Raw genomic sequence first — 72,089 nt, forward strand, 5'->3', positions numbered from 1 at the left:
ATATCTATGAATCTTAATTTATTTTCATTTTACTTGCAATTCAGTCCCTCTCGTTATGATTTGTATTTCTACTCCTTGTTCCTGAGTTGAGGTTTATCCCATCTCTATGCATTTTGTTTCCTAAGACAAGAGTTCTAGTTTTAGACCTGCTACCCTGTTTTTCTCTAGCCACAACCCAGATGATGGGTGTGGATACATCTCCCTGATGATATCCATCTGGTGCCTCAACTCCTGATTTTGTCTATCCCTGGATGCCATGTCTGCGTGCTACAACCACCTGCTGGACCCTGCCTTTTCCTTTGAAACACTGCAGGCTCTATGATATCTTGAAAACGAGTGAGCTTTCTATGCCCTTTGACCATTTGCTAACTCTTACTTCCGGGCACATTTTACTCTCACAGCTGAGTTTCATCCAACATTGAATTTTAAATTTCAGGAAGGTGGAGAAAACTTTGCAAAGAAACCTAACCTAAGGATAGCCAAATCAACTCTATTGATTTTCTATATACCAAGCTCTCTTTTTAAAAACTTTTAGTGGCCTAACTATAACACATTCTTATGGTACAGAAGCTCTGATGTCCTGTGTGGTCCTATACCAATGCTCATCTCATAAATTGTTTATCCACATTTTGGATCTGGAGTTTGAGATTGTAATTTTCATTTCTGACAGTCACAGTGTTTTTTACTCAGGAGGTCATAGAGTATAAATCAATACAACTCCAGTTCTGGAGTCAGACTGCCTGAATTGAAGCTTGCCTCCATCATTTATTAAAAGTGTGAATTTGGGCAAGTGGATTAATCGTCCTAAGCATGTTTTATTATTATAAACTGGGAAATACAATAATAGTGGCATTTATATCATAGATTTTTCATGAAGATTAAATGAAATACTGTATATAAAAAATACATAGCACAGTTCTTGCCATATAGCAATTTCTCAATAAATGTTATAATTTTAAAAATTATATGTAGCAAAAATTCAGATATATAATCCTGACTAAGAATAGCCCTACCAATTAATCTTATCATCAGTTAATGTTTGATTAGACCTATATTTAGCAAATAACTAAATAGGCCTGTTTTGAACTGTTAACCCCACACAGGAAGGATAGTCCTTTATAAACAAGGAGACTATTTATTGGTTACGAGTTGCACATAGAGTTTCACTTCCAAAACTAAGCACAGATGTGCTTCTCAGAGTGCATTGCCAGGGAAAGTAATATAAATGCAAATTCTTGGACCCCACTCCTGACGTACTGAACTAGAAGCTCTGGGGGTGAGGTCCAGCAACCTGCCCTTTAACAAGCTCTGCAGGAGATTATGATGCACACTCAAGTTTGAGAACCACTGTTAGATTAAGTTTGAACCACTATAATGCATTTCTTGTTTTGGGGCTGTTGCTTCTGTGTTGACTGTTCTTCCTGCTGTCATGTTCATCAGATGCCTTTAGCTGGTCAGAAACCTAAAAGGCTCAACATAGAATTAAATGATTGTGTCAGATTTAGGGGAAAACTACTTTTTTAAGGGTTTTCTTATAAGGAAGAAAAATCTAAAGGGAGAAATAACCAACAGCTGAATCAAGTAGTCACATCTCCTGTGAAGAATCACTGGAATTGTCTTGATTATTTCATTTGATTATTTGCTTTTCTGTTCAATAGCAGCAACCAAGGCCTTGGGATCTTTATTTTCTTTTCTTGGAAATAATCCCAAAGAAACCAGGACTTGTTAGTGTCTGTGACGGCCTTGTCGATCGTTATTTTAAGGAGCCTCTGAATTTAATCTTGGTATAATCTTTTTTTTTTTTCCTGTTGATGTTTCAGTGCTTATTTCAACACATGAATAAATTTGGAGTGACTGATTAAAAGCATTTTGGGCTTCTTAAAAGCATTTTGAGCTTTTTAAAAGCATTTTGGGTATAATCTTGGCAGTTGTAAATACAATTTCACTTATTCTGAGCAGGTAATTTCTGGATAAACAGTAATTCAGTTACTAAAAGCTATCTTTGTTGTATTTCCCATTTTTCTAAGCATTTAAAGTGAATCAAAAACATTATGTAGAATTGAGAAAGAAAATACTGAACATTATATAAATTTAGTACATGAGTGTTCAAAAAATAGCATGTCCTTTACGTTTACTTATATGGGGATACTAACGTATTTGAAAACCCAAGGAGAGAAATAGGTTTAGGGCAGATAAAATGTGTGACACTAGCATGGAATTTGGGTAAGTTGTTTAATATACCAAACCTTGGATTCTTTATGTTCAAAATGAAGACAATAAGGGCATTTTTGAAGTTATTGAGATGTAAGTAACAGAATATAGGTAAAGTATCTGGCATAAAGTAAGAGAGCCCAAAAAATATTGTCACTACATCTGATGCATTTTCAACATATGTAGTTTTGATTTGCATTTACTACTCTTTCTAATTAATAAGGCTATTTATATACATACCACTTATGATTCCTTGTTGAGTCTTTCAATTTTCCTATGAGATATATAAAATAGATCTCTATTCTTTTTTTTAAAACAGAGAAAAATGTTTTAATGACCAGCTTATTACCAGGTCTAACACTGGTTCATAAAACTTTAGAATCAGATCTAGACATTATTGATTTTGAGGCCATCAAATTCAAGCTCTCCTTTAACAAATAAATAAGCAGTCTGGGCCCTGACAGTGGAAATGAGATATCCAAGGCCTCATAGCTAGTTGTTGGCCTGATGTTACCTGTTCCCTGCAAGCTGGTAACCTGCTAGATGGCAGGGAGAAATATATCGTTTTCAATGCACAAAACTCTTTAGCTTGGCATATGAGGCCTCTGCTTACTTCTAGCTTCATCTTCATCGCTTCCTGCCTCATACTTCATGATTCTGCAGTATGCATTATACCAATGTTTTTCCTTATGCATAGCTCTGCTGATATTGTCTTTCCCTAAAAGACCCTTATCACTCTTTCCTATTTTAGTTTTCTTTTTTTGAGATGGAATCTTGCTCTGTTGCCCAGGCTGGAGTGCAGTGGGGGGATCTGCAAGCTCCACCTCCCAGGTTCGCGCCATTCTCCTGCCTCAGCCTTACGAGTAGCTGGGACTACAGGCGCCTGCCACCACGCCCGGCTAATTTTTTTGTATTTTATTATTATTATTATTATTTTTAGTAGAGACGGGGGTTTCACCGTGTTAACCAGGATGGTCTCGATCTCCTGACCTCGTGATTCACCTGCCTTGGCCTCCCAAAGTGCTGGGATTACAGGCATGAGCCACCGCGCCCAGCCTCTTTCCTATTTTCAACTCATTAATTCTAACTTTGAATCACAGTTGTCTTTGAAACTCTCACAATCCTATCTCTTTCTCACTCAAATATACCCTCCAAACCTGCTTTGCTTCCACATACTTTTGTCGTAACTCTGACTATATTCTATCACAATGATGGATTGATATATCTGTCTCACTTATCATACTATAAAACTCCTCAGTGCTGGCAATATGTCTTATTTATTTTTCTATTTTCAGTATCTAATATAGGGTCTGGAGCATTTTATAGGTTCAGCAAATGCTTGTTGAACTGAACTGTTGTTTGGCTTCTGTGAATTGCCTTTTGGATTGTCTTTGCTTACGTGTCATTGTGATCTTCTCTAGTCTAATGCTTTCAGACTTGAATGAACATGGGTCAAGGTTTATTTATACACGTAGCTACAAAAATAGACCTAAGTTTTCCAGCTTTGCCACCTAAAATTTATGCAAATACAGAAAACTTAGAATGTTTCAGGGCCTTGGTTTCTTTCTAATTTTTTGTTTTGTAGAAAATAACACGTAAAAATGCACAAAACATAGATTTATCCTTCACATATTGATATAATGCAAATGTACCTGTCTCCTTCTCTTCCCTGTCTCCACCACTGAGTCTGATGAAATAGAGCATTGCTAGCACACAGAAGGTACCTTTCTGTCCTTTCCTGATCACAACCCCTCTCTCCACACTAAAGGTAACCTGGATTCTGACTTTTATGATAATGAAGTTTTTGCTTTTCTTTATACTTTTACTATCTAAGTATATATTCTTAAGAATTTCAGATCGGTTTTGCCTATTTCTATACTGTATATAAATGGAGACGTACATTGAGCATCATCCTCTATTTGGCTGATATATAGAAATATAATTGATTTTTTATTATGCTAAAAGTATGACATAAAATTCAGTGTTTTAATAATTTTTAAGTATACAGTTCAGTAGTGATAAGCATATATACATTGCTATAAAACAGATCTCTGGAACTTTTTTATCTTACAAATCTGAAACTTTCTACCCATTTAACAATAGTGCCCCTTTTCCTCTCTCCTCCCAGGCTCTGGTAACCACTCATATTTTCTGTTTTTATGAATATGACCACTTTAGATATATCAGACAAGTGTAATTACACTGTATTTGTCTTTTTGTGACTGGTTTATTTCATTTAGCATAATTTCCTCAAGGTTCATCCATATTGTAGCATGTGTCAGAATTTCTTTCTTTTTTAAGGCTGAGTAATATTCCACTGTATACATAGGCCACATTTTGTTTATTTACTTATCCATCAATGGACATTGGGTTACTTCCACCTCTTTGCTATTGTGAATAGCGCTGCTATGAACATGGGTGTGCAGATCTCTCCTTGAGATCTTGCTTTCAATTATTTTGGATATATATCCAAAAGTGGGTTTGCTGGGTCATATGGCAGTTTTATTTTTAATTTTTTGAGAAACACCTCTACATTTTTTATAAAGGTTGCATCATTTTGTGACACCCTCAACTGTGCACAGTGGTTCCAATTTTTCTGCATCCTTGTCAATACTTGTTATTTTCTGTTTCTTTGATAGTAGTTATCCTAATGAGCAATATCTCACTGTGGTTTCAATTTGCATGTCTCTGGTGATAGTGATATTTAACATCTTTTGATATGCTTGCTCATTTTTATATCTATAATTGGTTTTTATATATTTATTTTGTATCCAGTCACCTTTTAAAATTCACATATAAAATTCAATATTCTTTCTTGATTTATCTGGAACACACATAGTTTTATAATTTGTAAGTAGTTCTAGTTTTATTTCTAATTCTCACAATTTTTTTCTTGCCCCACTTCTTTGACTAGAAATTCACCATTGACTTAGGACTTTTTTATGTACATAAATATTTTTACCATCTTCCAGGAAAATGCAGATTCATTAATCTCTTTAAGCCTTTTTATCTCCTGTCTAAAACATGCTATTATTTTTTACATTGCTGAATTCTCTAAGAGTGTGTTGTTTGGAGACCTTGAATGATGCTGTCTTCTGCTAGAAAACACCTGTCAGGTGACTCTGGGTACCAGTAATGTAGGATCATGTTAACCTATTTCAAGTTTTAAGATTATTCTGTGCCAGTTAGATGAATTGAAAATGGGCATGACCTCAAAGTCTTAATCTGATTACATCTACAAATACCTTATTTGCAGACAAAGGTCACATTTTAAGGCACTGGGGGTTAGGACTTCAGTATATCTTTTTGAGGGGCACAATTCAACCCTTAACACTTAGTAAACATTCTTTGTCAGCATTTATTTAATATTTTAATAAATATTTGTTGAACTCATTACTGCTCAAAAATCCCTCTTTTATGTGGCATGCATTCTAGTGGGCAGGGGCAGCTATAGGAAGAAGCGAGTACAAAATATTACGTATTTGCTGGAGGTAAAAGAAACACTTGTAGCCACTGTTCAGTTAAAAAGAGATTTAGCACTTCCAACCAAATGGAGGCCTGGAGCAACAGGGATGTCATAAGCCTCAACTGAAGATAGCATCCCAGCTGCTGTGTGGCAGGTCATCTGGGGCTCCTCAAGCACTTCTTTCATCACGCCTCCCTGGATAACAGACTGCAGTAGTTCAGACAAGAAAAGGATATCTTCCAAGGATTACTGCTAATTTACTAGTGAGATGACATAGAGCTCTGTGGTCCCCAAACACATAAACTTTAATTATTTTGTTTGTATGGCATAGTTTTGTGCTTTCTGCAAGTGTGGGTGTTATGGATCAAAATAGCTCTGGTTACTTATTTATTGATTAGTTTGATGATCTACTTGCTAGCAATTAGAGTGGGGTGAAGTAAACTATTAGTTAGATTTCCGGCTGCAGAGAAAGCTAGTATTGGCTGCATTTTTTTTTTTTCGAATTTGGGCTTGATGGGCTTTGTAAATAGACAGAAGAGATGCTGAAGAAAACTAGGGGAGATTTGAGGTCACGTGAATCATTTGAAGAACAGAGGGCCAGGGCAGCTGTTTCTAATTTGGAGTCTGCAGACCCTTTGTGGTCTCTCAATCTCTTTCAAAAGGTTTGTGAGGTCAAGACTATTTTCATTATAATATTAACATGTTATTTGCCATTTTTGCTATACTGATATTTGCACTGATGGTTCAAAAGCAATGGTAAAACTGCTGGTACCTTAGCATAAATCAAGGCTGTGGCATCATTCATTACCGCCATACACACACACAATTGAAAGGAAAGGTGACTGTCCTTGATGAAGCAGCAAAATATTTTTTTCATTAAGTTTTGATCCTTGAGTGCGTGTCTTTTTAACACCTTGCATTAAAAATGAAATGTGCGCATAAAGCCCTCCTGTTGTATGTCAATGTACGATAGTTCTCCTGAGAAAAAGCATTTGTGTGATTGCTTCAGTTGCAAGCGGAACTAGTCACTTATTTATAAAACACCATTTTTACTTGAAACAATTACAGATAAACTGTGGTTATGCAGATTTGTACATTTGGTCAACAGTCATTTTTGTGAAAATGAATGAAGTGAGTCTGTTTTTTCAACAATAAACAATTCACAGCAATTATTGCCAGTGCTAAACTTTAAGACTTCAACTAAATATTAGAATTTTGGAAAACTTGTATTTGCCACTGTGACAGTTCCCCAATAGTTAAAGATTCTTTTGGTGAGATTAGTGGTAATATAAATGAATGTGATTTTTTAAATAGTATTTGGTAAAAGGCATCAACATTTGGAAGATCTATGTAACTCAGTAAACTAATGTTTTCCCAATGACCAAAGCATGATATTACAAAACCATGCATCAAAATATACATGATTTAAATGTCGGGGTATGAAAAGTTCATTGATAATGGTTCCAAATTTCGCATTGCAGCTAAACGGAGAAACTACCACTTGTCAAGTCTGGATATTGTTTTGTGCCATATTGTTTAGTCCCACTGAACCCATGCCTGGAATTGCCCCAAAAGCAGAGGCAGGGAAGTTCCCACAAGGGAGTATCCCAAACTAACCCCAGATGCGGCCTGTTGGGATTCCAAAGAAAGCAGCACTAAATGCCAGGGTGATCAGTTCAAAGCATTTATTAGGGGAACTTCCTTGTAGAGTGCTGTAGCAATCCTTGAGATGGACGGTGAGAGAAAAGGGTGTTCTGCCTAGGTATGTCCACAGTGAGGGGATCGGGGATGGAATTTATATGAGGGCTTAAAGAATTTGACTCAGGGCTGGATCCAGTTTCTTTCAGTGTTTTGGACAAGCTAGATACTGTTATCAGTGCTTGGGAATGTTCAAGGCGCTGGTTTGGGTTCAAGCCTGCTGGGAAAATATCTGCAGCTGGCTGGGTCACAGAGCTGTCATGATACTCTGTGATTTTCAGTTAGGGCACAGAAAGAAAGTGGGGAACTGGGAGGCCCTATAGATATAGGATTAAAAAGTAAAATCCACAGTTATTTGAAAAGACTATTAAAATACACCTCCCTTCTTCAACTTCCATTTGTGTAAGGAGAAACTTTCTTCATATCCTTCAACCAAAAGAACACAATGAGAATCCAGTAGTTTTCTATCAAGTCTACTATTAAAAATATTTGGAAATTAAAGAAAATTTGCAAAAAAATCTAATGAAAGAGGTATCATGGAGGCCATTTGAAAATAAGATCCTGTTCACTGGCAGAGAACATGGTGAAGGGGAGCAAATTTCATCTAGATTTTCCAAATGACTGCAAATATCCATAAAGATTTCCCACAAAGTTGTAACACCTATTTTCAGGTAGAGGTTTCTTTTAGGACTCCTTCGCAGCCAGCTGAAAGATTCTGTTTTTATCAACTAGGTAGCACCATCTCAAATATTCAAGAAAATTGACCTGCATTATCTTTCTTGTTGGCTTTCAGATTTTAGAACATCTGATCAGAGATTTGACTTTCATTCTTTTCCCTGAGGAGTTTTGATTTTGTGTTTAACCACCTTCCAAGTAGGGTTAATTATTATTTATGGCTGGAAGATTTTTTAGATGACGAATTCTTAGAATATTTCATGAGTTTTAGACAGATCTACCATGCTTTTCTTTCTTGACTATGTAAAAATGAGATAAAATGGAATGTGAGCTAGTCCTACCTTATAGTTGAAGTATTAATAAGATGACAACCAGCACATAGAGAATGAATATCACAATTCTATTCACAAAGCCACGGTTCTTAAGAGTCTGTATCTGGATCATTATTTAAATTCTTCCCATGGTCATTTTGACAACTTCCTGATATATTAAGCTATATATTTCTGTGGCCAACTTTTATGCTTCCATAGAAAGAGACTTGGAGAGACTGGGCTTGGTGGCTCATGCCTGTAATTCCAGTACTTTGGGAGACTGAGGAGGGCAGAACACTGAGGTCAGGAGTTTGAGGCCAGCCTGGCCAAATGGTGAAACTTTGTTTCTACTAAAATACAAAAATTAGAGGGCGCGGTGGTGCACACCTATAAACCCCAGCAATTCGGGAGGCTGAGGCAGAAGAATTGCTTGAATCGGGAGGCAGAGATTGCAGTGAGCTGAGATCGTGCCAATGCACTCCAGCCTGGGCAACAGAGTGAGTGAGACTACTCTCAATAAATAAATAAATAAATAAATAAAATTAAATAAAAAATAAAAGAAGAAGAAGAAAGAAACTTGGAGAAAATTTGAAAATTAGAATTGAAAAATACAATTAGTGTATGAGTAAAATTTTGGTGCAAATAAGCAGAGAGTATTTCTATTGTCCACAGTTTTCTTTCTTGAAATTTGAAATAGAAGCCTGGGGAAGTATAAAGATACTAAAACACAAAGTTAACCATTCAGGTTTTATTATTTGAGAAAATTAAGACTACCAACCTAATCATGTACTTATCAGTACATGTTACTGAAATTTTTACCTACCTCCAGTTTAAACTGTAGACTAAAAAAATTCCTACTTTTAACACCTGAATTTTTGGGGATCTGTATCTGCAAGACCTCTCAAGAGACCTCACATAATAGTTTCTAGTCCTTAAATCGTCAATTGTTTCAAATGTCTAAATGTTGTATAAAGCCTTCATGGAATGATCCTTACCTCCAACCAGTGCCTTCTTTCCCCATTTCTCCATTATTGTGGCCACAATGAACTCATTAATATTTTTATAAACATGCCATTTTTTTTCTTTATATAAACACCCAGTTTATATATACTGCTCTGTATGCCCCGATAACCCTTCAGTTTTTTAGCTCCTAGCCAACATCTAATCATTTTTCAAAACAATAGTAATAACATATAGTGCTTACTGTGAACAAGGTACTGTTCTAAGCACTCTTGCATATTTTAGTTCATTTAATACTTACAATTACTCTATGAGGTGGGTACTATATTGACACCATTTTAAAGAAGAAAAAACAGCCACAGAGAGCTTAAATGACTAGTCCAAGATCACCCAGCTTGTAAATGGTGGAGTCATGATATGAACCCAGGCTGTCTGGCTATAGAGTCCATACTTTTTTTAAAAACTTTTAAGTTCAGGGGTACATGTCAGGTTTGCTACGCAGGTAAACTTGTATCATTGGGATTTGTTATATAGATTATGTTGTCACCCAGGTATTAAGTCTAGTACCCATTAGTTATTTTTCCTGATCTTCTTCCTCATCCAACTCTCCACCCTCCAGCAGGCCCCACTGTGTGGTGTTCCCTTCTATGTGTCCATGTGTTTTCCTTATTTAGCTCCCACTTGTAAGTGAGACCATGTGGTATTTGGTTTTCTGTTCCTCTGTTAGTTTGCTAAGGAGAATGGCCTCCAGCTTCATTCATGTTCCTGCAAAGGGCATGATGTCATTCTTTTTTATGGCTGCATAGTATTCTATGGTGTGTATGTACAATATTTTCTTTATCCAGTCTGTTATTGATGGGCTTTTAGGTTGATTCTATGTCTTTGCTATTGGGAATAGTGCTGGCGTGAACATACATGTGCGTGTCTGTTTATGATAGAATGATTTATATTCCTTTGGGTATATACCCAGTAATGGAATTGCTGGATTGAATGGCAGTTCTGCTTTTAACTCTTTGAGGAATCATAATACTGCTTTCCACAATGGTTGAACTAATTTACTCCCACCAACAGTATGTAAGCATTCCTTTTTCTCTGCAATCTTGCCAGCACCTCTTATTTTTTGACTTTTTAATACTAGCTATTCTGACTGGTGTGAGATGATATCTCATTGTGGTTTTTATTTGCATTTCTCTAATGATCAGTGATGTTGGTCTTTTTTTCATATGCTTTTTGGTTGCATGTATATCTTATTTTGAAAGGTGTGTGTTCCTGTCCTTTACCCTTTTTTAAATGGGCCTATTTATTTTTTTCCTATAAATTTAAGTTCCATATAGATGCTGGATATTAGACCTTTGTTGGATCCATGGTTTGCCAAATTTTCCTTCCATTCTGTAGGTTGTCTGTTTACTCTGCTGATAGTTTCCTTTGCTTTGCAGGAGCTCTTAAGTTTAATTAGATCCCATTTGTCAATTTTTGCTTTTGCTGTAATCAGTTTTTGTGTTTTCATCATGAGATCTTTGTCTATTTTTATGTCCAGAATGGTACTGCCTAGGTTGTCTTCCAGGATTTTAATTGTTTTAGGTTTTACATTTTAGTCTTTAATCCATCATGATTTGATTTTTATATATGGTATAAGGAAGGGGTCTGGTTTTAATTTTCTGCATATGACAAACCATTTATCCCAGCACCATTTATTGAATAGCGAGTCTTTTTCTCATTGCTTGTTTTTGTTAGCTTTGTCAAAGATCAGATGGTTGTAGGTGCACGGCCCTATTTCTGAACCCTCTATTCTGTTCAATTGGTCTATGCATCTGTTTTTGCACCAGTACCATGCTGTTTTGGTTACTGTAGCCCTGTAGTATAGTTTGAAGTCAGTCAGTGTGATGCCTCCAGCTTTGTTCTTTTTGCTTAGAATTGTCTTGGCTGTTTGGACTCTTTTTTGGTTTCACATTTGTTTTAAAACAGTTTTTTTTCTAGTTCTCTGAAGAATGTCATAGGTAGTTTGATAGGCATAGCATTGTGTGAGATGGTATCTCATTGTGGTTTTGATTTGCATTTCTCTAATGATTAGTGATGTTGAACTTTTTTTCATATGCTTATTGTTGCGTATATGTCTTATTTTGAAACATGTCTGTTCATGTCCTTTGCCCTTTTTTACCCAATCTATAAATCGCTTTGGGGATTATGGCCATTTTAATGACATTGATTCTTCCTATCCATGAGCATGGAATGTGTTTCCATTTGTTTGTGTCATCTATGATTTCCTTGAGCAATGTTTTGTAGTCCTCCTTGTGGGGATCTTTCGCCTCTCTGGTTAGCTGTATTCCTAAGTATTTGATTCTTCTTGTGGCAATTGTGAATGGGATTGTGTTCTTGATTCGGCTCTCAGTTTGACTGTTGTTGATGTATAGGAATGCTAGTGATTTTTGTACATTGATTTTGTATCCTGATTATTTGCTGAAGGTGTTTATCAGCTTAAGGAGATTTTGGGCTGAGACTATGGAGTTTTCTAGATAAAATTCACCCTTTCATATTAAAAACTCTCGATGAACTAGGTATTGATGGAATATACCTCAAACTAATAAGAGCCATCTATGGCAAACCCACGGTTAACATCATACTGAGTGGGCAAAAGCTGGATGCATTCCTCCTGAAAACTGGCGTAAGATGAGGATGCCCTCTCTTACCACTCCTATTCAATGTAGTATTGGAAGTCCCGGCCAGAGCAATCAGGCAAGAGAAAGAAATAAAAGGCATGCAAATAGGAAGAGAGGAACTTGAATTATCCCTGTTTGCAGATGACATGATTTTATATCTAGAAAGCACACTTTTCATCATATGTAATCCTGTCATCTTTAGGCACAAAAATAATTTTATATTTGTTCCTGGTTCATACCTTGGTTATAGCACTTATCACATTGCTGCTATGGTGTGTTTTCACTCTTATTTCCCTTACAAGTAGACCATGAAACTGTCAAGAGCAGGAACTGGGTTTTATTCAACTTTGTACCCTCAGCAGATTATCTGGAGGAATGCATATTGGATGAATAAATTGACCAATTTGGTAAAAAACTCAAATGAAACATAAAGTACTAAATATGTTTCTTCTACTTTAAAGCTCTAGATATTTGTCATGGATTGACTGTCTTTCAGCAAAACATTACTTATCTGACCTGGGTAGATTTATTAGGAGAACCAAAGACAATTGGACATCCATTATAATTTATGAATATTAGAATGATAGGGCTGGAAGCAGCCTAATATAGCAGAATGTCTACCACCCTTCAAGCCCAGTGAAGTGACTTGCCCAAAGTCAGAGATTTGTAGCAGGGTAGGAATAAAAACCCAGGGGTAGGAATAAAAACCCAGTCCTCTTGATCCCCAGACTGAATTTTCTAGCAGAAAATGTAAAACTTCTTCTTTAAACTCTATAGTTTCAAGTTAGGTTAGTATTCTCAGTTCTGTGCTTGGGGCATGTTTGAGTTCTACACTGAATGCAGTATGTGATTTTTTAGAAAATAGTTCTAAAAGATTCAATGTTTCTTTACAGGTCAAAGCTGCTTTGTTAGGTTTTTTCTTTCTGTCAAAAAAGTTTCAAATTTACAAATGAATTCCTTTTCGATTACACAGAAGTGCTTTCATGCTATCTCATTAAAGATGAATATTTATTCCTTTAAATTTTAAACGTAACTGGAGGATGAGCTGCCAGAAACCTGAAATGCTGTTACAGAAGCAGATTTCTTTAAATTCAGGGTAAAATAGAAAATGTTACCTTTTTTTTTCCTCAAAAAAAGGCTTTTATTCAAGTTACCAGTTATAATTAATTTCATTAAGGTCTTCACTAATGGGGATACTCTTGGTAACTAAAACATTTCAATAAGAATGTGTAAAGAGTAAAAGGAAAACTGAGGGTGATAAGAGGGAAAAGCCTGTGGGAGCTTTCTGCCAACGCGAAAAGAAAAAGTATTGGAATAAACTGTAAACTTAATAAGAGCATAGATTAGAAGATATTATTTAAAAAGCTATAATTACTTCCTGTCTTTGATGCCATGGTCAATGTAGTGGCTACAGTGGTTCAGTGTAACTTGATTGGAATTAGCAAAGGTATGGTTTAAAGTAACTGAAATATTAAAGTGCTGTTAAAGTATAGATGAGGATTTGCAGCCACTCACCCCTACCACTTTAAATGATCCAAAAGGTTTAATCTTCAAAATCTGGTAGGTTTTGATGCAATGTGAGGACTGTTTCTCTAAGTGTCTGATGTCAGAAGCGTATTCAGATTTCTTTAAAAAAGTCAGTAATATTAAATCAAAGAAGATAATAAAGTCAATTGCAATGTAAATTCCCAATCTCTATGTATGTATGCTTATATTTTGGTTTCAGTGACGTGTTACCTCTTCTGTTCTCCTCAACAAAATGTTTTCAGTTCCAAGTGTAAGAGGAGATAAAATGCTTCCTTTCATGTTCATTAAAATAACACCTTTGTTTAAAGAGACAACCATTCCAAGTGGAAATCCAACTGTTTAAATGAGACTTGGAGTAGACAAGACCATCTTTCTTTCACTTAAATTCCTGAATCCAGAGAATTTTTTAAAAAGCTTCCTTCGCTCTTGCTCTTTAGTTTCTATTTCCCAAGGCAGATAAAATTGGAGTCCCCTTTGGGGAAAATTTTGTCTACATTCAGCAAATTTTGTCTACATTCAGCGGAGAGTCTGTTATAGAAATTCTTACCCCAGGCTATTTGGACAAATCAAGAGTGTATTTTAGTGCACTCCCATTGCCTAAGGACAAGAGATGACATTCTCAAAAATGTTTTGAAAGTTGGTATTTGAAGGAAGGTTTGGGATTTTCTCTGTGTAGAGTATTCTGTAAAACGGCATATATCTTCTTGCTGATTCAGATTAAAGATCTACAGCAGGCAGAAATAAGGAATAGTTAGAGATATTCTTGTAGAAACACAACAGATAATAGGCAAAAGTGAGTGAATCTTACTGACTGGATAAATAATTCAAGTAAATCTCATTTGTATTTATTGAGTGCTTTCAATTCAAGCATTGAATTAGGTATTTTAACCCTAAATGGTATGAACTGGGCCCCAGGAATATGAGAACCAAAATAGGAAATAGCAATGTAGGATCCAAGAGAAGAGAAAAAAGAATTTGGGAACCAAAATAGGAATAAATACATGGGAACAACAACAACAAATAAGTGAGGAGAATAAAAAATTAGGAGTTAGAGATTGATTTTTGTACCACTCCTTTCACCATCCATGTGCCCTTAGACTTCTCTGTGAGTTATGTATAGTCATACTTAATCTACTGATATCTTGGGATTGTGGTAAGGATAATAGATATAGAAATATCCTGAAAAATAAATGATGGAATATAAATATAAGATAATACTCTTTTTTTCCCTTTCCCATCTCAACTCACACACCCTAAAGCAGGATCACTTACTCCTGTTGCTGCCTTCCCACCACATAATATGCTTTTCATTTTTTGTAGAAACAGGGTCTTCCTATGTTGTTCCAGGCTGGTCTTATAATGTTGGCCTCAAATAATCCTCCTACCTTGGCCTCGCAAAGTGCTGGGATTACAGATGTGAGCCACTGTGCCCAGCCAATAATATTCTTAATTATTATTTGTTAGCTATCCTTTTTTCGTTACCTTTCAGTGATTTGGAGAACATGAAGTTTAGATCCCATTTCCAGAAACCCTTTGTGCAACCAAAGATTTCCAATGGCTAGATAATGGTCACTACAACTTTATTCCAGAGAAACAGTATTCTGACAGGATTTGAGCTGTCAAAGCAAAAGTAAATAGCACTCAAGAGCAAGCAAGTTTCATTAAATTCATTTCTGCAGTGGAGATGGACGTGTCTCCTAAGCTTTATTTGCACTATGCCGATCTATTTCAGCACACGATAAATGTGCTCAATATTTCAGCGGTTTCAGTCTCTTAAACCTTATATCATTGCTTCAGGCTGCCCTTGTTGTTTAATCAAAGCCACAGATTAAAGTCACTGCTGTAATACAGTCAGATGAAGCAGTAAAAGTAAAGAAGGCTGTTATAAGAAAAGGATAGAAGAGGTAACCCAAGGTGCTTTTTTATAGTCCAAAGCTAGATGGTTTCTTACTGATCTGATATGAAGTAGGATCTGTTTTTCACCTTTGAATTTCTTCATTTCTTCAGAGTTTTATGCATTTAAGCAATGTGGAATTATCCAGATTTTTTTTTTTTTTTTTTTTAAAATACAGAGTCTCATGCTGTCACCCAGGCTGGAGTATAGTGGCGCAATCTCGGCTCACTGCAACCTCCGCCTCCCGGGTTCAAGCAATTCTCCAGCCTCAGCCTCCCAAGTAGCTGGGACTACAGGCATATGCCACCATGCCCGGCTAATTTTTGTATTTTTAGTAGAGACAGGGTTTCACCATACTGGCCAGGCTGGTCTGGAGCTCCTGACCTCGTGATCTGCCCGGCTTGGCTTCTCAAAGTACTAGGATCATAGGTGTGAGGCACCATGCCCATCCTTTTTTTTTTTTTTTTTAAATAAGAAATTTGAAAAGAAGAATGGAAGAAAAAAACATGCTCAAAAGATTTCTGTATATATCCTCTTATCAACAGAAACAAGCCCTTTCTCATAAGGCAGCATAAAGTCAAAGTATCCCGGCAAGTAGATTCTTTATAAGAACAAAAGTAGAAAGTAAAAGGGAGAGGAAGAAATACATCACCACTACCAGATGAAAAGAAAGTAAATGTTAGTCTTTATAATTAAAGTAGTCTCCTTCTAATTGTTTATAGATTTCTCTTAAATGAAATTCCAAGATAAAAGAGAAATATATACAAAAGCTAAATGCTTAGAATGAATTATGTGAATTCTAGGTACAGGGGTTTGAGAAGACTAGAAAGGAAGGCTGGAAAGTGAAAATTCTGATTGTCTTAACTAATTTAAATAGATTGCACTGCAGCCCTGTCCTTATGCACTTCCTCGTTATTAACACCTTCCATTAATTCTGTTCAGAACTAAAATAGCACAGCCAATGCACAATGGTACCATAGAACGAATTTGGAAAAAGAATACATAACATAGTAGACTGGAAGTATCGGTGGTCTTATAGGAAGATCAGGTTGTCAGTTTACTTTTTTCATGTAATCTCTTCTTTAAATTCAAATTTCTTTATCTGTAAAGTGGGAATGAAAGCTCTTTGCTTTTCTTAATGCAGGAAACTTGTTCAGATGATGTCTTCAAGACAATAACTTCAATCTCTATGATATATTCTGGGTCTAAATCTGGATAAAAGGCCATTTTTATTAGGCTAAACTTAAATCAAATACAGAAAAAACTTTTTCCCTGTCCATAACTTGAGTAGAACTCAAGCTAGCCATCCTAACTGAAATAAAAATTGTAAATTTTCTGAGTTTTGAGTCATCTGGCCTCTGTGGCTGCTGCAGGACGCATCATTAATTATACGCTTATGAAAGACAATTCTTTAAGTCATCAATTCCCAGACGTTTTGCAGGTAAGAAATAGTTGGACATTGTTTTAAAAAGTGTCAATTAAACATTTTCTCATTTGTTTATAATTCCTTGATATATCCTGAGCTATATGAAACTTTGGACAATCACAATGGTGAATTATTATTCTGATTAGATGTGTGCCCCACTCTAACAGGATATCATTAGCCTGTTGTTTATCAAGTGAATATGGACAAGGTATTCAAAAAAGTCTAGTCCAAGCTCAACAATTAATAAATAAAATTGTATACCCTTTTACTTTAACCATTTGACGAATGTACTATTTTGGCTGCTGTAATTTTTACTGTAGTATTTTCTTCTGGTAATTTAGTGTTTTAGTATCATCTCCTTAATGGTTAATAGTTGATATTTTTGAATTGAGGCAGGATTCTCACGTTTACTTTCTCATTAAATGATACGTTCTGCTTCATTTTAGTCTTCCCTTGATTCCGGATTTTATTGCCAAGTGATCAAATTTTATAAAGAAGAGTGACAAATTCAAAGGGATAACCATTTCTTTTGATGAATTTAAGTAGGAGAAATTCACTTTTGCAAGATTTGATCCTTTACATTTTAAACTTTCAACCTAGAATGTTGGAAACAGCAGAATGGCAACTCTTAACCCAGCTAAGTAGTGCTGGCATGGAAACGGAGAGGTGGGGCTGTGTGGTTCAGGATGGTCATTTCCTCCTTCACCCATGTCCTTGGTTCTTTTTACTTATTTTTTAGGATGGTTTTATTGCCAGTCTGTAGTAATATAGAATAGATTCCTTTTGTCTTTTACTTATTACACAAAAAATAATTCCCAGAAAATAATTGATACATTATTGTTAAAAACTATGATTCTTCCTTCTGTCTTCCTTACTGACCTAGAACTCTTTATATATCTTTAAAAGGAAAACAATTCATCATGGCTTACACTTTTTACTGATTAATAGTACTTGCAACCATTTCCATGTTAGAAAATACATGTAGATGTTTATTCACTTTTTTTTTTTTTTTTTCAATTAGGGTTTTGCTCTGTTGCCCAGGTTAGAGTGCAATGGCAGTATCATAGTTCACTGTAACCCTGAACTTCTGGGCTCAAGTTATCTTCCTGTGTTAGCCTTGAGTAGCTGGGACTACAGGCATGCACCACCATCTCAGCTAATTAAAAAAATTTCTTCGTAGTGATAGGGTCTTGCCATGGTGCCTGGGCTGGTCTTGAACTCCTGGTCTCAAGTGATCCTCCCTCCTCAGCCTCCCACAGTGCTGGGATTGGGATTACAGGTATGGGTCACTGTGCCTAGCCAGTTCACTGTTTTTTTTTTAAAATAAAAACATACAGCCATATATATTGCACTGATACTTGTTTTTGTTCAGGCAATAAATCAGAAATATTTCTTCCAGTTAATGTATATAAATAAATGCACCATAACACAGCCACTCAGCTGTTAAAAGATAGTTGTTTCTAATTTTTCCTGTTAACAAAATGTTCAGTGACAATATTTTATATGCATCTTTGTTACTGGGTTGAGTAATATTAAGAAACAGATTACTAGATGTAGAAATAAATGGTCAAGGATATGAACATTTTAAATTGTGTTAGGTAATGCCATATTGTTTAGATAAGAAATTATTAATTTGCATGCCTACTGATAGTGAATGAGATTTTATCAGTCACATTAATTTTTTTTGATCTGATAGGACAGAGATGATATATTATTGTTGTCTTAATTTGCCTTTCCATGATTACCAATGAGTTTGAGAATCTTTCTCTTTTTTGTTTCTTTGGCATACTATCCTTTCATAAACCTTGCCCATCTTTTCTAGTCATTTATCAGTTTTCTTGATTTAGGGAAGTTCTAACCATGGTTGGTATCAGCCTACCACTTGTTTTTAATTTTGCAAATAATATCCTTTAAATGTCAAATACTCTGTCCTTTCCTGGAGTTAATTTTCATGTATGACATTAGCGGTATAGGTGTGTGTAGTTTTCTCAAATGTGATTATTATTAAGTTTGCTATGCTTTATCCCACAGATTGATTCTAAAAACTAAAATTCAGTAAGCAGGTTTTACAATATTATAATTACATAAGTGTTGTTTACTTCAAAATCAAGTAGTATGTTTGGGCCTTTAAGAAAATGTAATCCATAAACACTAACCCATGCCACTCAACAGGACATGTTGCTAGTATCAAGAACAAATGGATTCTCTATGTCTCTTTTAAAATAATACTGCAACCCCTGCTAAAAAATCATACATTTTAGTTTGCTTCATATGTAGACCATTGGTTTATCTTACAGCTTTTTGTATTTTTTTGGCATTTTAAACTATTTCTCATTTGAAAATATTACTCTGGTTATCAGTATAGAAAGGAAGGTCAGTGGTCAAAGTTAAAACAAACTTAACTTTGAGATATCTGACTTTAATTTCTATATGTCTATTCATAGGACTCAATTGATAGATGTATATGAAATATTCATGTATTAAGACACTGAAGATTTCAGATCTGAGTACACAGGGAACCAGCATGGTTAAAAGCAGGATCTGTGGTCATTCTTGGTCAAATTTCAAGAACTTCTCTTTACTACTAGGTCTTCTACATGTGAGTACATCATCAGTAAGTTCTGAAATTCTGTATTCAGGTAGAAACCAAATAAATCTTGCATTGCTATTGAAAGGTGAGTTCCACAGATATAGAGACTCACAGAAGAATGCTGTAGGGACAATGGAGGCAGATTGGAGTTATGCTGCCACAAGCCAATATATACCAAGGATTGCTGGCAACCACCATACCTCGGCCAGAGGCGTTGAGCAGACTCTCCCTCTGTGCCTCAAAGTAGGAGTCAACCCTATGGATACCTTGATTTCAGACTTCTGACCTCCTGAACTTGACAATAAATTTCTGTTGTTTTAAGCCAAGAAATGAAAACAAAAAAAATTATAAAAATAAAAAGAGGGAAAGTTGAGTTCTAAATTGAGTGGGATCCACAGAAGCCATTTGTTTCTTAATGGGGCATGAGGGAAAGGCATTGAGAAATGTACATCCTCTCCAGGTGGCTCAGAGAAATGAGGAGGTTTTTGAAAAAGCCATTATATCTCTGAAAAGCCTTGTTACCAACACAGCAATGTAACTCTTAAGTGGCACAGAATAATGTATAGTAAGGCCTTTCAAAATCAGACAATTGCCACAGTTAGAGTTATTTTAAGATATTGATATTCCTTAAGGTTTTTCAACGCAGCATTATGTTTAAAAATGATAGATTACTTGTTTAGAACAGGGGCAGTTGGGAAGAGAAATGGGAATGCCAGCTTTAGAGCATAAATTAGCAGAAATGTACTTCTAAAAGTTCTTCCCTGAAAGATGAAATAAACTAACATGCTTCTTGGGCTCATTTGCTCCAATTTTCTCCTCTGATTTCCTGTTACTGAAAGGTCTACTAACCCTTTGTACTGCCTGTGAATTGTGGATCCTCACCAATACCCTAACACAATGGTCAGCAGCTCATCTCATTTACATTTCTCTCTTGCTTAGAACAAGCAACACAAACAAAACAAAAAACAAACCCTGAATTGAAATTCATGCTCTTTTAGATGAGTTGAGGATCCTATGCCATGTTGTCCATGCCAGAAATCTATACATAGAGCCATGGTTTTAATGTCTCCTAAGAATAAAGCATGGATTCTTGGCTTAATATTTGGTAGGCTATAACTCAGCGTGATTGTTATCATCCTCTGTTAAGTAAATCTGCAAACCATGCTGAGGGCTGGGCAAACTTGAATGGCAGTCATAAAAATTATATTTTACAAAGTGGGAATGGTTGTCATGGCTGTCTAAGTTTATGTGCTCGTTAAGTCCTGGAAAAGCTACCAATTACCGCTTTGCTCTGTCCTTGGAGGTAGGACCAAATTAGTAATCTAGGGGAGGAGTAGATAGGGTTGGTAATGTACTTTAATTAATACAGTTCATTTCAGCATGTCCTTTGAGTTTAAATACTTGGGAGTGGCTGTGGTTGAAATTACACAGCAGCAGGAATGAAAATATTTTCTGTAAAAAATTAATGTCTGAGATTATTAAACTAGTTTTTTTTTTTTTAATGAGGGAAATGTGTGTTCTTTCACAGAGACCACTGTTGAGCGCTTTAAGAACAGTCTGAACAATGGAGTAAATTGTCAAATTTTTATAAATTGACATTTAGGAGTACTTTTAATTTAAGAGTGACAATCGAAAGGTGGTTTAATGACATGTTAGGAAAAACAGAGACTCTAATATATATATATATATTAGACAGAGTCTTGCTTTGTCGCCCAGGCTGGAGTGCAGTGGTGCAGTCTCAGCTCACGGCAACTTCTGCCTCCCAGGTTCAAGTGATTCTTCTGCCTCAGCCTCCCAAGTAGCTAGGACTACAGGCGCCCGCCACTACACCCAGCTAATTTTTGTATTTTTAGTAGAGATGGGGTTTCACCATATTGGCCAGGCTGGTCTCGAACTCCTGACCTCATGATCCACCCTCCTCAGCCTCCCAAAGTGCTGGGATTACAGGCATGAGCCACCATGCCCTATACTACACAGAATTATGGCTATAAAAAAGAAAACGACTTCAAATTATAAAACAAATTATGTTATTTTCAGATATCCTCTAAAGAAAAAATAAGCAAGCATTGAAATTATTACATTAGAAAAACTGAAAACCAGTTTGTGAAAATTAAAGTGACCAATTGCTATGTATTTCTGTCTCCAGTTTCCACCCAGATACAGATATCCTCAGCTTTAACAGTGTAACAAAATTTATTTAGCCCCAAATAATTAAATATTATTGTAGATGTTTACAAAATATATGGTAATTGTCTTTCTTCTTTTCTTTAATCCAACACATGCTGCACTTCAACCCAGGATGTAGTATTTCACTACGTAAAAGAAAAATAACAGATGCTTCCAAGGAACTGGTTGGTTAGATCTGCCTGGAGCAAAAGCTGTTACTCAGAAACCCCAAACATATTTTTCTCTTGTAAAATATGACCTCTAGATCAAGGAAAGATAGCCCTCAGGATGACTTATTAATATGGTAAAATTTTGTATTATGAAAAAATGGTCCTGGATTGGAATGCAGTGGGTTCTATTTTTCTGACTGCTAGATGACATGAGGTGGGACAAGTTGGTACATACATCAGAGTTCTGTTCTTTGAAAGGAAAATAATAATCCTAAACTCCTGTCATTGACAGCATTAAGAATAAATAAGAGTAGGAAGAAACAGATCTTGCCTTGAACACCCAGGTGTTCCAATCTTCTGGCACCTATTGTGGCCTTTTATTGTTAATTATGTTTTTATGTGTTTAGTTGTCATAAGGATCTTTTCTTCCCCTAAAAGACTCATAATTATATCAAGGAAATAAAGTATGTGGCTACCAAAAAAAGAAAATAAAGATTGTTTGCATTGGAGCTTATGTATGTCACTTTATTTCCTGGTTTCTGGTCTTGAACTCCTTCCTTTAGATACATGTTTGAGTCTAATTTTTATCTATTTACTGATTGTATACAAACTAGGTAAGTTACTTAACTCCTCTGAACAGTGGTTTCTTATAAAACGGAGTTTACAAGGTCTCCTTTACTAGGGAGATGCATTTGGTAAACTGTACAGCATTTTAGAAAAGCAAGATGTTGTTGCTGAACTTTGATATTAATTCCTATCTCCAAGGCCTTTGACTGAGTTTCTTTTTCATTCTCAATATTCGGCTTTAATCTCTGTCTCTCTAAAATGAGTCCTTCAGTTTTTTAGGCCAGACTTTGATAATTTGTTCTAAATTGAGATCACACCATGAAAATTGTGCCTGCCTAGTAAGTCGCCAGTCTCGTCAGGGTAGGGTCTATATTTGTTCACTCCTATTTTCTACCTGGTTGTCATTCAACAAATATATATTATCTGATAATTCTAAAGAGTGCATTGAGTTATTTGATGATATCAAAATAACAAAATTACTTCTATATATGATCCAAATGTCCTCAAAGGTGCTTATTTAGTGTTCAATACTTAAATTCGTTATTAACATTTTCTTGCACATTGATATGGTTTGGCTGTGTCCCTACCCAAATCTTATCTTGAATAGTCATTACCATAATCCCCACATGTTGTGGGATTATGAATTGAATCCCACATGTTGTGGGATTACATAATTGAATCCAGGGGGTGGTTACCCCCATACAGTTCTCATGAGTGAATTCTCATGAGATCTGATGGTTTTATAAGGCACTTTTCCACCTTTGCTCAGCACTTCTCTCTCCTGCTGCCATGTGAAGAAGGACATATTTACTTTCCCTTCCGACACAATTGTAAGTTTCCTGTGGTCTCCCCAGCCATGCAGAACTGAGTCGGTTAACCCTCTTTGGTTTATAAATTACCCAGTCTTGGGTATTTTTTCATAGCAGGATGAGAACGGACTAATACACACACACACAGACGTGTGTGTGTGTGTGTGTGTGTGTATATATATATATAAAATTTGATCACATATATTAAAGTACTTCTTGGATTGATTTTTTCTGAGGTAGTATTACAGGACAAAAGCCATGTATATTTTTGTGACTTTTGCTATATCTTACTAACTTGTTTATATATATTTTCATTCTGATTAAGTGATCAACACTTTTAATTTGAATCTACTAATAATGAAACTAAAGGAAAAGAATGAAAGATTATATTTCAATAGGGATAATTGGAAACTTGGGTATATGCCATGCCTGACGAGTGATCATATTAGGACTAAATCACAGGCAAGTGAAAGGCAGATGCATAGACTACATGGCCAGCAGCATTTTCTTTCTCCTTTATTTCCTGGCAGAGTGTGCTTGGCTGAGCCTGCCTTCCACAAGAGAGACTGAACATGCAAGAAACTTGGTTTCCCAGGCTCATCAGCAAGCAAGGCATAAACACAGGACCCAGTCTCCAATCCTGAGGAGATTTATTCTGGTGGATTCTAGAAAAGGAAATCTTACGACTGCTGTGTTTGGTCATCTCTGTAGGTTGCCATACTCATTGTGGGTTGTGTGACTGCTCCTCTGGATTTGTGAAGTATGCAGCCCATGTGATCACATACAGTGGCTACGGGCTTCTCCCCCTGTTAGAGACTTGTGAAGTAGCTGACCTACTAGACTTTGGACTTGGTGGTTCATTGGGTTGATTCTTAGAGCAATGGCAGTCATTTTGTGATCATGACGAAACAAATTTTCAAATGAAAGCAACACTCTGAGAATGACAAAGTACAAAGACAGAGAGAGACAGAGAGTTCTTCAGACCCTTGATTATGTTATTCAGCCCCAAATTAACCAACTCTGGACCAACCTCTTTCCAAATTTTTGTTCAGTGACGTAGTAAATTCCCTTATCCTTTAAGACCCACATTGTTATAGCTTTTGTTACTTATCACAGAAACACTTCAACTGGCACAGTAGGTAATTCATCTTTGGACTTTCTCCCCCAGCTAAGTTACTATTTGTCTTATATATAATTATAATATAGCATTGTTTAGTACCAGCCATTGGCATGGCTCAAAACCCTTTTTATTTGGAATTGGTTTTATGTATTTGAAGTGAGAGGGTGGTAGCACTGGTAGCACTTGAAAATATTGCAAAATGAATTTCAAGTCTTGTGAAAGATGTATTCTAATTTGTTTTTACAGAAGGCAGCTTTGGTCCAAATTCCACTTTACAGGATTCATTTTTCTTTCTAGCGGTGCATACCATGCCACGAAAGCTGATGACAAAGGGATACATTTGATATTTTAAAATCTTCTTTTCAACTCCCACATGAACTTGTTCCAGCTCTGTGAGGTCAAGAGCTTCTTTCACTTGCTCTTCCAGTCGGTAATGTCTTCATTAATCAGAGCAGCTCTGACTGTGTGTGATGGCAGGTCAAAACCAAGCCGATTTTCTTATTTTTCTTCCTCCCACATTATTTTTCAAACAAAATTGGATCTAACAATTTTGTAAAGAGTTTAAACTACTTTAATTTAGTTTTTAACTTTGCAGAAATAAACAGGAACTTACACTTGCAGACCCTGAAGTTGACTGTGACAATACAGCACAATTAATAGAACCAATCATCTCCTAATTGTTATAAAACACTTAGGTTTATGTAATAATGATAAAGTTATCTTTGTTTAGTTATCTGTTTTTTTGTATCAGTGTTACAATCTTAGTTAAGTATAGATTTGTTACTTAGTTTTTTTTTTTTAAAGTTTACTCCAAATTGTGTTGGGTTGAGTTACACTAAATAGGCAGGAATTATCCGACCTTTAATACTAATCCTTACTGAAATATGATCTTTCATTATCTGAAGTCAGTGTTCTCTCTACCTAGAAATATTCTCTGCGCTAGGTCTAGTTATAATTTCCTACTCATTCTTCATGACTCAACCTAAATTGTTGACTTTCAGATGAAGATTCTACTTATCTTCTCTTTTCCTGCTGTCTAAGATAGTACTATATCTAGCAGAGTAGTAGCAAATTGTATATGCTCAACAAAAGCTAGTTTCTCTCCTCTTTCCAGACTGTACCCTTATTAAGGGTGTATATATGGTCTTATTCATTGGTATTTAGTAGATACTTTATAAATATTTGTTGGCTGAACTAATACAAAATGGCCCTGTGTACATCTACTTTGAATTTCTATAAAAAATTATGCAAAGTCACTACAAGGAAACAAAACAACTATCATGTCCTGTTGTACATACACTATCGTCTGAATTCAGGCAACAGTATATGTGTGGAGATCATCTTCCGAATTGGTGGAGTGTGGACCTTGTTGAACTTGCCTTCCCTTAAAAACAAACAAAATACCAGCAAAACTAAAGGCAACCATTTCAGAACTCTAGAAATTAACCAAAGGCACAGAACAAACTGAAAAGGAAAACAATGCACTGAATATCGAATAAAAAAAACCCAGTAGGGTCTTTGATTTTTTTTTTTTTTTTTTTTTTTGAGACAGAATCTTGCTCTGTCACCCAGGCTGGAAGTGCAGTGGCACGATCTTGGCTCACTGCAAGCTCCGCCTCCCGAGTTCACACTCTTCTCCTGCCTCTGCCTCCCCAGTAGCTGGGACTATAGATGCCCGCCACCACGCCTGGCTAATTTTTTTGTATTTTTAGTAGAGATGGGGTTTCATGGTGTTAGCCAGGATGGTCTCGATCTCCTGACCTCATGATCTGCCTGCCTCAGCCTTCCAAAGTGCTAGGATTACAGGCGTGAGCCACCATGCCCGGCTGGTCTTTGATGTTTTAACTTGACACTATTCTTATCGCCTCTTTCCTAGCTCAGTGGCATGGTGGTTGCTGGTAGTCTTGTAACCAACAAGGACTGACAATTTTTGGAGCTCCATTAAATGTTCTTGCTCCAAAGCACAGTAGATATTTTGTCCAAAATATGCAACTTTATAGAAAATCTCTGTTCCTGGATATTATAGCTATTTGATCTGACTGAAACATCAGCTTAGTTAAAATGCCCTACCTCCCAGGCATTACTGAAAAAAGTAGCAGTTCTTTGCCTTGTGGCTGAATTTCAGTTGGGGTGCACAAGAGCCTAAGTGGAAATTTAAAAGGATTGTATACTAAGACCAAGTAGGATTTAGCCCAGGAATGCAAGGTTGAACATAAGAAAATCACCACATAAACATAATAAAGGATGAAATGTACATGATCATCTCAATATATAAAAAAGAACAGTTGATGAAACAGTATCCTTTCTTTATTAAAAACAAACTAGATATAGAAGGCATCTGATACAGGACATCTGGGAAAACCTACAGTTAACATCATACATAATGTTGAAAGCCTGAAGGTCTTCCCCACTAGGATAAGGAAGGAGACAAAAACACCTGTGCTCATCACCTCTATTCAATATTGTACTGTAGGTTCTAGCCAGGATGTTTGGCAACAAAGGAAATAAAAGGCATCTATATTGGAAAAGAAGAAGTAAAACTATTTCTGTTTACAAATGACATTATTTTGTATATAGAAAATCCTGGGAACCCACTAACAAACTGGACTAATTAACAAGTTCAGTAAAGTTGCAGAATATAAGATCAATAAAATTAATAAAATTGATTTTATTTTCACATACTATTGACAAAGAATCTGAAAAAATTAAGTAACCAATTCCATTTGTAATAGCATCAAGAATAATAAAATACTTGGGAAAAAATTTAACAATATAATGGCAGGACTTATATACTAAAAACTACAAAACATTGTTAGAATAATTTTTAAAAGATCTGAATGAATGGAAAGATATCCCCTGTTCATGAGTTGGTACACTTAGTGTTGTCAACATGGCAATACTCCCAAAATTGACCTACACATTCAATATAAAATCTCTATCAAAATATTGCCTGTTGTTTTTTGCAGATATTGCCAAGTCAATCCTAAAATTCATATGGTATGCAAGACGCCCAGAGTAACCAAAAAATCTTGAAAAGGAAAAGCTACTACAGGACTCACACTCCCTGATTTCAAAACAATTCAATGGAGAAAGAATTACCTTTCTAAGAAATAGTGTCAGACAACTGAATATCTGTATGCAAAAGAATAAAGCTGGATCTCTATCTCATACCACAGAAAAAATTAACTTCAGTGGATCAAAGTCTTAAATATAAGAGCTAAACCTATAAAACTTTTCAATAAAAACATAGGAGTAAATTTTTATGATCTTGGGTTAAACAATGGTTTCTTAAGATATGACACCAAAACCACAAGTAACAAAAGAAAAATATTTAAATTTCCTACCTCCAATTAAACATTTTGGGTTACAAGTATATAATCAAGAAATTAAAAAGAAGACCCACAGAATGGGAGAATATATTTGCAAACATATATCTGATAAGAGACTTGTATGCAAAATATATCAATAATTGTAACTCAGTGATGAAAAGACATTCTGGTTAAAAACTTGGTAAACAATACAAATAGCTATTTTTCACCAAAAATACAAATGGCTTATAAACACATGATAAGGTGATCAGCATCATTAATTATTAGAAAAATGCAAATCAAAACCTTGAGACATCATGTTATAATCAAAAAGGCAGAAAAATAACAAGTGTTAGTAGACATACGGAGAAAATGGAACCCTCTTCATTGCTGTTGGAAATGGAAAATGGAAAACAGCCTGTCAGTTCTTGAAACTGTTAAACGTAGAGTTAACCTATGATCTAGCAATTCTACTCCTAGGTACATTCTCAAGGGAAAAGAAAAAATATCTCTACAAAAAAACCAACATAAAAACATTTTTAGTATTATTCATAGTAGCCATAAGGTGAAATCAACCAAATTGTCCATCATTTTATGAGCAGATAAACAAAATAGGGTATATCTATATGATGAAAAAATTATTTAGCCATAATAAGGAAAAGAATTACTCATAGAAGATACAAAATGGATTAATCTTAAAATAAAAATAGTGTTCTAAATTTAGATTGTGGTTATGGTGGCCCAACTCTGTATATATACAAAAAACCACTGATTCATACACTTTAAGTGGGTGAATTTTTTAGTGTGTGAATTCTCTCAATAAAACTGATAACATCTTTGTGTCATACTAGAGGGTTGTTTCATTTCAGCAGTGGCAATAGAGACAGCAACGTCTACCTTCACTCTGAGACTTTGTGAATCCCAAAGCAATGTAGCTGAAAAATCATTGCAGTGTAGTTCTACAGGATTTACCCCTTACGGTTCAGATATTAGTTCGTAGCAGAAGGAATGTCAGTCTCTCAGTTTATAAGGTTGTCGTCACTCTGACAATTGATTGATAATGCTTTTTTGTTCATAGCCTTGGACTTTAGAAAATGGTAAATTATGCAGAAAACTAATTTATATCAAAAAACTTGTAAAAATAGATGGAGCCCTCCCTTTTTTTCTGTAAGCATTTTAAGAATAAATTTTTTTGACAAAATATTTCCAGGTTCTGCTTTCTTTACAACGTCTGGATGGATATAATAAAAGGAAGAAAGGAAGTCTTCCATTTACTTGTTATTTACTTATTTATTCAAGAAATGTTTATGAAATACATCCCAGGCATTGTGCTAGGGTTTGAGAAAGCAGAGAACACTGTGTGAACTGAGACTTCAAGGATTCCTTAATCTCGTGTTGTCTCAGCAAGATAGACTTCTTAAACGCTCACTGCTAAGTTAAACAACAAGAAACTAGTGAACCTTTTTGATCACTCTCCTTAAATCATGTTTCCCAGGATTCTTAGCAGTTCACACTATATTTTGTAATTGTCTAGCGATGAGGCACAATTTAATCACCTTGGTTAACGACTCTCTTAAAAACCCCCAAACTCCTCAGGATGTAATACAGAAAAACCATCAGAGATAACATTACCTTTTAAACTATGAAGCGAAAATAACCAGTCTAGATCTTTGGAACTAGAAATACTGAATCCTTTGTCAGAAGTAAGTTACTATAGGTAGGAGATATTCTGCCTTCACCTCTGTATAATAAATTCAAGGGTTTTTGACTTATGCTTCTTGGTTGTTTTCCATGTAAAGGTGGTATGCTGGCAAATTTGTGATAAATATCATGCATGTAGTACGTTCTGTCACAATTTTTCAACCTCAAAAAGTCATCAAAGTTTCTTTTCTTTTCCTTTTTTTTTTGGGATGCAGTTTCACTCTTGTTGCCCGGGCTGGAGTGCAATGGCGTGATCTCTGCTCACTGCAACCTCTATCTCCCAGGTTCAAGAGATCCTCCTGCCTCAGCCTCCTGAGTAACTGGGATTACAGGCATGTGCCACCACACCTGGCTAATTTTTGTATTTTTAGTAGAAACGGTGTTTCTCCATGTTGGTCAGGCTGGTCTCGAACTCCCGATCTCAGGTGATCCACCTGCCTTGGCCTCCCAAAGTGCTGGGATTACAGGCGTGAGTCACCACACCTGGCAAAGTTTCTTTATGAAATAATTTATTGAGTAGAAAAAAAATAACATTTACACAACATGAGTTCGGCATAAAGAATAACGAACACCTATGTGTGTCCCACCCATTTTAAGAACATTAGCATTAACTTTAAAGTCCTTTGTGCACTCTCCTTGAAGCCTATCTTCTTCCCAGAGGCAGCCTCAATCCTAAATTTGTATTTATTTTGTTTGCTTTTCTTATAGTTTTATTTTCATTTCTCTCCAAAGAAGAGAATGTAGTTTTGCCTGGTTTTGAGCTTTATAGAAGTAGAGTCATTCTGTTTGTATTCTTTTGTATTTCCATTTTTTAAAGAGCTCAAGTTTATGTTTGTAAAAATCATCTGTATGATTGTAGGTAGCTCTGGTTTGTTAAATTTTATTGCTCTATAACATTCTTATGCATGAATATAATAAAGAAAATTTATCTTTTTTACTTATGACTGACATTTGGGTTGTTTATACAATGGGATTGTTTTGAAAAATGTGCTAAATTTCTTATTTATGACTTCTAGGCTTGGAAATACACAGTTTCCTATGCCATGAGTGAAACAACTGGTAGACATCTATTTAGTAGATAGCAACACTTTTTTCCTACATAGTTCTATCAAGTTACATTTCCACAAGCAGTGTTTCTAGGCCTCTGTATTCTCTCCAATAAATGCTTACTTTTCCAGGTGTGAATTTATTTTTTTCAGTGCAATGAGCACGTAGTGGCAACTCATTTGGGTTTTAATAGTGTTTCACTGATTCTTACTGAGGTCTAGTGCCTTTTCATATGCCTATTGCCTGTTTGTGTTCATTCTTTCATGAAGGGCATGCCCAAGATTTTTGTCTACATTTTTAAGTTGTCTTTCTTTTTCTCAATGATTTGTAGGACTTCTCTGTGTATTCTGTATATGAGCTCTTTGTTGATGGTGAGTGCAAATATCTTCTGCTCAGTAACTATTGTTCGTCATTGCTAGAAGTTATTTTAATTTTTTTTTAAATTTACTGGTGATTGTCTTCATCTTTTTATATTTATTCATATTTTTCATCATTTAAAAACATACTAATATTTATTTCATATTATATGTTTGATAGTTATGATATAAACGAATTTTGAATCTGTTTGTGCTGTTGTTTCTGTTGTCTTTCCCTCAAGATTCCTTGTTTCCTTGCATTTTTTATGATTTTTGAGTTTAAGCTCATATTTTTTACAGCTTTACCTTTGTCTTTTGAGATTCCTTTTTGGAAGTGGATTTCTACAAAGAAGATTTGCACCATTTCTATCACTTTTCTACTCCTGCGATCACTGTAAGTTAAGGTAGCATAAATTCAGGTTGTAAACCCATGGGAAGACTACTTTGAGGTAAAAAATATTCAATACCAAGTCTCTTTTAGGTTTTCGTTACATTCCATGGTGGAGTAGGTTTATTTCTAATCAATATTAAATGAAGCCATATGTTGCCTTGGCTTTTTGAGAATGTTCGAATCTATTAAAATTCCTATTTGGACAGATCCTGCACTTTATTTCCTGTCTTCTGTTTTCTGTGATGCTATGAAAACCCAAGTTCACCCAGTTTGGCCTATGCCCTCAAGGGGAAAACCAACTTTAGTTATTTGTCTTATTTTTCTAGGTTCTTCAAAGTATTCCTTATTTTCTTGTCAGGTTAATAATTCATAAAGGAAGATTGTAAAACTATTTTTATGTAGTATACATTTTTTTTTTCATCAGGATAGTCAGGGATTCTGCTCTGCCTTGTTACATGAAACAGACAGAATACTCTACACATACCTTTGCAACACCATTGTGAAATCAATTTCTACTTGGCTACTCCCATTTATTGGCATATTAACAATGGTCCTTATGAGTAGGATGACCATTAACTTTGTTACCCTAACTGAGACACTTCTGAGAGTGAAAGAAGGCACACTTAACAATTATGTAGGAATCACAGGCATAATGTGGAATTATTGTAGGCAAGCAAAAATTAATATTATTCTACTTATTGGTACAGGTCATATAATGGGATCATGGGTGAATTGATTTTCTCATCTGTTTGTCTATGCAGAATATATTTAGTTGATCATCTTGACAAGATAGGAGGTCTTCCTAGTAGAGGTGATAGAATGTAATTAATTTAGAGTTGGGGAAGTTCCAAGATAGCCAAATAGGAACAGCTCCGGTCTGCAGCTCCCAGTGTGAGCCACGCAGAAGACGGGTGATTTCTGCATTTCCAACTGAGGTACCAGGTTCATCTCACTGGGGCTTGTCAGACAGTGGGTGCAGCCCACAGAGCAGGGTAGGGCGTCGCCTTACCCAGGAAGCTCAAGGGGTCAGGGAATTCCCTTTCCTAGCAAAGGGAAGCTGTGACAGACTGTACCTGGATAATCAGGACACTCCCACCTTAATACTGCGCTTTTCCAATGGGCTTAGCAAACGGCATACCAGGAGATTATATTCCGTGCCTGACTCCAAGGGTCCCATGCGCACAGAGCCTCACACACTGCTAGCACAGCAGTCTGAGATCAAACTGCAAGGCGACAGCGAGGCTGGGGGAGGGGGGTCCACCATTGCTGAGACTTGAGTAGGTAAACAAAGCAGCCGGGAAGCTCCAACTGGGTGGAGCCCATCGCAGCTCAAGGAGCCCTGCCTGCCTGCTTCTGTAGACTCTACCTCTGGGGGCAGGGCATAGCTGATCAAAAGACAGCAGAAACTTCTGCAGACTTAAATGTTCCTGTCTGACAGTTTTGAAGAGAGTAGTGGTTCTCCCAGCATGGAGTTTGAAATCTGAGTTTCAAACTCAGACTGCCTCCTCAAGTGGGTCCCTGACCCCCTAGTATCCTAACTGGGAGATACCTCCCAGTAGGGACTGACTGATAATTCATACAGCTGGGTGCCCCTCTGAGATGAAGTTTGCAGAGGAAGGATCAGGCAGCAACGTTCTGCAATATTTGCTGTTCTGCAGCCTCCACTGGTGATACCCAGGAAAACAGGGTCTGGAGACTCCAATAGACCTGTAGCTGCAGGTCCTGACTGTTAGAAGGAAAACTCACAAACAGAAAGGACATCCACAATAAAACCCCATCGGTACGTCACCGTCATCAAAGACCAAAGGTAGATAAAACCACAAAGATGGGGAGAAACCAGAGCAGAAAAGCCGAAAATTCTAAAAATCAGAGCGCCTCTACTCTTCCAAAGGAATGCAGCTCCTCGCCAGCAACAGAACAAAGCTGGACGGAGAATGGCTTTGACAAGTTGAGAGAAGAAGGCTTCGGACGATCAGTAATAACAAACTTCTCCGAGCTAAAGGAGGATGTTCAAACCCATTGCAAAGAAGTTGAAAACCTTGAAAAAAGATTAGATGAATGGCTGACTAGAATAGACAGAGTAGAGAAGACCTTAAATGACCTGATGGAGCTGAAAACCATGGCATGAGAACTACGTGACACATGCACAAGCTTCAGTAGCTGATTTGATCAAGTGGAAGAAAGGGTATCCGTGATTGAAGATCAAATGAATGAAATGAAATGATAAGAGAAGTTTAGAGAAAAAAGAGTAAAAAGAAATGAACAAGGCCTCCAAGAAATATGCGACTATGTGAAAAGACCAAATCTACATCTGATTGGTTCACCTGAAAGTGACGGGGAGAATGGAACCAAGTTGGAAAACACTCTTCAGGATATTATCCAGGAGAATTTCCTCAACTTAGCAAGGCAGGTCAACATTCAAATTCAGGAAATACAGAGATTGCCACAAAGATACTCCTTAAGAAGAGCAACTCCAAGATACATAATTGTCAGATTTGCCAAAGTTGAAATGAAGGAAAAAATGTTAAGGGCAGCCAGTGAGAAAGGTTGGGTTACCCACAAAGGGAAGCTCATTAGACTAACAGTGAATCTCTCGGCAGAAACTCTACAAGCCAGAAGAGAGTGGGGGCCATGTTCAACATTCTTAAAGAAAAGAATTTTCAACCCAGAATTTCATATCCAGTCAAACTAAGCATCATCAGTGAAGGAGAAATAAAATCCTTTACAGACAAACAAAGCTGAGGAATTTTGTCACCACCAGGCCTGCCTTACAAGAGCTCCTGAAGGAAGCACTGAACTTGGAAAGGAACAATCGGTAGCAGCCACTGCAAAAACATGCCAAATTGTAAAGACCATTGATGCTAGTAAGAAATTGTATCAACTAACGAGCAAAATAAACCAGCTAACATAACAATGACAGGATAAAATTCACACATAACAATATCAACTTTAAATGTAAATGGGCTAAATGCCCCAACTAAAAGACACAGATTGGCAAATTGGATAGAGTGAAGACCCATCAGTGTGCTGTATTCAGGAGACTCAACTCACATGCAGAGACACACATAGGCTCCAAACAAAGGGAGGGAGGAAGACCTGCCAAGCAAATGGAAAACAAAAAAAAGCAGGGGTTGCAATCCTAGTCTCCAATAAAACTGACTTTAAACTAACAAAGATCAAAAGAGACAAAAAAGGCCATCATATAATGGTAAAGGGATCAATTCAACAAGAAGAGATAACTATCCTAAATATATATGCACCCAATACAGGAGCATGCAGATTCATAAAGCAAGTCCTTAGAGACCTACAAAGAGACTTAGACTCCCACACAATAATAATGGGAGACTTTAACACACCACTGTCAATATTAGACAGATCAACAAGGTAGAAAGTTAACAAGGATATCCAGGAATTGAACTCAGCTCTGCACGAAGCAGACCTAGTAGACATCTACAGAACTCTCCACCCCAAATCAACAGAATATATATTCTTCTCAGCACCACATTGCACTTATTCCAAAATCGATAACATACTTGGAAGTAAAGCACTCCTCAGCAAATGTAAAAGAACAGAAATTTTAACAAACTGCCTCTCAGACCACACTGCAATCAAACTAAAACTCAGGATTAAGAAACTCACTCAACACCGCTCAATTACATGGAAACTGAACAACCTGCTCCTGAATGACTACTGGGTGAATAACGAAATGAAGGCAGAAATAAAGATGTTCTTGGAAACCAACAGGAACAAAGACACATCATACCAGAATCTCTGGGTCACATTTAAAGCAGTGTGTAGAGGGAAATTTATAGCACTAAATGCCCACAAGAGAAAGCAGGAAAGATCTAAAACTGACACCTTAACATCACAATTAAAAGAACTAGAGAAGCAAGAGGAAACAATTCAGAAGCTAGCAGAAGGCAAGAAATAACTAAGATCAGAGCAGAATTGAAGGAGAGAGAGACACAAAAAACCCTTCAAAAAAATCAGTGAATCCAGGACCTGTTTTTTGAAAAAATTAACAAAATTGAGAGACTGCTAGCAAGACTAATAAAGAAGAAAAGAGAGAAGAATCAAATAGATGCAATAAAAAATGATAAACAGGATATCACCACTGATCCCACAGAAATACAAACTACCATCGGAGAATACCATAAACACTTCTACACAAATAAACTAGAAAATCAAGAAGAAATGGATAAATTCTAGTACACGTACACCCTCCCAAGACTAAAACAGGAAGAAGTGGAATCCCTGAACAGACCAATAACAGGTTCTGAAATTGAGACAATAATTAATAGCCTACTAACCAAAAAAAGTCCAGGACCAGATGGATTCACAGCTGAATTCTGCCAAAGGTAAAAGGAAGAGCTGGTACCATTCCTTCTGAAACTGTTCCAATCAATAGAAAAAGAGGGAATCCTCCCTAATTCATTTTATGAGGCCAGCATAATCCTGATACCAAAGCCTGGCAGAGACACAACAAAAAAACAGAGAATTTCAGACCAATATCCCTGATGAACATTGATGCAAAAATCCTCAATAAAATACTGGCAAACCGACTCCGGCAGCACATCAAAAAGCTTATCCACCACGATCAAGTTGGCTTCATCCCTTGGATGCATAGCTGGTTCAACATATGCAAATCAATAAATGTAATCCATCATATAAACATAGCCAAAGACAAAAACTACATGATTATCTCAATAGATGCAGAAAAGGCTTTTGACAAAATTCAACAGCCATTCATGCGAAAAACTCTCAATAACCTAGGTATTGAAGGTATGTATCTCAAAATAATAAGAGCTATTTATGACAAACCCACAGCCAATATCATACAGAATGGGCAAAAACTGGAAGCATTCCCTTTGAAAACTGGCACAAGACAGGGATGCCCTCTCTCACCACTCCTATTCAACATAGTGTTGGAAGTTCTGGCCAGGGCAATCAGGCAGGAGAAAGAAATAAAGGGTATTCAATTAGCAAAAGAGGAAGTCAAATTGTCCCTGTTTGCAGATGACATGATTGTATATTTAGAAAACCCCATTGTCTCAGTCCAAAATCTCCTTAAGCTGATAAGCAACTTCAGCAAAGTCTCAGGATACAAAATTAATGTGCAAAAATCACAAGCATTCTTATACACCAGTAACAGACAAACAGAGAGCCAAATCATGAATGAACTCCCATTCACAATTGCTGCAAAGAGAATAAAATACCTAGGAATCCAACTTACGAGGGATGTGAAGGACCTCTTCAAGGAGAACTACAAACCACTGCTCAGTGAAATAAAAGAGGACACAAACAAATGGAAGAACATACCATGCTCATGGATAGGAAGAATCAATATCGTGAAAATGGCCCTACTGCCCAAGGTAATTTATCGATTCAATGCCATCCCCATTAAGCTACCAATGACTTTCTTCACAGAATTGGAAAAAACTGCCTTAAAGTTCATATGGAACCAAAAAAGATCCCGCATTGCCAAGACAATGCTAAGCCAAAAGAACGAAGCTGGAGGCATCATGCTACCTGACTTCAAACTATACTACAAGGCTACAGTAACCAAAACAGCATGGTACTGGTACCAAAACAGAGATATAGACCAATGGAACAGAATAGAGTCCTCGGAAATAGTACCACACATCTACAGCCATCTGATCTTTGACAAACCTGACAAAATCAAGAAATGGGGAAAGGATTCCCAATTTAATAAATGGTGCTGGGAAAACTAGCTAGTCATACATAGAAAGCTGAAACTGGATCCCTTCCTTACACCTTATACAAAAATTAATTCAAGACGGATTAAAGACTTAAATGTTAGATCTAAAACCATAAAAACCATAGGAAAAAACCTAGGTAATACCATTCAGGTCATAGGCATGAACAAGGACTTCATGACTAAAACACCAAAAGCAATGGCAACAAAAGCCAAAATTGACAAATGGGATCTAATTAAACTAAAGAGCTTCTGCACAGCAAAAGAAACTACCATCAGAGTGAACAGGCAAGCTACAGAATGGGAGAACATTTTTACAATCTACCCATCTGACAAAGGACTAATATCCAGAATCTACAAAGAACTTAAACAAATTTACAAGAAAAAAACAACCCCATCAAAATTAGGCAAAAGATATGATCAGACACTTCTCAAAAGACGACATTTATGTAGCCAACAGACACATGAAAAAATGCTCGTCATCACTGGCCATCAGAGAAATGCAAATCAAAACCACAATGAGATACCATCTCAGACCAGTTAGAATGGCGATCATTAAAAAGTCAGGAAACAACAGGTGCTGGAGAGGATGTGGAGAAATAGGAACACTTTTACAATGTTGGTGGGATTGTAAACTAGTTCAACCATTGTGGAAGACAGTGTGGCAATTCCTCAAGGATCTAGAACTAGAAATACCATTTGACCCAGCCATCCCATGACTGGGTATATACCCAAAGGATTATAAATCATGCTGCTATAAAGACACATGCACACATATGTTTATTGCGGCACTATTCACAATAGCAAAGACATGGAACCAACCCGAATCCATCAGTGATAGACTGGATTAAGAAAATGTGGCACATATACACCATGGAATACTATGCAGCTATACTAAAGGATGAGTTCATGTCCTTTGTAGGGACATGGATGAAGCCAGAAACCGTCATTCTGAGCAAACTATTGCAAGGACAGTAAACCAAACACCCCATGTTCTCACTCATAGGTGGGAATTGAACAATGAGAACAGTTGGACACAGGGTGGGGAACATCACACACCAGGGCCTGTCGTGGGCTGAAGGGAGTGGAGAGGGATAGCATTAGGAGATATACCTAATGTAAATGATGAGTTAATGGGTGCAGGACACCAACATGGCACATGTATACATACGTAACAATCCTGCAGGTTGTGCACATATACCCTAGAACTTAAAGTATAATAATAAAATAATTTAGAGTTATACTTGGTTTACATCCTGATTTTGCTATTTACTTCCTATTTGTCCTTGGGTGAATTATTGAATTTTTCTGAGGTTTACTTTTCATGTATGTCATGTTTATATAATATGGGGGGAGTAAGCTATCTCATGGTGTTGTCATGAAGTTTATGTAACATGCTTGATAGAGTAATTCACACACTGTTAATAATGGTAGTTGTTAATAATGCAATCATGAATTCTTTACAACAAGATGACTTAGTGACTCAATATTCAATATTATACTTTTCGACCTTGAAGGTAATGCACAGCAAAGGACTCAGGAACTGTGAATGAGACATAAGAAAGAAGATGTAAATGTAAACAAAGAGTTTAAGGTGAGGCTTGTGATCAATATTGTTAGTTAAGGCACATGTGTAGAGTAATTATAAAGCTTTTTGATTCCTGTAATAAAAACTGCCCAATTATGGGAAGTCATTTCTCTTCTGCAGATCATTGCTTTATAAGCTATTGTTGAGCTTGAATGTTATAGTCTTAAGGCGCTAGATATTTTCAGTTTAAAAAATGGTACCCTCATCAAGCTGTTGATCTAATTTATACATATGTTCACAGAATTCTGACTATTTATTGCATTTCTTAAACTTAGATAAAGCAAGTGCTTTGAGAAACTTGTAGCACATATTCATGGCCCTTGATTTTGAGGAATCCTTTGTTTGCTTCAGGATAGAATAAAAGCATATGAATTCCCAGAAGAGGCTAACATCAAGCCTTTCGATATGGCTCAAAGCAGTAATTTGATACCTTATATCAGAGTTGTGTGATTCTTAAATTTTTAATTTAATTTAACATTTTTATTTCCAAAGGTTGTTGGGGAACAGGTAGTGTTTGGTTACATAAGTTCTTCAGTGGTGATTTGTAGATTTTGGTGTATCCATCACCAAGCAGTATACTCTGCACCGTATTTGTAGTCTTTTATCCCTCACCCACTTCCCACTGTTTCACTCTGTGTCCCCAAAATCCATTGTGTCATTCTTATGCCTTTGCATCCTCATAGCTTTGCTCCCACTTATGAGTGAGAACATATGATGTTGGTTTTCCATTCCTGAGTTACTTCACTTAGAATAATAGTCCCCAGTCTCAACCAGGTTGCTGTGAATGTCATTAATTCATTCCTTTTTATGGCTGAGTAGTATTCCACGGTACATATATACCACAGTTTCTTTATCCATTCATTGATTGATGGACATTTGGGTTTGTTCCACATTTTCACAATTGTGAATTGTGTTGCCATAAACATGCATGTGCAAGTATCTTTTTCGTATAATGACTTCTTTTCCTTCAGGTATATACGCAGTAGTTGGGTTACTAGATCAAATGGTAGTTCTACTTTTAGTTATTTAAGGAATCTCCACACTGTTTTCTATAGTGGTTGTACTAGTTTCTATTCACACCAGCAGTGTAGATAGAAATGTTTCTTGTTCACTGCATCCACTCTAATGTCTATTATTTTTTGATTTTTTGATTATGGCCATTCTAGCAGGAATAAGGTGGTATTGCATTGTGATTTTAATTTGCATTTCCCTGATCGTTAGTGATGTTGAGCATTTTTTCATATGCTTGTTGGCCATTTGTATATCTTCTTTTGAAAATTGTCTGTTCATGTCCTTAGCCCACTTTTTGATGGAATTGTTTATTGTTTTTCTTGTTGATTTGTTTGAGTTCATTGTAGGTTCTGGATATTAGTCCTTTTTCAGATGTATAGATTGTGAAGATTTTTTCCCCACTCTGTGGGTTGTCTGTTTACTCTGCTAACTTTCTTTTTACCATGCAAAAGCTCTTTAGTTTAATTAAGTCCCAGTAATTTATCTTTGTTTTTGTTGCATTTGCTTTTGGGTTCTTGGTCATGAAATCCTTGACTAAGCTAATGTCTAGAAGGGTTTCCAATGTTATCTTCTAGAATTTTATAGTTTCAGATCTTAGATTTAAGTCTTTAATCTATCTTGAGTTGATTTTTGTATAAGGTGAAAGATGAGGATCCAGTTTCATTCCCCTAACTATGGCTAGCCAATTATGCCAGCACCATTTGTTGAATAGGGTGTCCTTTCCCCACTTTACATTTCTGTTTGCTTTGCCAAAGATCAGGGAGCTGTAAGTATTTGGGTTTGTTTCTGGGTTGTCTATTCTGTTCCATTGGTCTATGTGCCCATTTTTATACCAGTACCATGCTGTTTTGGTGACTATGGCCTTATAGTTTAGTTTGAAATCAAGTAATATGATGCCTCCAGATTTGTTCCTTTTGCTTAGTCTTGCTTTGGCTATGTGGGCTCCTTTTCAGTTCCATATGAATTTTAGAATTTTTTTTTAATTCTGTGAAGAATGATGGTGATATTTTGATGGGAATTGTGTTGAATTTGTAGATTGCTTTTGGCAGCATGGTCATTTTTACAATATCAGTTCTACCCATTCATGAGCATGGGATGTATTTCCATTTGTTTGTGTCATCTATGATTTCTTTAAGCAGTGTTTTGTACTTTTCCTTGTAGAGGTCTTTCACCTCCTTGGTTGGGTATATTCCTAAGTATGTTTTTTGCAGCTATTGTAAAAGGGGTTGATTTCTTGATTTGATTCTCACATTGGTCATTGTTGGTGTATAGAAGAACTACTGATTTGTGTATATTAATTTTGTATCCAGAAACTTTGCTGAATTCTTTTATCAAGAGTTGTGCAATTTAATATTCAGGAGTGTTTATACTACTGTTATTGTTTGTCTACTTTTTTGGAAAGAAATATGTATTTTCTGAACACTATTATAAAAATGGTAACACAAAATTTAAAATAAATTTTATTGGCTAATAGATTAACATACTTCTATTTTTAAAATATTTGCAGCCTTTTACACTCCCATTTGTAATCTTTTGATGATGTAATTACAGGGTAGACATAGTTTTGCATTTCATTCTGTTGACATAGTATAATTTTTAATGACCATGTGGCCATTTCTCTACTGTGAGAGGAGCTTTATTGTTAAAGGTATCTCATCTTCACCACCCAAAAACATTATGTGCTATTTCAGGGGACAACTAGACTTAGACTTTCAACAACTGCCTTGCATTGAAACAGAAATGATTGAAACTAATCCTGTCATAAATCTCTGTTAAAAAAAACACATTATATCGCTCTCACATACACAGATGACAAGACAAAGCAATGCTAAATGACTCTCCCAAGGAACAAAAATCCCTACTTTGCAACCCAGTGTACTTTGGATACATAACGTGTTTCTGGGTATCTCTGCCTCAGAAATCAAGAAAAACAAAACTCACTTTATTTTTAAAATTATTATTATTTAAAATGGTAAGCTAGTTCCTTCTAGCTTAAGACATAATGTAATTCAGAATGACAATAGGGGAGGAGAAATGGTTTGCCTTTCCTATGCTGTTTCCTATCCTAACTGGCAGTGTTTAATGCCAGAGGCATCTAGGAAAGGTTTAAAGCTCCATCATTACACACTCAGTTGTCCAATCTTACATAACAGTAATGGCTGGGTATGTGGTTATAATAATTTTTTTTTAAAGCCAGTAATCAATGCATGAAACCTGAGGCTGTGAAACAGCTTTTTTTCTCAGTAACCACCCTTTTGAGTTAGTAGTTGAGAGCAAACCTAGTATATGTGGTTTTCACCTGCTCTTCTCCATTTGCCTCCTGTATCAATATGATTTTGTCTTTCACTCACCTCTCAAACACACTGTTCAAATTTGTACTGAAAGCCTGGTTAGCATTTTTAGGATTTTGCTAAGCTGTTTGACTCAGTAGTATCTAGTGGGTACAATAAGGCCCTTGCTATAATTACTATGCCTTGCATTATAAAGAAAGGTTCCCATTTCCTGACTTTAAATTTAACCTAATTCCTTATTTATTTCATATAAAACAAATAAGTAGAAAAGCTTCATAAATTTCCGATTTGTCATTCTGAAATTTTGAACTTTTCATCATGGTGGTTTTCATGCCACCAATAATTTAATGCTGATGATTAAACAACCTTTACAGTTGGCCCTCCATAACCACAGATTTTGCCTCTGTGTCTTCAACCAGCTGTGGATCATAAATATTATAAGGAAAAAATAAAAATTAAAAATTCAACAAAAAATAATGCAAATAAAAAACCAATACAGTGTAACAAACATTTACACAGCATTTACATTGTATTAGGTATTATAAGTAACCTAGAGATGATTTAAAGTATATGGGAGGATGTGCATACGTTGTATGTAAATACTGTGCCATTTTATATAAGGGATGTGAGCATCCAGGGATTTTTATATCCTTAGGAGTCCTGAAAGCAATCTCCTATGGATACCAAGTGATGACTGTAGTTTATTAAATCATCTATCACTTTAGTTTTTGAAAAAACTATACATTTATCTATCAGGTATCTATATCTGCATAGCAAATCACCCCAAAAACTCAGTATTTTAAAACAATGGCTATTCTATTGGCGGGCAATTTAGGTTGGGTCAGCTGGTCGTTCTTCTTGTCTGGGCCTTATTTGGCTGTCCTCAGCTGGTCTGGCTCATGAGTTTGAGTTCAACTTTTGGGCAGCTGGGGCTCACTGGTTTTTATCATGCCTCAGTTTGGATGGCTGGGATAACTGAAGCATTCTCCGTGGAGTGTCCCATTCTCCAGCAAGCTAGTTGGACCTGTTCTCATGGTGACCAGTATGCATGAGTGAGAAACAAATGGGAGAGTAGAAACTATACAGTTGCCATGGGCCTGGGGCACTGGTGGCACAGGGGAGAGATGCCTTTTGCTTGAGGAAAGTGGAGGGAAGTGTAGAAAGGGCTTTGTCTTGGAACTTCGGTACTAGCTCAGCCACAGTAAAATAAAGCACCAAGTAAATACCTAAAGTTCCTGATTCCAAGTCCTGGCTCCTAGAGAGCATTTCTAGATGCACCCTGAGCCACAAGAGAATCTTATTCCCTGAAGGGAGAGACCCAGGCCTGGTAGGGTTCACCACCTGCTGAGTAATAAGCCCTTGAGCCTTGAATAAACATCAGTAGCAGCCAGGCAAGTTATCACAGGCTTTGTTGAGACTGAGTACTGTTCTGGCTTCAGGTGTGACTCAGCACAGTTCCAGTGGTGGTGGCCATGATAGTGTTTGCATCATTCTTCCCCTAATGTCAGGCAGTTCAGTATGGAGAGAGAGATTCTATTTGTTTGGGGTGAAGTCAGGGATGAGAACAAGAGACTCAGCCAGGCAATCCAAAGAGTTCTCCCAGACATTACCCAAGATCACCAAGTCAGTACCTCTACGAGTCTGCAAGAGTCACAGTTATTGGGGTTTGGGGTGACCTCTAATGCAGGTATTGCTATAGTGACCAAAGACTTAGGTCTCAACACTCAATTCCTTTTGAATACTTGGAAAGTCTTCTCAAGGAGGATGGGTATCAACAATTTCAGACGGCAAAGATTAGAATAAATACCCAACTTTTCAATGCTTAGACATCAGTGAACATTCACAATCATCAAGACCATCCTGGAAAACATACCTCACCAAATGAGCTAAATAAGGCACCACTGACAAATCCCGGAGTTACAGAGATATGTGACCTGTTAGAAACAGTGTTCAGCAGTTTGAGGAAGCTGAGTGAAATTGAAATCACCTGTAGAAGGAATTCTAAATCCTATCAGATAAATTTAACAAGAAATTGAAATAAATTTTAAAAATCAAGCAGAAATTCTGGAGCTAAAAAATTCAATTGAAAATTTGCACCAGAGTCTCTCAAAAGAAGAATTAATCAAGCGGAAGGAAGAATCAGTGAGCTTGCAGACAGCTATTTGAAAATACACGAACAAAAAAAAAACCAATAAAAAACAAAGCATGCATGCAATATCTAGAAAGCCTCAAAATGGTAAATCTAAAAATTATTGGCCTTAAAGAGAAGGTAGAGAGATCAGGGTAGAAAGCTTATTCAAAGAGATAATAACAGAGAACTTTCCAAATCTAGAGAAAGACATCAATATTAAAATACAAGAACGTTATAGAACACCAAGCAGATTTAACCAAATAAGACTACCTCAAGACATTAAATAATCAAACTTCCAAAGGTTAGGGATAAAGAAAAGATCCCAAAAGGAGCAAGAGAAAAGACCCAAATAACATACAATGGAGATTCAATATATCTGGCAGCAGACTTCTCAGTGGAAACCTTACAGGTCAGGAGAGAGTGGCATGACATATTTAAAGTTCTGAAGGAAAAAATAATCCTTATCACAGAATATTGTGTCCAGCAAAAGTATCATTTCAACATGAAGGAGAGATAAAGACTTTCCAGGCAAACGAAGGCTGAAGGATTTCATGAATAGTAGACTTGTTCTACAAAAATCGCTAAACAAACTTCTTCAATCTCAAAGGAACATATATTAATGAGCAATAAAAAATAATCTGAAGGTATAAAACTCACTGGTAATAGTAAATACACAGACAAATACAGAATATTGTAATACTATAATTGTGGTGCATAAACTACTCATATCTTGAGCATGTAGACTAAATCAAAAACCTATCAAAAATAATAACTACGACTTTTTAATATATAGACAATATAATAACATATAAGTAGAAACAACAAAAAGTTAAAAAGTAGAAGAGATAAAGTTGAAATGTAGGGTTTTTATTAGTTTTCTCTTTGCTTATTTGTTGGTTTGGTTTGCAAAAAATAATATGTTATAAGATGTTATTTGCAAGCCTCATGGTAACTTCATGTCAGAAAACTTACAACAGATACACCAAAAATTAAAAGCAAGAAATGAAAACATACCACCAGAGAAAATCACTTTCACAAAAAGGAAGACAGGAAGGAAGAGAAGATCACAAAACAACCAGAAAACACATGTAAAAATGGCAAGAGTAAGTCCTTACTTATCGATAGTAACATCGAATGTAAATGAACTAAACTATCCAATCAAAAGGCATAGAGTGGCTCAATAGTTAAAAAAAATAAAATAGACCCAAATACCTGCTGCCTACAAGAAACACACTTCACCTATAAAGATACACATAGACTAAAAATAAAGTGATGGAAAAACACATTACATGCCAATGGAAACAAAAAAGAGCAAGAATAGCCATACTTAGATAAAATATATTTCAAGACAAAAACCATAAAAAGAGATGAAGAACGCCATTATGTAATGATAAAATGTATTTCAAGACAAAAACCATAAAAAGAGACAAGGCCATTATATTATGATAGAGGGGTAAGTTCAGCAAGACAGTGTAACAGTTGTAAATATATATGCACTCAACACTGCAGCACTCAGATATACAAGGCAAATATTATTAGAGCTAAAGAGAGTGATAGACCTCAACATAATAATAGCTGGTACCTTAACACACCACTTTCAGCATCGGACAGATCTTCCAGACAGAAAACCAATGAAGAACCATCAGACTTAATCTGCCCTATAGACCAAATGGACCGAATAGATATTTATTGAACATTTCATCCAATGGCTGCAGAATACACATTCTTCTTTCTCAAAAGAAAACATACAAATGGCTAATAAATATATAAAAAATGTTCAATGTCACTAATTATCCAAAAAATGCAAATCAAAACCACAATGAGATTATTTCTCATCCCAGTTAAAATGGTTACTTTTAGATGACTTGATGACTATATGTCAAGGTGATGAACTTTTTGAGATGAATTTCCCAGGTGTTCTTTGAGCTTCTTGTATTTGGATGTCTAGATCCCTAGAAAGGCCGGGGAAGTTTCCTTCGATTATTCCCTCAAATGTATTTTCCAAACTTTTAGATTTCTCTACTTCCTTGGAAGCACCAATTATTCTTAGGTTTGAATGCTTAACAGAGTTTCAAACTTCTTGGAGGCTTTGTTCATTTTTTAAAATTATTTTTTCTTTGTTTTTGATGGATTGGGTTAATTTGAAAGCCTTGTCTTCAAGCTCTGAAGTTCCATCTTCTGCTTGTTTGATTCTATTGCTGAGATTTTCCAGTGCATTTTATATTTCTGTGTGTCTTTGGTTTCCAAAAGTTGTGATTTTTAAAAAATTTATGCTATCTATTTCACTGAAGATTTTTCCTTTCATATCCTGTATCATGTTTTTTATTTCTTTCAGTTGGACTTTACCTTTCTCTGGTGCTGCCTTGATTAGCTTAATAATCTACCTTCTGAATTCTTTTTCTGACAATTCAGAGATTTCATCTTAGTTTGGATTCTTCCTGGTGAGCTGGTGTGATCTTTTGGGGGTGCTAAAGAACCTTGGTTTGTCATATTAACAGAATCGATTTTCTGGTTCCTTCTCATTTAGGTAGAGTATGTCAGAGGGAAGTTCTGGGACTCAAGAGCTCCTGTTCAGATTCTTTTGTCCCAAGGGGTGCTCCCTTGATGTGGTGTTCTTCTCTTTCCCCTAGGGATGGGTCTTCCTGAGACCCAAACTGCTATGATTGTTTTTGCTCTTGGGTCTAGTCACCTAGTGGAGCTACCAGGCTTCTGGCTGGTATTAGGGAGTGTCTGGTCTGCATGATGTGATCGACCTTCAGATATTTCAGCTGTGGATACCAGCACCTGCTCCAGTGGAGGTAGCAGGGGAGTGAAGTGGACTTTGTGAGGGTCCTTGGTTGTATTTTTGTTTAGTGTGCTGGTTTTGTGTTGGTTGGCCTCCAGCCAGGTGGTGGTGCTTTCAAGAGTGCATCAGCTGTGGTATGATAGGGAGGATGCAAACTTGCCCTAGGAATAGCTGGCCAAGTATTCAGGTTTCTCAGGTGGTAGGCAGGGCCAAAGAGCTCCAAAGAGATTATGACCTTTGTCTTCGGCAACCAGGGTGGATAGAGAAAGACCACCAGGTGGGGGCAGAGATTGACATGTCTGAGCTCAGACTCTCCTTGGGGAGGGCTTGCTGCAGCTGCTGTGGGGGATGGGGTGTGGTTTCCAGGCCAATGGAGTTATGTTCCCAGGGGTATTATGGCTGCCTCCACTGAGTCATACAGGTTGCCAGGGAAGTGGGGGAAAGCCAGCAGTCACAGGACTCACCCTGCTCCCACACAGCCTGCAGTCCCAAAGGCCGATCTCACTCCCACTACGCCCCGCTCCACAGCACCAAGTCTATTTCCAGGCAGCCAGTGACCAAGCCTGAGAACTCCCCTCAGACCACCAGCCTCCCTGCTGAGAAAGCCAGCTGACTCAGAATTTTTCAGCATGTCAGGGAGCCTGCAGCGGCAATCCAGTTCCTTCAAAGGGTCGGTGGATTCTCTCAGCTTTTCCGGTATGTTCCTGCAGTAGTTCTTGGAGCAAAATTCATGATGTGATTCTCTACACACTGCTCTGTCTGTCCAAGCCTCAGAGCTGCAAGCTAGTCCTGCTTCCCATCCACCATCTTAATCCTTATGTCTCAGAATGGTTATTTTTAAAAAGGCAAAAAATAACATGTTGACAAGGATGCAGAGAAAGTGGAATGCTCATATGGTGTTAGTGGGAATGTACAGTAGGACAGCCATTATGGAAAACAATATGGAGATTCCTTAAAAATTAAAAATAGAAATGTCATATGATCTAGCAATCCCACTACTGGCATTTATTCAAATAAAAGGAAATCAGTATATTGAAGAGATACCTGCACTCACATATTCACTGCAACACAATTTGCAGTAGTCAAAATATGAATCAACTTAAGTGTTCATCAACAGAGGAATGGATACAGGAAATGTGGTACATATACCTAATGAAATACTCTTCAGCCATAAAACAGAACAAAATTCTGTCGTTCTCAGCAACATGAATATCTTGGAGTACATTCTGTTAAGTGTCAGGCACAGAAAGATAAAGACTGCATGGTCTCTCTTATATGTGGGAACTAAAAATGAAGCTCATAAAAGCAGAAAATAGAAGTGTGGTTATTAGGGCCAAGGGAGAGGATGTGGAAATACTGCTGGTTGACTGATACAAAGTTACAGTTACATATATATATATTCCTCCCATATGTGAGGACTATAAATGGGAGGAATATATGTGTGTGTGTGTGTGATATAAATATTTCTCTCTATATATATATGGAATGAGTTCTTGTTTTCTATAGCACACTATATGGTGACTATAGTTAACAATAATTTATTGTGTATTTTCAAATAGGAGAAGAGAGAATTTCGAATGTTCCCAACACAAAGATATGGTAAATATTTGAGGTGATGACTATATTAATCATCCTGATTTAATTATGACACATTATATATATATACACACATATATGTATCAAAATATCACTCTGAACCCCCATGAATATATACAATTGTTACAAGCCAATTAAAAATGAAGAAAATTAAGTCAGTCTGCATATACTAACATGCAATGAGACAAAGGTTTAATATGTAAATAAATGTAAATATTTATGTGTACATCAAAATATCTTTAGTATGATTAGATACATCAGAAAATCTGTTATAACTTTTTCTTGAATACATTCTTCTTAGAGCTATCTCTAGGCTTTCTATAAATTATTGCCATTCATCATTATTCCAGAAATCCTCTTTGCCTGGACCCTGAGTCAGATTTCTTATTTCCTGGATCTTATGTTTTTACATTTATTGCTTTATTTTACATTTTTGGGTGCAATATGTTCTTCAACAGCTTTTCAAGAAATAATTAGATAAAATGTATTCTTGACAAGCTTTCGTAATTGTAAATGTTTTTATTTTTGTTCACATTCAATAGTTAGTTTGATTTGGGATAGAAATACATTGGGAATATTTTTTTCCTCATAATTTGTAAGTTATTTTTCTATTGTCTTCTAGCTTCCAGTGTTGTTGCTGAATCTTTTTCTGCCATTACAATTTCGAATCTTCTGTGTGCACCCTTTATCTTATCTCTAGAAACTACTATTCTTTATTCCTGGTGTCTTGATATTTCATGACTACATACCCTAATCTAGGTCTTTTAAAATCATGGTTTTTTTTTTTTTTTGGTTATGCTGTAGGTCCTTCCAATCTGTAAATTAATGACATTAGGTTCTGTGAAACTTTCTTGAATTATTTGACAAATTTGTCCCATTTTTTTTCTCGTTCTTTCTGTAAAACTTCTATTCAAAGGTTGAACCACTTTGCAAGATCATCCTATGCTCATATTTTTTCTCTATTATTTCTAAACACTCTGTCCTCATTTATTGGAGATTTTCTCAGTGTTATATTAAACTTTTCTTAATATTTTTTGTAATTATCTTTCATCAGGTTTTTTGATATTTTTCAGTCTTTCTGTCTTTGTGTCTCTGAATCTTCTTTTTCTGCCTTTTTCTCATTTAATAACATTTTGTTCTTTCCTTTTTGGCTATAACAATTATAGATTTTAAAAAGTTTTATTCTTATGCCTTCATTATTTCTGTGTCATCCACATTCTTATTTTTGTTTTCTTTTGGTTTGCTTTTCTTTGGCCTCTGCTTTATGTGAGAGGTGTGCGTCAAATCTTCTCATGATCTTTTTCTCCATTTATACGTAGGATTGAAGCCTGAATGTTTGGGAAGTGTGCATTTGGGAAGTCTCAGTGCTTGGGAAGGATCAGACATTTCTTATGAATGGGGTAGGTCAGGGTAACCAGGCTATTTTGTTAAGAGATCTTCACATTTTAATCTCAATCTCTTTTCTTTTGCTTAAGTCAGTTTCCTTAGAGAAGACCCCTCAACCTCTTTTCCGAGGTGGTATGAATCTAGGATTCATAGGGGTCAGGGAAGTGTAGTGTTCACTGTACCAAATTCAGACTTGTGATTATTTACCCTATTTTCAGGAAGGGACCTCAGCTACACTAATTGTCCCACAGTTCAGAGACTCTTTCATTCAGTCTCTCCAGAACACAGCATTGAAACCTTCATATTATTATTTTTAAAACCAGAGATGGCTGGGTGTGGTGGCTCATGCCTGTAATTCCAGCACTTTGGGAGGCCGTGGGGGGCGGATCATGAGGTCAGGAGATTGAGACCATCCTGGCTAACACGGTGAAACCCCATCTCTACTAAAAATACAAAAAATTAGCCGGGTGTGGTGGCAGGCGCCTGTAGTTCCAGCTAATCGGGAGGCTGAGGCATGAGAATGGTGTGAACCTGGGAGGCAGAGCTTGCAGAGAGCCGAGGTTGTGCCACTGCACTCCAGCCTGGGGGACAGAGCGAGACTACGTCTCAAAAACAAAGACAAAACAAAAAAAGCCACCAAGAAAACCAAAAACCAAAAACCAAAAAAAAAAAAAAAAAAACAAAAACCCAGAGATACCTTTCTGGTGTGAGGATTTCAAAGAGACGTTGCATGCGTAAAGTTTTCATGCAAAATATTGAGGTCAACTGCATGGAGCAAGTATATTTTTAGGGGTATTTTTCCCAATTAGCCCAATTATGAGCTCTAGTTTTATGGTTTTGACATTTGAACAATAACAGAGGCTCTAAATTTAGATTATGCAGAGCCTATCACTTTTGAATCTGGTAAAATGTAAATACAATACTACCTATTATATGACATTTATTTTATATAAGGGCTCATTTACATGTGAAGTAGAAATCAAAGCAATCTACCAACATATGTATGTGTACTGCTATTATCAGATTCTCAGTTGGGGGAGCTTATTATAAGAGTGAGTCTCGGTTTGAATATATGAATGGGAGACTTATATGTAGGTCATCCAGATGAATTTGGACCAAGATGAGATGAGCAGTCTGACTGAAATGCAGAGGAGATGCATGCCTTGATCTCCATTGGCTGGGCCCCAGGCACAAATCCATCCATTTTCTAAGTGGGTAGTGGTCTGGTCAGGTTGAGGAAGACATTGCTACATTTTTATTACCTTTTAATTATGAGCCGAGTTAAGAAGAACACACTAGAGATGTTACCAGTTTACTTCAAATTATTTATTTGACTGAATTTTGTTAGGATCTAATATATTTTGATAAAGATTAACAATAATTTGGTACTAATTTTAATTTAGATCTGCGTGTTGTTATTGAGTAATTGAATTTTGAAGTAACAGATGTGTTCTAGGATATTGAGCAGCTTGCTTTACTGAAGGTCCACTTTGGAACATCCTGAGAAGCACACTCAAGTTAATAATGGGATATTAATGAAGTCTTATAGTGACTTTAATGATAAGGTGAGCAGGATAACACTTTGGGCAGTAATATGATCTGAAAATACAATATTTGTTCTGAGCCAGCTCAGTCAGGTCCAACTAGCCATCCACTGTATTTAGGAATCTATGTTATTAGGAGTCAGGGTGAGGCTGGGACCTATTAGGAGAGATATTATAAAACAGAGTAATGGGGAAGATCGTGATTGAAGCTACAAATGTATAACAAATATACATATAATCAAGCATGTTAAATATTTAACTGAGACGATTAATTCAGCATTGCTTGGCCCATCTCATACACAGTATGTTTGGCCTGCATTACTAGGTAGTTTTTCACATTTCTTTCATCTGTTTTTTATTCAATTGTAAACACCATCTTAATCCTAAAGAACCAGAGTGTTATGAAAAGATATCAATCATTTACCAAAGGTGAAGTTCACAGTGTACCTCTTTCAAGTGCTGGCTTTCCAAGAAGAGATAAGATTCCCATTAAAGTAAGTTGTAGAGGAGCTTTGTCAAGTGTTAGTGTTACTATATTCACTATCTGATGAAAAGAAAGCATTTGTACACTAGGTCGTAAACTGGTACAGAAACCTCCTTTGCAGTGGGATGTGAGTTTCCAGATTCCTCTCTATGGCAATTTATGGCAGTGTGAGTTGTTAAGAACACTTGGTGTGGTTTAATTCTGAAAGGATTAAATGAGACTTTTTAATACTTGCCCCTTGATTTGGGGTCTCGGTATCCAGGTTAAAGTTTGGGACTTGGATGGATTTGACTCTTTGCAAAGGCAGATTTGGTCTATTAATAATAAGACCAAGAAATATTTATAAGAACCTGACAGTATGAAGTGCTATTAGTATCAGGCAACTGTAATGGAAGGATTTTTAGGGTAGATGCAAAAGATTTCTTAGGCCTACTCTATTGTTTGAGTAAAATTCAGGTTTCCAATTTGGTGTGGCTCTTTAGGTCATTAAATTTGTGTAAATCTAATCTTCAGACCAAGATAAAGTGACATTGTCAGAAATTTTAGAAAATTTACTCATTAAAATACTTTATTTCCTCTGAACTGCTCCTGCAATATGAAGATGATATGGATAGTACAAGAATTTTTATACATTAACAAATTGACCTTATTACGAAAACCAAAGACACAACCAAAAAGGAAAACAAAAGGCAAAATCCCTGATGAACACAGGTGCAGAAATCCTCCACAAAATACTAGCAAACAAAATTCAAGAACACATTAAAAAAAAGTCATTCACTGTGATCAAGTAGGATTCACCCCGGGGATGCAATCTACAGACTCAATGCAACCCCTATCAAAATACCAATGACATTCTTCATATAAATGGAAAAAAAAATCCTAAAACTTACACAGAACCACAGAAGACTCAGAATAGCCAAAGCCATCCTGACCAGAAAGAACAAAACTAAAGGAATCACATTACAGCTGACTCCAAATTGTACTACAGAGCTATAGTAACCAAAACAGCATGGTACTGACATAAAAACAGATATATAGACCAATGAAACAAATTAAAGAACCCAGAAATAAAGCCATGCATCTACAGTCAACTCATTTTCAACAATGGCACTAAGAACATACATCTGGGAAAAGACATGCACTTTAATAAATGGTGCTGGGAAAACTGGATGTCCATATGCAGAATGGTAAAACCAGACCCCTGTCTCTCACCATATACCAAAATCAAATCAAAATGGACTAAAGATTTAAATTTAAGACTCGAAACTATGAAATTACTAGAAGAAAACATGGGGGAAATGCTACAGGACATTGGTCTGGATGAAGATTTTTAGGTAGGATCTCAAAAGCACAGGCAAGAAAAGAAAAAAAAAATAGACAAATGGGATTACATCAAGCTAAAAAGCTTCTGTACAACAAAGGAAATAATTAACAAAGTGAAAATAAACCTACAGAATGAGGCAAAATATTTGCAAACTGTCCATTTAACAAAGGATTAATAACCAGAATAAATAAAGAACTCAAACAAGTCAACAACAACAACAAAAATCTAATTTAAATACAGGCAAAAACCTGAATAAACATTTCTGAAAAGAAGACATACAAATGGCCAAAAGGTATATGAAAAAATGCTTAACATCACTAATCACCAGGGATATGCAAATCAAGACCACATTGAGATATTATCTTACCCTAGTTAAATGGGTATTATTAAAAAGACAAAAAATAAATGCTGGCAAGGATGACCAGGAAGAAGAACATTTATACACTGTTGGTGGGAATGTAAAGTCGTACAGTCGTTATAGAAAATGTGACAGCTCTTCAGAAAACAAAAAATAGAACTACCATGTGATCCAGCAATCTCACTGCTGGTTCTATATCCAAAAGAAGGGAAAACAGTGTATCAAAGAGCCATCTGCATTCCCATGTTTATTGCAGCACTACTCACGATGGCCAAGATGTTGAAATGTCTATCAACAAATGAATGGATTTTAAAAATGTGGTATATACACACAATGGAATATTATTCAGCCATTAAAAGAATAAAATCCTGTCATTTGCAGCAACATGGATGGAACTGAAAGTCATTATGTTAAGTAAAATAACCAGGCACAGTAAAACAAGTATTGCATGTTCTCATTAAATGTGGGAGCTGAAGAAGTGGATCTCATGCAGGTAGAGAGTAGACTGGTGGCTACCAGAGGCTGAGAAGGGCAGAGGGGAGTGGGCGATGAAGAGAATTTGGTTAATGGGTACACAAATACGTTAGATAGAATAAATAAGTTCTAGTATTTTATAGTATAGTAGGGAGACTGTAGTTAACACTGATTTATTATATTTTTTCAGAGCAGCTAGAAGAGAAGAATTGCAATGTTCTTAACACAAAGATAAATGTTTGAGGTGATAGATATTCCAATTACCCTGATTTGATCATTATACCCTGCATACCTGTATCAAATATAACATGTACCCCCAAATAGGTACAATTATGACATATCAATTAAAAAAGAATGGATTCACTTTTTTCCCCCAATCTGATCTGTGAGATGGTTCAGTATAATAGAAACAGAAACAGGCGATTCTTTTGTCATTGCAATAGAACCACCTTTCCTTCAAGGATTGTGTTCTGTGAATGCAGAGATTAAACATACTATCACTTGATAATAGTCATATCAATTTACCTTAGAATATTAAACTCATTTGTAAGTTTCGGGGAGGTCTCAAGGACCTAGACTTGTCATAATTCTTACAGTATTTTCTACATCATCAACTTGACAAACCAGGCATAGGAAATGATAGTCCTTAGCAATTTTTGTAAAATTAGAGGTAAATCAATATTTCTTACCTGATTTATTATCTTCTTTGCTTATTTCAGACATACACCACATGAACAAGATGTGGAAGAACCACCTGAGGAGAAATCAGGCTATTATCTGGGGCTTGCTGCAGATAATCAACATTTAAAAAATACAGATAAACTCTAGACTAGGCTTCCAGGTGAAACTCCCAGGAGAGCACCTAAGGGAAATATTATGTCTTTGATTATTGGGAAACTGGGAATTAGATAACTTTAGACTCTACTCTGGTTCCAGAATCATACCAATTTGGTTTAATACAGAGATCAGAAACTGAGAGTGCCACTGTTTGCTACAGGAATACCTTACCTTCATTTTACAACCAAGAAATCAACTACTACCATTCCCATCAAGAAAACTCCCATGGTCTCTCTCTCTCTCCACATGTCCTAGTTCCAAATGCAATTTTCGTAACAGTATATGGGATAGGCAGAATCTAATTCATATCTGGAACCCAAACTTCATGAATGTGTTTAAATGTTCCTAAGTTTTCTATTCTACACAGTATGGAAGATTGGCACAGATGCTGAACAAACCTGACTATTGGATTGGGCGTCCTTTATCATTTTACAATTTTAAACTATGAGATTATATTAGTTATTTAAAAAATTAAATAAAAATTCAAACATCCTGACGAGTATCTACTACTGGCTGTGATAAAGTGCTCTACTGCTAAACCTAGCCCTACCACCGTCAACAATTATAAGATTGGACAAAATCTCTGAAACAAGTGTTTCAGAGGCAGTACAGGACTTTGAGCCTTGTGAGAATATAATCCCATAAGATGAGTCCAACTTCTGCCTGGGTCACTTTTTTGGATTATGGCACAGGGAAGTGGAGTACAAACAGCAGTAACTTATCAAGGAACTAAAAGTCTGCACTGAATCTTCCAGGCCTTTAGGAAAGAAATCATATTAAAATTATACAGAGTCCTTCAGAAAATAGAAAAATAGAAATTAGAAAAGAAGAACACATTTTGAGAGATCAACTTAACCCTAGTATCTACCAATAATACAAGAGAGCATTGCAAGACAGGAAAATTATAAACCTTTTTCTCATTTATATATGCAAAAACTCATAATATATTAGCATATTGAATGGATAATGCATCCTTACCAAGAGGGTTTAATCTAATGAATGCAAGATTGGTTTAATATTCAAAAACTAATTAATAAAATTTACCACATTGAAAGACTGTAGGAGTAAAATCATGTGATCATCTCAATAGATTCACAAAAGATAATCGCTTGACAAAATTCAACACCAATTCATAATAAAAACACACACACACACTGAAAAGTAGGAATAGAAGAAAACTTAATGAAGGACATTTATGAAAATCCTATGACTAATATACTTACTGAAGACCAAATGATTTCCCCTAAGTTCAGGAAAAAAGCAAGGATGTGTGATCTCATCATTTTGATTCCATATTTTTTGAAGGTTCTAGCCAATACAAAAAGCAAAATATAGAAGAGGCATCAAGATTGGAAAGAAGAAAGTAAAATTGTCTCTATTCACAAAAAAGTGAGCTAAAAAAATAAAATAGACAACATTAAATTGTATTTGTATACTATGGTTATCTTATTCCTTATTCTACTAGAATATAAGTTTCACAAATGAAAAAGAAGTGAACATTAATTCCATTTACAATAGCAAGAAAAATGTAATACTTAGGGATAAATTAAAGATGTACAAGGGGAACATCACACACCGGGGCCTATCATGGGGAGGGGGGAGGGGGGAGGGATTGCATTGGGAGTTATACCTGATGTAAATGACGAGTTGATGGGTGCAGCACACCAACATGGCACAAGTATACATATGTAACAAACCTGCACGTTATGCACATGTACCCTACAACTTAAAGTATAATAATAATAAATAAATTAAAAAAAATAAAAAAATAAAGATGTACAAAACCTTTACAATAAAATCTATGAATTTTTGAGATAAATATCGAAATAAGTAGAAAGTTACACCATATTTATGGTGTGGAAAAAATCTGTAGTGTTAAGATGTTAATTATCTACAAACTAATTTCTAGATTTAATGCAATCTCAATCAAAATCTCAGCAGATGTTTTGTTGCTGAGATGGACAAATCAATTCTAAAATTTATTTCTAAATGCACAAAACTAGAATATCTAAAACTATTTTAAGAAAACAAAGTTTAAGAATCATAATTCTATTCTCTTTCTATCAGACAAGCTTTTTCAGATTCCACATATGAGTGAGATCATGCTGTATTTGTCCATCTGTGCTGGGCTTATTTTACTTAATATAATGTCTTCTAGGTTCATCCATGTTGTTGCAAATAAAAGCCCTTTTTTATTTTATAACATTCTAGTAGAGGGTGGAATATATATATTTTTTGTGAATCTTTTTATAACTGAATAGCATTTCATTATGTATATGTACCACATATTAAAATTCCATTCATCTGTTGATAGACACTTAGGTTGATTCCATGTCTTGGCTATTGTGAATAGTGCTGCAATAAATATGGGAGTGCAGATATCTCTTTTACATACTGATTTTATTTCCTTTGAATATATCCTCAGTGGTGGGGTTGTTGGATCATGTGGTAGTTCTATTTTTTACTAATATATAATAGTTATACATATTTTTGGGGAACTTGTGATTTGATATATGTATACAATGTGTAATGATCCAATCAGGGCAATAGGATATTAATCACCTCAAACATTTATTTTTTCTTTGTGTGGGGAACATTACAATTCTTCTCTTCTAGCTATTTTGAAATATACAATAAATTATTGTTTACTATAGTCTGGCTATTGTACTATCAAATATTAGAACTTATTTCTTCAATCTAGCTATATTTTTGTATCCATTAACCAACTTCTCTTCATCTTCCATTTCCTCCTTCCATTCTCAGCCTCCAGTAACCACCATTCCACTCTCTACCTGCACGACATCCACATTTTTAGCTCTCACATGTGAGTGAGAACATGCAATCTTTGTCTTTCTGTGTCTAGCTTATTTCACTTAACATAATGATTTCCAGTTCCATTCATGTTGCTGAAAATGACAGGATTTCATTCTTTTTATGGCTGAATAATATTCCACTGGGTATATACCACATTTTAAAAATCCATTTGTTCATTGATAGACAATCTCATATTTTGGCTTGTGAATGGTGCTGCAATAAACATTGGAGTGCAGATATCTCTTCAAGAAACTGATTTCCTTTCTTTAGGGTATATATGCATTAGTTCTATTTTTAATTTTTTGAGAAATCACCATAACGTTGTTTATAATGGCTATACTAATTTACTTTCTCACTGATATCCTTGCCAGCATTTGTTGTTATGTCTTTTTGTAACAGTAATTCTAACTGGGGTAAGGTGATATTCCATTTGGTTTTGATTTGCCTTTCCCTGATGATTAGTGATGCTGTGTATTTTTTTCGTATCCCTGTAGATTATTTGTATGTCTTATTTTAAGAAATGTTCACACACCCTCCCAAGACTGAGCCAGGAAGAAAATGAACCCCTGAAAAAACCAATAACAAGCTCTGCAACTGAATCTGTAATAAATAGCCTGCCACCCCCAAAAAGCCCAGGACCGGACAGATTTGTAGCCAAATTCTGCTAGATTTACAAAGGAGACCTGGTACTATTCCTACTGAGACTATTCAAAAAAATTGAGGAGGGACTTCTCCTAACTCATTCTATGAGGCCAGCATCATCTTGATACCAAAACCTGGCACAACAACAACAGAAATAAAACTCCAGACCAATATCCTCAATGAACATAGATGCAAAAATCCTCAGCAAAATACTGGCAAATGGAATCCAACAGCACATTAAAAAGTTTATCCACCACAATCAAGTAGATTCTATCCTTGAGATGCAAAGTTAGTTAAACATACACAAAAGTAAATGTGATTCCTTACATAAACAGCACTAAAGACAAAAACCGCATGATTATTTTAACAGATGCAGAAAAGGTTTTTGATAAAATTGAACAATGCTTCATATTAAAAATAAACAACCTCAATAAAGTAGGTATCGAGAGAACATACCTCATAATAATAAGAGCCATCTATGACAAACCCACAGCCAGCAACATACTGAATGGCCAGAAGCTGGAAGCATTCTCCTTGAAAACCTACACAAGACAAGGATGTCCTCTCTTACCACTTCTATTCAACATATTACTGAAAGTCCTGGCCAGAGCAATGAGGCAAGATAAATAAATAAAGGGCATCCAAATAGGAAAAGAGGAAGTTAAACTATCCCTGTTTGCAGATGACATAATTTTATATCTAGAAAGCCTCATAATCTTGGCCCCAAAGCTCCTTAAGCTGATAAAAAAACTTCAGCAAACTCTCAGTATACAAAGTCAATGTACAAAAATCACTAGCATTCCTGTACACCAACAACAGTAAAGCTGAAAGTCAAATCAGAAATGCAGTCCTATTCACAATTGCCACAAGAAGAATAAAATACCTAGGAATATAACTAACCAGTAATTTGAAAGATCTCTACAGGGAGAACTACAAAACCCTGCTTAAAGAAATCAGAGATGACACAAACAAATGGAAAAAGATTTCATGCTCATAGATAGGAAGAATCGATATTGTTAAAATGGCCATTCTGCCCAAAGCAATTTATAGATTCCTATCAAACTGCCAATGATATTCTTCCAGAAAAAAAGTATTCTAAAATTCATATGAAACAAAAAAGAGCCCAAATAGCCAAGGCAATTCTTTTCTTCTTTCTTTTTCTTTCTTTCTTTCTTTCTTTTTTTTTTTTTTTTTTTGAGATGGAGTCTCACTCTGTTACCCAGGCTGGAGTGCAGTGGCGTGATCTCGGCTCACTGCAAGCTCCGCCTCCTGGATTCATGCCATTCTCCTGCCTCAGCCTCCTGAGTTGCTGGGACTACGGGCACCCACCACTATGCCTAGCTAATTTTTTTGTATTTTTAGTAGAGACGGGGTTTCACTGTGTTAGCCAGGATGGTCTTGATCTTCTAACCTCGTGATCCACCTGTCTTGGCCTCCCAAAGTGCTGGGATTACAGGTGTGAGCCATTGCGCCCAGCCTAGCCAAGGCAATTCTAAGCAAAAAGAACAGAGCTGGAGGCATCACACTACCTGACTTCAAACTATACTACATGACTACAGTAATCAAAACAGCATGGTACTGGTACAAAAACAGACACATAGATCAATGGAACAGAATAGAGGGCCCAGAAATAGGACCATGCACCTACAATCACCTGATCTTCAACAAAGCTGACAAATCAAGCAACAGGGAATGGACTTCCTATTCAATAAGTGGTGCTGAGACAACTGGCTAGCCATATGTAGAAAATTGGAACTGAACCTCTTCCTTATACCATATAAAAAGTTAACTAGAAATGGATTAAAGACTTAAATGTAAAACCCAAAACTATAAAAACCCTGGAAGACAAACTATACAATACTATCCTGGACATAGGAACAAACAGATTTCTAAGGAAGACACCAAAAGTAATTGCAACAAAAGCAAAAATTGACAAATGGCATATAAGTAAACTAAGAGCTCTGCACAGCTAAAGAAACTATCAACAGAGTAAACATACAACCTACAGAATGGGAGAAAACTTTTGCAAACTATGCATCTGACAAAAGTCTAATATCCAGCATTTATAAAAAACTTACACCAATTTATAAGCAAAAACCCAACGCCATTAGAAAGTAGGCAAAGGACGTGAAGAGACATTTTCAAAAGGGAACACACGTGTAGCCAACATGTGTGTTTGAAAAAAGAGCTTAACATATGAAAAAAAGCTTAACGTCACTGATCATTAGAGAAATGCAAATCAAAACAACAATGATACACCATCTCACACCAGCCAGAGTGGCTATTATTAAAAGTAAAAAAAATAGGTTCTGGTGAAGTTGTGGAGAAAATGGAATACTTATACACTGTTGGTAGGAGTGTAAACTTGTTCAACCATTGTGGAAAGCCAGGTGGCAATTCCTCCAAAGGCCTAAAAACAGAACTGCAATTTGACCCAATAATCCTTTGGGTATATAAGCTGCTGCCAAACTAATTTCCAAAACATGTAATCCTTGAGCAGTTCAATAACAAGCTCCAAAGCTGAATCAGTTTCCAAAATGTGGAAACTAGTCTGGCGATATCTTATATACCTAAAGGAATATAAATTGTTCTGTCATAAAGACACATGCGCACACACAAATGTCCATTGCAGCACTATTCACAATAGCAAAGACATGGAATCAACCGAACTGCCCATCAATGGTAGACTGGATAAAGAAAATGTGGTACATATATACCATAGAATGCCATGCAACCATAAAAAAGAATGAGATCATGTCCCTCCTAAGGGATGGAGCTGGAGGCCTTTATCCTTGGCAAACTAATGCAGGAACAGAAAAACAAATACTGCCTGTTTTCATTTATAATTGAGAGCTAAATTATGAGAACATATGGACACATAGAGGGAAACAACAGACACTGGGATCTAGTGGAGGGTGGAAAATGACAGGAGGGAGGGGATCAGGAAAAGTAACTATTGTGTACTGGACTTAATACCTGGGTGATGAAATAATTTATGCAACAAACACCCCGTGACGCGAGTTTACCTTAACTTAAAATAAAAGTTTTCAAAAAGAAATGTCTAGTTAGATCTAGCCCATTGAAAAAAATCAGATTATTATTTGTTTTTTGAGAGAAGGGGAAGTAGGATGGGAAGAGGTTGGTCAATGGGTATAAAGTCAGAGTTACATAGGAGAAATAAATTCTGATGTTCTATTGCATAGTAGGGTGACAATACAATGATAATGGACTGTACGTTTCAAAATAGATAAAGAGAAGATTTTGAATGTTTTTACCACAAAGAAATGACAAGTTTTCGGGGTGGTGGTTATGCTAATTACCTTGATTTGATCATTACACAATGTATAAATGTATCAAAACATCACACTGTACCCCATAAATATGTACAATTATGTGTTAATTAAAAATATACATTTTTAAGAGACTAAGAGAAACAAAACAAAACACCAGAGTTTGAATATTTTCACTACCTTATTTTAGATTGTCACAAAGTTATAATAAGCAAGATGGTATTGATATAAAAACAAATATATTACTGAAATCTGTTCCAATGACAAACATAGAATCTTGAATTTGTGCTATAATGACTTTTTACAAAGCCATCAAATTCCGTGAAGGAAAGGACAATTTTTCGACAAATAGTGAGGGGACAACTGGATATCCGTACGGAAAAAACGCCAGAATTCCTATATCATAGCATTTATAAGAATTAATTTGATATGAATCATAAACCTAAACATGAAGTGCAAAACTATAAGGGTTATAAAATAAAACATGGAAGAATATTTGCTGACCTAGAAATTCTCTTGACAGTACTCAGAAAGCACTCACCTTATAAGACAAAAGTAATAAATTGAACTTTATCAACATTGAAAAGTTTTGCTCATCAAAAGACATCATTAAGGAAATGTACACGAAAGCCACAGATTAACATAAAGCATCTACAATATAGAAATGTAAAAAATAATTTTTTTTTTGAGACAGAGTCTCGCTCTGTCCCCCACGCTGTAGTGCAATGGCGCGGTCTCAGCTCACTGCAAGCTCTGCCTCCCGGGTTCACGCCATTATCCTGCCTCAGCTCCCCGAGTAGCTGGGACTACAAGCGCCCGCCACCACACCCAGTTAATTTTTGTATATTTTTAGTAGAGACGGGGTTTCACCGTGTTAGTCAGGATGGTCTCAATCTCCTGACCTCGTGATCCACCCGCCTCGACTTCCCAAAGTGCTGGGATTACAGGCGTGAGCCACCGCACCTGACCAAAAAATAATTTTTATTTTGATTACATAGACAATTGATAATTTACTAACAAAAATATTTCCAATCCTCCTAAAATATTTCCTTATCCATCCTAAAAAATGGGTAAAAGATTTGAATAGACTCTTCACCAAGAAAGCTAAGCAAATGGCCAATTAGTCCATGAAAAAGAGTTTAGCATTATTGATCATGAGAGAAATCCAAACTAAAATCACTATGATATATCACTACACACTGAAGCACACTAATGTTGAGATGGCTAACAGCAGCATAAAAGACCATGCCAAATGTTGGGGAGTATATGGAGCAACAAGAACTCTTATACATTGTAGGTCTAAAATGAAAACAAAACAAAATAGAACACATTTTGGAAACTAGCTTAGCAGCTTCTTATAAAGTTAACGATACTCACTGTATGCCCTAGCAATCTGCTTTTAAGTACTTAAGCAAGAAAAGCAAAAGTATATCCCCACAAATAGAGCTGTGCAAAGGAAATGCACCTAATATCCGTATTGGAAAGAAAGAAGTAAAACTATTTGTTTGCAGATGATATGATATTATAGACAGAGTATACTAAAACCTCACTAAAAATCTATTAGAACTAATAAACAAGTTTAGCAAGGTTGTGAGCTAAAACATCAAGATGCAAAAATCAACTATTTTTATGTACTAGCAGTGAACAATCTGAAAATGAAATGAAAATATTCTATTTACAATATTATAAAATGGAATGAAATGCTTAGGAATAAATTCAACAAAAGAAGTTTAAGACTTATACTTTAAGTACTACCACACATTGTTGAAAGGAATTTTTAGAGATCCAAATAGATAGAAAGAAATCCATGTTGAAAAAGTGGAAGACTTAAATTTTATAAGATGGCAATATTTTTCTACAGATTCAATGGAACATAATCAAATCCCAGCTGCTGTTTTGGAGGACAGAAATTGACAAGGTAATCCAAAATTTGTGTGGAAACTTACAGGACTGAGAATAGCCAAAGCAATCTTGAAAAAGAAGAACAAAGTTGGAGTACTCATGTTTTATGATTTCAACACTTATTGTAAAGTTACAGTAATCAACATAGTGTGACACTAGAATAATTATAGGCACATAGGTTAACAGAATAGAATTGAGAGTCCAGAAATAAACCTTTATGTTTTTAGACAACTAATTTCAACAAAGGTACCTGCATCATTCACTGGGGGAAAGAATTGTATTAAGTGATTCTGGGAAACGGGATATCCACAGGCAGAAGAATTTAGTTGGCTGCCTCTACTCATACACACAAATGAACTCAAAATGGGTCACCAGCTTAAATGTAAGGATCAAAAGAATAAAGCCTTTAGAAGAAAAGAGGAGTAAATATTTATAAGCTTCAGTTAGGAAATGGTTTCTTAATTATAACACCAAAAATACAAACAAAAACAACAATAATATAGCTAAACTGGATTCACCAAAATTAATAACTTTTTTGCTTAAATGCTATTAAGAAGGTAAAAAGATAACCCATAGACTATGCAATTTCCAAATCATATATTTGATACGGGATTTTTGTACAGAATGTATAAAGAACTCTTACAACACAATAATGAAAAGGTAAGTAACCCAATTAAAAGTGGGCAAAGCATCTGAATAGATACCTTTTCAAAGACCATGTGCACATGGCCAACAGACATGAAAAAATGCTCAATATCATTAGTCATTAGGGAAAGTGCAAATGAAAACCATGATAAGATATAGTTTCATGCCCAGTAGGGTGGCTATAATAAAAAAGACAGACAATAACAAGATTATGGATAAATTGGTACCATTTTACATTGCTGGTGGGAATGTGAAATGGTGCAGCCACTTTGGAAAAGAGTATGGTGGTTCCTAAAAATGTTAAACTTAGGGTTACCTTATGACCTAGCAGTTCCGCTTTTAGGTATCTTTTCTTTTTTATTTGTTTGTTTATTTATTTATTTATTTATTTATTTATTTATTTATTTTTATTATACTTTAAGTTCTAGGGTACATGTGCATAACGTGCAGGTTTGTTACATATGTATACTTGTGCCATGTTGCTGTGCTGCACCCATCAACTCGTCAGCACCCATCAACTCGTCATTTACATCAGGTATAACTCCCAATGCAATCCCTCCCCCCTATCCCCTCCCCATGATAGGCCCCGGTGTGTGATGTTCCCCTTCCCGAGTCCAAGTGATCTCATTGTTCAGTTCCCACTTATGAGTGAGAACATGCGGTGTTTGGTTTTCTGTTCTTGTGATAGTTTGCTGAGAATGATGGTTTCCAGCTGCATCCATGTCCCTACAAAGGACACAAACTCATCCTTTTTGATGGCTGCATAGTATTCCATGGTGTATATGTGCCACATTTTCTTAATCCAGTCTGTCACTGATGGACATTTGGGTTGATTCCAAGTCTTTGCTATTGTGAATAGTGCCGCAATAAACATACGTGTGCATGTGTCTTTATAGCAGCATAATTTATAATCCTTTGGGTATATACCCAGTAATGGGATGGCTGGGTCATATGGTATATCTAGTTCTAGATCCTTGAGGAATCGCCATACTGTTTTCCATAATGGTTGAACTAGTTTACAATCCCACCAACAGTGTAAAAGTGTTCCTATTTCTCCACATCCTCTCCAGCACCTGTTGTTTCCTGACTTTTTAATGATCGCCATTCTAACTGGTGTGAGATGGTATCTCATTGTGGTTTTGATTTGCATTTCTCTGATGGCCAGTGACCAAAAAAGAGCTCGCATTGCCAAGACAATCCTAAGTCAAAAGAACAAAGCTGGAGGCATCATGCTACCTGACTTCAAACTATACTACAAGGCTACAGTAACCAAAACAGCATGGTACTGGTACCAAAACAGAGATATAGACCAATGGAACAGAACAGAGTCCTCAGAAATAATACCACACATCTACAGCCATCTGATCTTTGACAAACCTGAGAGAAACAAGAAATGGGGAAAGGATTCCCTATTTAATAAATGGTGCTGGGAAAATTGGCTAGCCGTAAGTAGAAAGCTGAAACTGGATCCTTTCCTTACTCCTTATACGAAAATTAATTCAAGATGGATTAGAGACTTAAATGTTAGACCTAATACCATAAAAACCCTAGAAGAAAACCTAGGTAGTACCATTCAGGACATAGGCATGGGCAAAGACTTCATGTCTAAAACACCAAAAACAACGGCAGCAAAAGCCAAAATTGACAAATGGGATCTCATTAAACTAAAGAGCTTCTGCACAGCAAAAGACACTACCATCAGAGTGAACAGGCAACCTACAGAATGGGAGAACATTTTTGCAATCTACTCATCTGACAAAGGGCTAATATCCAGAACCTACAAAGAACTCAAACAAATTTACAAGAAAAAAACAAACAACCCCATCAAAAAGTGGGCAAAGGATATGAACAGACATTTCTCAAAAGAAGACATTCATACAGCCAACAGACTCATGAAAAAATGCTCATCATCACTAGGTATCTTTTCAAGAGAAATAAGAAAATAGTTCCACAGAAAAACTTGTATACTGCTTGGCTGATGGGTGCACCAAAATCTCACAAATCACCACAAAAGAACTTTCTCAAGTGACTAAACACCACCTGTTCCTCAATAACCTATGGAAATAAAAAAAATTTTAAAAAAATTTTTAAAGAGAAAACCCTGCAGGCAATTGTTCATAGCAGCAATACTCAGAATAGTCAAAACTTGGAACACATGATATTCTATATTTGAGGATGAATAGACAAATAAAATGTGTTATATCCACATAATGGAATATTACATGATCATAAAAAGGAATGAAGTAGTGATACATGCTATAACATGGGGGAACCTTGAAAACATTTTGCTAAGTGAAGTAATCCAGTCACAAAAGATTACATATTATATGATTACATTTATATTAGGTATTCAAAATAGGTAAAGCTATAGAGACAGAAAGTAGATTAGTGGTTACAAGGACCCAGAGCAGTGGGAATGTGGTGGGGGTATTGGGGAAGGGAATGGGAATTGACTGCTAATAGGTATGAGGTTTCTTTTGGAAGAGTGAAATGTTCTTCTAAACTTGATTATGGTGATGATTGCACAGCTCTGAATATGCTGAAAACCACTGGATTGCACACGGGGTGCAAATTCCCCATTAAATGGATGAATTGTATGGTGTGTTACTTTTATTTTAATAAAGCTCTTAAAAAAGAAAGAATGACCACGTAACTTTATTCAAAATAGCCCCAAACTAGAAAGAAAATCTACCAATAGGACAATAGGTAAAATAATTGTGGAATATTCAGTGAATTCTACTGACTAATAACAATGAATGTACTACTGATACAAGCAATGGCATGGATGAATTTCAAAAACATGGTAAGTGAAGAAATGTAGACGAATAAGAATACATGCTAGAACAGGCAAAGCTAGCCATTGGTGTAAGAAATCAGAACCCCAGCAGGGGTTGAGTGGAACGGTATACTAAGGAACTTTCTGGGTTGAAGAGTTCTGTACTTTGAAAGGGATTTGGGTTACACATATGTTTACATTTTTAAAAACTGCCTGAACTATCCGGTTAAACTCTGTGCATTTCACTGTTTAGAAATAACTCAATAAAATATCCCATAACATTAAACAATGAAATATTACTTTTAATGAGAAAAGAGGATTTAATCTGTTAAGGGGAATTCTATAGGACACTAGATTTTAGAGCACTTCATGTCTTAGAAAGTTTTTTTCCCCAACCAATAAATAATAGAAGGAAAAAGGACTATATAGAGCAATAATAACTTTAAGGTTTGCCTAGAATATTTTTTACTTTTTTATTTTTATTTTTTGAGACAAGGTCTCACTCTGTTGCCCAGGCTGGAGTGCAGTGGTGCAATCTCAGCTCACTGCAGTCTCTACCCCCTGGAGTTCAAGCAATTCTCCCATCTCAGCCTCCTGAGTAGTTGGGACTATAGTCTCATGCCACACCTGGCTAATTTTTATTTTTATTTTTTGGCAGAGATGGGGTTTCACCATGTTGTCCAGGCTGGTCTGCAACTCCTGACCTCCAGTGATTTGCCCACCTTAGCCTCCCAAAGGGCTGGGATTATAGCCGTGAGCCAGTGTCCAGCCACTTTTTAAATTTTTATTTTTTAACATATAATTTTCATTTATCTTATGACACATGGATTTAGTGTTGAACTCAATTTTTAAAAGCCTTGAAATCAATACAGAAATTTATTACCTTCAGTATTCTATTAGCCTGATTTTTGGGATGCACTGCGAATGTCAGAAATGTAATGAAATGACTAGCAAGGATTATCAGAAATTTAGAAACCTCGACTCAGAATTTTAGGTGAAATAATTTTTGTATGTGATCCAAAGCACCTTTGCTTTGCACACTCATTCATGTATTGATTTTGTAAATATTTACTGTGTGCCTATTTTGTGCTGGATAAAGTTCTAGGAACTGCAAGTATGCCTCTAAACAAGAGAACAAAAAATACTTCTCTGTATAAAACTAACGTTCTAGAACAAAATAGCCATTGCGTATAAATACATTTTTATAGTAGCTTGGACAAAAATAATACAGAGTATTGGGATGTTGTTGAAATCTTAGCGAGGTCAGGATAGGCGTCACTTGAATGATATTTAAGCAAACATTCGAGAAGTGACACATTTGAATATTTAGGGAAAGGCATCCAGGCAGAGGAAGCCAGACCTGAGAAGCCCCGAGATGGAAGCATGCCAGGTATTTTTAAGAAACAGTAAGGAGGCTAGTGTGGTTGTAGCAGAGTGAACAAGTGGATAAAATGGTAGAAGATTAAGTTGAAGGTGAATTCTGGGAGAAAGGGGTAAATATCATGCAGGGCCTAGTGGAATAAAATTTCCTTTGGTTTTTACTCTGAATGTAATGGGGAGCCATAGGACATGCTCTGACTGACATTGTCCTAGCATCACTTTGTCCTCTTGATTACTGTTGAGAGGCAATGCCAGAAGCAAGGAGACCAATTAAGAGGCTATTGCAATACAGAGAGAGGCTGTTGGTGTGGTCCCAGGTGGTAGTAATTGAGGTGAGGCGAAACGGTCTGATTGTGTAGACGGCAGGTGGAGCAGGTCTGTTCTTGTTAGTGGGTGGTGATGGCAGTGATGAGGAGACTGAAGTCATATTTCGGACACACTAAAACGGACATCCAAGTGTATTTGCAGTAAGTAGTTTAATATATCAGTATGGAAGCCTGGGGAGGAGTCTGGATTACAGATATACATTGGTATTATTGTTTACTCACAGTAATATGGCATGTGATTGGGTGAAATCAGTAATGGAGAAAGTACAGAGAAAGACGAGCAGTTTCTCTCCTTGGGAAGAGAATGGAGCACCTTGTTGATGTTAAAGGAACAGCTTTAGCATTTCACCATTCAATGTTTTCTGTAGTTTTGTCATTGCAGGTACCCATGATCAGGTTAAGGAAGTTCTTGCTAGGAAATTAGACTAATTTTTTAAAAAATTATCGATTTGATATGGTTTGACTCTGTGTCCCCATTTAAATCTCATCTTGCGTTGAAGTCCCCAGGTGTGGAGGGAGGGAGATGATTGGATTATGGGGGTGATTTCCCCATGCTGCTCTCCTAATAGTGAGTGAGTTCTCACGAGATCTGTTGGTTGTATAAGTGTTTGGAAGTTCCTCCTCCGCTGTTCTCTCTCTCCTGCCGCCTCGAGAAGAAAGCCTTTCTCCTTTGCCTTCCGTCATGATTGTGGGTTTCCTGAGGTCTCGCCAGCCTTTCAGAAGTGAGTCAATTAAACCTCTTTTAATTACCCAGTCGGACTAATACACAATTGACGCTTAATTTTTATGAAATAGTTGTTCTGTACCTATTAAGATAATTCTATGATTTTTTTCTTTAATCTGTTATTTGATCTGTTTTTGTAAAAAATTAAACCAACCTTACATTTCCTGGGATAAACCTAACTTGGTTAGGATATATTATCTTCTTTATGTAATGCTGAATTAGTTTTGCTAATATTTGGTTCAGGATTTGGCACCGGTGTTGATAATGATTTAAAATAGGCCTGTAATATTCCCTTTTGTATTGTTCTTGTTGGATTTGGCATAAAAATTATTTTAATCTGGTAAAGTGAGTAGGGGAGTGTTTCCCCTGGAACAGTTTGTGAAAGCTTGAAACTTTTTGCATCTTCAGTGCTGGTTGAACTTGCCGGTAAACCTCCCTGAGCCTAAAGTTGTCTTCATGAAAACATTTTATACTGCTGATTCAATTTTTTTTAATACTTAAATTTTAAGACTGTTTAGATTTTCCATTCCTTATTGAGTTAATTTTGGCAAGTGATATTTTTATGGGAATTAGCCCATTTTGTTTAAAATTTCAGTGTAGTTGTTCATAAAATTATTTTACCACATTTTATATGCCTGCAGCGTCTGTAGTATGCCCCGCTTTTCAATCCGTATATTATTTTTCTTTTACTTGATTGACCTTGCCAGATGCTTGTCAGTCCTAGTAGTCTCTTCACAGAACTTTGAGCTTTTTTCCTCCATACTAATTTTATTTTCTACTTAATTTTACACTTATTTCTCTTTATTTTCTAGTATCTTTGGGTGTATTTTATTATTTTTTCTAACTTTTTAAGAGGGATGCTTAGTTCGTTGACTTTTATCTTTTTTTTAAACCAATATATGTATTTATGAAACATTTTCTTTCTGATTATTGCTTTCGAAATATCCAAAAATTCCATTAGGCAGCTTCTCGTTCTATTCCTTTCATAATATTTTCTATTTTCTGTTATTTCTTCTTTAACCTATTTTTTAAGTTTCAAAGCACAGGGATGTCTGATTATCTTCTTGTTATTGTATTTTCAAATTAGTGCACTGTGGTTTAAAATGTTATTGTAGATCTTAATCCTTTAACGTTTTTGAGACTCCTTTATTGGTCCTTGTGTAGTCAATACCCATACACATTCCAGGTGCGCACAAAAAGAATGCATGTTTGAAATATTTGGAGTGGAATTTTCATTTGTTCATTAGCTCAATTTTAATAATATTGCTCAAGTAAACTGTATTCTCACTGATACTTTGTCAGCCTGTTCTATTGTCAAATACATGTGTTATAATCTTCTATCATGATTTACCTATTGTTTCAGTTCTATAAATATTCTGTTTTGATATATCTTGAGAGTGTTGTTTCTTTAAACTTTTTATTTCCACTAAGTTCAAAGAAGTAGGTTATAATTTTTAAAGGAATTATCCATTTCATTTGGGTTGTCAAATTAATTTGACTTAGAGTTATTAAAGGTAGATTTTGTGATTAAAAGGAATTCATGTTTAAAGATAATTTTCCCTTTTGCCATCATTTAAACATTTCTCCTATCTGTGCTTTACTTTGTAAATTATGTTTTCTGGTCACTTATTTTACTGATTTTTTGAGATAGTTTTTTTTAACCTCACTAGTATCTAATTTTATTTACCTTGTTTGACTAGCTTTTTTGAGTTGATAATTTGTGTATTTTTATTTTTCCATTTTTATTGATATAAGAATCTAAGGCTGTGAATTTTCATCTGATCACTGCTTTTGTTTTCTATATAGAAATTCTGCAACTGTAATTTGAATTTTCCTGCTGACCTAAGCATTGTTTAATAAAAAGCTTCTGAATTTCCAGATGAAAGGACTGCTTTAAAGACAATTTTTATTATTAATTTTTAATTTTATTTCATGATCACCAGATAAAATATATTTTTTGTTTCTATGGCATGTAATTTAATGTTTATACATGTTTGAAAAGAGGATGCATGCTTTGTAACGGGGTGGAAAGAAAGCTTCACAAATCATACATTATTAATCATTTTGTTCCCTTAACCTTCTTATAACATGACAATGGTGTTAGAGTCTCTTATTTATCAGTCTGTTACTATCTTCTTGCATTTACGTTGCTTATTTGGTATGCATATTCATACATAATCTTTTTATGTTTTCATTGTGGACTGTGGCCTTTAGCATTCTAAAGTGTCTTTCTGTGTCTCATTAATTGTTTTGGGGCCAGAATTGGACTTCCTTTGTTTAATATTAAAATCACAACCTCTGTTTTCTTGTTTTTTTCCTTTTGCCGAGTATATCTTTATCCATTCTTTAGTTTTAGCTTTGCAAAATCATATTGATTGAGATTTTTTTATGCACAGAATAGTATTGGATTTTTCTTTGTTAGCCGTTCTAAAATATTTAAATAGGAGAGTAAAGAATTTACATTTATTGATATGATTGCTGTCTTGAGCCTTACCCCTGTCATACTATTCTATGTAATATTTAATTTGTTTTTCAATTTTTAAATTTTTTTGATATGTGTTTGGTATTTAGGAAGGTATGTAGTTTTTATATACTGCTTTTCTTTATATTAATATTTTTGTATTGCTTTTAGACCATTTTCCTCTTTAGGATTCTACTAATTGGTTTGCCTTCTTAAATCGTTTCCTTCTACTACCCCATATTACTCAAGTGGAAATAGTTAGCTTGTTCTACTTCTTTCTTTTACTGTTAGACTTCATTATTTTTCTCCTTTTCCTGTACAGATATCATTTACGTGGCATTCTTCTTCCTACATTATGCCTTTGTTTTGGTATTACAGTTACAATTAAATGTTGTAATGTTCTTCATTAATTGTTTTACAGAAGTGTCCCCAGTAATATTGTGGTTGGGTAAAGATTGTTCCAGGGAAGGTTTGTTAATACAATAATCTTTTAGTTATTGTATGCTTAGTTTTACAGTTGGACAGCTTGCTTTGATTTAAAATTCTTGATTCAC

This window comes from Macaca mulatta, chromosome 13 (assembly GCF_049350105.2).
Source record: "Macaca mulatta isolate MMU2019108-1 chromosome 13, T2T-MMU8v2.0, whole genome shotgun sequence".
NCBI lineage: Eukaryota > Metazoa > Chordata > Mammalia > Primates > Cercopithecidae > Macaca > Macaca mulatta.